This window comes from Triticum urartu, chromosome 7A (assembly GCF_056163025.1).
Source record: "Triticum urartu cultivar PI428250 chromosome 7A, HENAU_Tu73, whole genome shotgun sequence".
Classification (NCBI taxonomy): domain Eukaryota; kingdom Viridiplantae; phylum Streptophyta; class Magnoliopsida; order Poales; family Poaceae; genus Triticum; species Triticum urartu.
This window is the reverse complement of record NC_141879.1, coordinates 54919174-54990812: the sequence shown is the minus strand read 5'-3', so window position 1 is coordinate 54990812 and position 71639 is coordinate 54919174. Positions and strand designations below refer to the sequence as shown.

At 44.5% G+C, this 71639-nt stretch overlaps 2 protein-coding genes and 1 pseudogene across 7 annotated transcripts; all 3 read left to right on the top strand.

Annotated features, from left to right (window-relative positions):
• Window positions 1-27361: 27361 nt before the first annotated feature.
• On the top strand, window positions 27362-39996 carry LOC147957676 (uncharacterized). 2 transcript variants are annotated; one of them, XM_087535703.1, is made up of 11 exons: window positions 27362-27657; window positions 27779-28679; window positions 28765-28829; window positions 28929-28984; window positions 29787-29890; window positions 30098-30170; window positions 30264-30444; window positions 31205-32403; window positions 32963-33047; window positions 33184-34131; window positions 39931-39996. In XM_087535703.1, the coding sequence occupies exons 1-8, from the start codon at window positions 27432-27434 to the stop codon at window positions 31288-31290; spliced, it is 1692 nt and encodes a 563-aa protein (XP_087391829.1). In that variant the 5' UTR covers window positions 27362-27431; the 3' UTR covers window positions 31291-32403; window positions 32963-33047; window positions 33184-34131; window positions 39931-39996. The 2 variants fall into 2 exon arrangements, with proteins under 2 accessions (XP_087391829.1, XP_087391830.1); XM_087535704.1 differs by lacking the exons at window positions 32963-33047; window positions 33184-34131; window positions 39931-39996 and having other exon boundaries at window positions 27440-27657; window positions 27729-28679; window positions 31205-31552.
• On the top strand, window positions 39010-42614 carry LOC147957675 (pre-mRNA-splicing factor cwc26-like; annotated as a pseudogene). Its single transcript, XR_015609712.1, has 8 exons — window positions 39010-39098; window positions 39236-39848; window positions 39931-39995; window positions 40095-40132; window positions 40900-41003; window positions 41203-41275; window positions 41343-41523; window positions 42160-42614. The product of XR_015609712.1 is annotated as a pre-mRNA-splicing factor cwc26-like (transcript).
• Window positions 42615-45104: 2490 nt separating this feature from the next.
• Window positions 45105-66490, top strand: LOC125529268 (uncharacterized). Of its 4 annotated transcripts, none has more exons than XR_015611719.1 (18): window positions 45105-45391; window positions 45710-45775; window positions 45871-46061; window positions 46766-46870; window positions 47823-47923; window positions 48289-48367; window positions 60110-60121; window positions 60821-60886; window positions 61810-61878; window positions 61951-62007; window positions 63078-63155; window positions 63543-63640; window positions 63721-63766; window positions 64153-64280; window positions 64748-64847; window positions 65309-65418; window positions 65918-65974; window positions 66102-66208. XR_015611719.1 is itself a non-coding variant. In XM_087537028.1 (18 exons), the coding sequence occupies exons 1-18, from the start codon at window positions 45259-45261 to the stop codon at window positions 66279-66281; spliced, it is 1629 nt and encodes a 542-aa protein (XP_087393154.1). In that variant the 5' UTR covers window positions 45106-45258; the 3' UTR covers window positions 66282-66490. The 4 variants fall into 4 exon arrangements, 3 of the variants coding, with proteins under 3 accessions (XP_087393156.1, XP_087393154.1, XP_087393155.1); XM_087537028.1 differs by having other exon boundaries at window positions 45106-45391; window positions 65356-65418; window positions 66102-66490; XM_087537030.1 differs by lacking the exon at window positions 64748-64847 and having other exon boundaries at window positions 65356-65418; window positions 66102-66490.
• Window positions 66491-71639: the final 5149 nt, after the last annotated feature.

Here is a 71639-nt window from a genome sequence, read left to right as displayed (position 1 = left end):
GCTCGTTGATCAACAGATAGTCATGGTTTCCTTACTATGGACATTGGATGTCATTGATAACGAGATCACATCATTAGGAGAATGATGTGATGGACAAGACCCAATCCTAAATATAGCACAAGATCGTATAGTTCGTTTGCTAGAGTTTTTTCCAATGTCAAGTATCTTTTCCTTAGACCATGAGATTGTGTAACTCCTGGATACCGTAGGAGTGCTTTGGGTGTACCAAATGTCACAACGTAACTGGGTGACTATAAAGGTATACTACGAGTATCTCCGAAAGTGTCTGTTGGGTTGACACGGATCAAGACTGGGATTTGTCACTCCGTATAACGGAGAGGTATCTCTGGGCCCACTCGGTAATGCATCATCATAATGAGCTCAAAGTGACCAAGTGTCTGGTCATGGGATCATGCATTACGGTACGAGTAAAGTGACTTGCCGGTAACGAGATTAAACGAGGTATTGGGATACCGACGATCGAATCTCGGGCAAGTAACGTACCGATTGACAAAGGGAATTGTATACGGGGTTGCTTGAATCCTCGACATCGTGGTTCATCCGATGAGATCATCGAGGAGCATGCGGGAGCCAACATGGGTATCCAGATCCCGCTGTTGGTTATTGACCGGAGAGCCATCTCGGTCATGTCTACATGTCTCCCGAACCCGTAGGGTCTACACACTTAAGGTTCGGTGACGCTAGGGTTGTAGAGATATGAATATGCAGTAACCCGAAAGTTGTTCGGAGTCCCGGATGAGATCCCGGACGTCACGAGGAGTTCCGGAATGGTCCGGAGGTGAAGAATTATATATAGGAAGTGCAGTTTCGGCCATCGGGAGAGTTTCGGGGGTCACCGATATTGTACCGGGACCACCGGAAGGGTCCCGGGGGTCCACCGGGTGGGGCCACCCATCCCGGAGGGCCCCATGGGCTAAAGTGGGGAGGGGAACCATCCCATAGTGGGCTGGTGCGCCCCCCTTGGCCCACTCCATGCGCCTAGGGTTGGGAACCCTAGGGTGGGGGAGCGCCCCACCTGGCTTGGGGGGCACTCCACCCCTTGGCCGCCGCCCCCCCCCCTAGGAGATCCCATCTCCTAGGGCCGGCGCACCCCTAGGGGGCCTATATAAAGGGGGAGGGAGGGGCAGCCACACCCTTGACTCTTGGCGCCTCCCTCTCCCCTGTTACACCTCTCCCTCTCGTAGTAGAACGGCGAAGCCCTACTGCGGTGACTCCTGCATCCACCACCACGCCATCGTGCTGCTGGATCTTCATCAACCTCTCCTCCCCCCTTACTGGATCAAGAAGGAGGAGACGTCACGCTGACCGTACGTGTGTTGAACACGGAGGTGCCGATCGTTCGGCGCTAGGATCTCCGGTGATTTGGATCACGTCGAGTATGACTCCCTCATCCCCGTTCTTTGAATGCTTCCGCGCGTGATCTACAAAGGTATGTAGATGCAATCCAATCACTCGTTGCTAGATGAACTCATAGATGGATCTTGGTGAAACCGTAGGAATTTTTTTTTTGTTTTCTGCAACGTTCCCCAACAGTGGCATCATGAGCCAGGTCTATGCGTAGTTCTCTTTGCACGAGTAGAACAGAATTTGTTGTGGGCGTAGATGTTGTCAAATTTCTTGCCGCTACTAGTCTTATTTTGCTTCAGCACTATTGTGGGATGAAGCGTCCCGGACCAACCTTACACGTACGCTTACGTGAGACCGGTTCCACCGACTAACATGCACTAGTTGCATAAGGTGGCTGGTGGGTGTCTGTCTCTCCCACTTTAGTTGGAGCGGATTCGATGAAAAGGGTCCTTATGAAGGGTAGATAGAAGTTGACAAATCACGTTGTGGCTTTCACGTAGGTAAGAAAACGTTCTTGCTAGAACCCTATTGCAGCCACGTAAAACTTGCAGCAACAATTAGAGGACGTCTAACTTGTTTTTGCAGCAAGTGTTTTGTGATGTGATATGGCCAAAGTTGTGATGAATGATGAATGATATATATGTGATGTATGAGATGTTCATGCTATTGTAATAGGAATCACGACTTGCATGTCGATGAGTATGACAACCGGCAGGAGCCATAGGAGTTGTCTTTATTTTTTGTATGACCTGCGTGTCATTGAGAAACGCCATGTAAATTACTTTACTTTATTGCTAAACGTGTTAGCCATAGTAGTAGAAGTAATAGTTGGCGAGCAACTTCATGGAGACACGATGATGGAGATCATGGTGTCATGCCGGTGACAAGATGATCATGGAGCCCCAAGATGGAGATCAAAGGAGCTATGTGATATTGGCCATATCATGTCACTATTATTATTTGATTGCATGTGATGTTTATCATGTTTTTGCATCTTGTTTACTTAGAACGACGGTAGTAAATAAGATGATCCCTCATAATAATTTCAAGAAAGTGTTCCCCCTAACTATGCACCGTTGCGACAGTTCGTTGTTTCGAAGCACCACGTGATGATCGGGTGTGATAGATTCCAACGTTCACATACAACGGGTGTAAGACAGATTTACACATGCAAACACTTAGGTTGACTTGACGAGCCTAGCATGTACAGACATGGCCTCGGAACACAGAAGACCGAAAGGTCGAGCATGAGTCGTATAGAAGATACGATCAACATGAAGATGTTCACCGATGTTGGCTAGTCCGTCTCACGTGATGATCGGACACGGCCTAGTTAACTCGGATCATGTTATACTTAGATGACTGGAGGGATGTCTATCTGAGTGGGAGTTCATTGAATAATTTGATTTAGATGAACTTAATTATCATGAACTTAGTCTAAAATCTTTACAACATGTATTGTAGATCAAATGGCCAACGTTGTCCTCAACTTCAATGCGTTCCTAGAGAAAACCAAGCTGAAAGACGATGGCAGCAACTATACGGACTGGGTCCGGAACCTGAGGATCATCCTCATAGCTGCCAAGAAAGATTATGTCCTACAAGCACCGCTAGGTGAAGCACCTGTTCTCCCTGCAGAACAAGACGTTATGAATGCTTGGCAGACACGTACCGATGATTACTCCCTCGTTCAGTGCGGCATGCTTTACAGCTTAGAACCGGGGCTCCAAAAGCGTTTTGAGAGACACGGAGCATATGAGATGTTCGAAGAGCTGAAAATGGTTTTTCAAGCTCATGCCCGGGTCGAGAGATATGACAAGTTCTTCAGTTGTAAGATGGAGGAAAATAGTTCTGTCAGTGAGCACATACTCACTATGTCAGGGTTACATAACCGCTTGACTCAGCTGGGAGTTAATCTCCCGGATGACGCGGTCATTGACAGAATCCTTCAGTCGCTTCCACCGAGCTACAAGAGCTTTGTGATGAACTTCAATATGCAGGGGATGGAAAAGACCATTCCTGAAGTATTTGCAATGTTGAAATCAGCAGAGGTAGAAGTCAAAAAGGAACATCAAGTGTTGATGGTGAATAAAACCACTAAGTTCAAGAAAGGCAAGGGTAAGAAAAACTTCAAGAAGGACGGCAAGAGAGTTGCCGCGCCCGGCAAGCAAGCTGCCGAGAAGAAACCATAGAATGGACCCAAGCCCGAGACTGAGTGCTTTTATTGCAAGGAAAGTGGTCACTGGAAGCGGAACTGCCCCCAAATACTTAGCGGACAAGAAGGCCGGCAAAACGAAAGGTATATGTGATATACATGTAATTGATGTGTACCTTACTAGTACTCGTAGTAGCTCCTGGGTATTTGATACTGGTGCAGTTGCTCACATTTGTAACTCAAAGCAGGAGCTGCGGAATAAGCGGAGACTGGCGAAGGACGAGGTGACGATGCGCGTCGGGAATGGTTCCAAGGTCGATGTGATCGCCATCGGCACGCTACCTCTACATTTACCTATAGGATTAGTTTTGAACCTCAATAATTGTTATTTAGTGCCAAGTTTGAGCATGAACATTGTATCAGGATCTCGTTTAATACGAGATGGCTACTCATTTAAATCCGAGAATAATGGTTGTTCTATTTATATGAGAGAAATGTTTTATGGTCATGCTCCGATGGTGAATGGTTTATTCTTAATGAATCTCGAGCGTAATGCTACACATATTCATAGTGTGAGTACCAAAAGATGTAAGGTTGATAATGATAGTCCCACATACTTGTGGCACTGCCGCCTTGGTCACATAGGTGTCAAACGCATGAAGAAGCTCCATGCAGATGGACTTTTAGAGTCTCTTGATTACGAATCATTTGACACATGCGAACCATGCCTCATGGGTAAAATGACCAAGACTCCGTTCTCAGGAACAATGGAGCGAGCAACCAACTTATTGGAAATCATACATACTGATGTGTGCAGTCCAATGAATGTTGAGGCTCGCGGTGGGTATCGTTATGTTCTCACCCTCACTGATGACTTGAGTAGATATGGGTATGTCTACTTAATGAAACACAAGTCTGAGACCTTTGAAAGGTTCAAGGAATTTCAGAGTGAGGTTGAGAATCAACGTGACAGAAAAATCAAGTTCCTGCGATCAGATCGTGGAGGAGAATACTTGAGTCACGAATTTTGCACACACTTAAGAAAATGTGGAATAGTTTCACAACTCACGCCGCCTGGAACACCTCAGCATAATGGTGTGTCCGAACGTCGTAATCGCACTCTATTAGATATGGTGCGACCTATGATGTCTCTTACCGATTTACCGCTATCTTTTTGGGGCTATGCTTTAGAGACTGCCGCATTCACTTTAAATAGGGCTCCTTCAAAATCCGTTGAGACGACACCGTATGAGTTATGGTTTGGGAAGAAACCTAAGCTGTCGTTTCTAAAAGTTTGGGGATGCGATGCTTATGTCAAGAAACTTCAACCTGAAAAGCTCGAACCCAAGTCGGAAAAATGCATCTTCATAGGATACCCTAAAGAAACTATTGGGTATACCTTCTACCTCAGATCCGAAGGCAAGATCTTTGTTGCCAAGAATGGATCCTTTCTAGAGAAGGAGTTTCTCTCGAAAGAAGTAAGTGGGAGGAAAGTAGAACTTGATGAAGTATTACCTCTTGAACCAAAAAATGGCGCAACTCAAGAAAATGTTCCTGAGGTGCCTGCACCGACTAGAGAGGAAGTTAATGATGATGATCATGAAACTTCAGATCAAGTTGCTACTGAACTTCGTAGGTCCACAAGGACACGTTCCGCACCAGAGTGGTACGGCAACCCTGTCTTGGAAATCATGTTGTTAGACAACGGTGAACCTTCGAACTATGAAGAAGCGATGGCGGGCCCGGATTCCGACAAATGGCTGGAAGCCATGAAATCCGAGATAGGATCCATGTATGAAAACGAAGTATGGACTTTGACTGACTTGCCCGTTGAGCGGCGAGCCATAGAAAATAAATGGATCTTTAAGAAGAAGACAGACGCGGATGGTAATGTGACCATCTATAAAGCTCGGCTTGTCGCTAAGGGTTATCGACAAGTTCAAGGGGTTGACTACGATGAGACTTTCTCACCGGTAGCGAAGCTGAAGTCCGTCCGAATCATGTTAGCAATTGCCGCATTCTATGATTATGAGATATGGCAAATGGACGTCAAAACGGCATTCCTTAATGGTTTCCTTAAGGAAGAATTGTATATGATGCAGCCGGAAGGTTTTGTCGATCCTAAGAATGCTGACAAGGTGTGCAAGCTCCAACGCTCGATTTATGGGCTGGTGCAAGCATCTCGGAGTTGGAACATTCGCTTTGATGAGATGATCAAAGCGTTTGGGTTTATGCAGACTTATGGAGAAGCCTGTGTTTACAAGAAAGTGAGTGGGAGCTCTGTAGCATTTCTCATATTATATGTAGATGACATACTTTTGATGGGAAATGATATAGAGCTTTTGGACAACATTAAGGCCTACTTGAATAAGAGTTTTTCAATGAAGGACCTTGGAGAAGCTGCTTATATATTAGGCATCAAGATCTATAGAGATAGATCAAGACGCCTCATAGGTCTTTCAAAAAGCACATACCTTGATAAGATATTGAAGAAGTTCAATATGGATCAGTCTAAGAAGGGGTTCTTGCCTGTGTTGCAAGGTGTGAAATTGAGCTCAGCTCAATGTCCGACCACGGCAGAAGATATAGAAGAGATGAGTGTCATCCCCTATGCCTCAGCCATAGGTTCTATTATGTATGCCATGTTGTGTACCAGACCTGATGTAAACCTTGCCGTAAGTTTGGTAGGTAGGTACCAAAGTAATCCCGGCAAGGAACACTGGACAGCGGTCAAGAATATCCTGAAGTACCTGAAAAGGACTAAGGAAATGTTTCTCGTTTATGGAGGTGACGAAGAGCTCGTCGTAAACGGTTACGTCGACGCCAGCTTCGACACAGATCTGGATGACTCTAAGTCACAAACCGGATACGTGTATATTTTGAATGGTGGGGCAGTAAGCTGGTGCAGTTGCAAGCAGAGCGTCGTGGCAGGATCTACATGTGAAGCGGAGTACATGGCAGCCTCGGAGGCAGCGCATGAAGCAATTTGGGTGAAGGAGTTCATCACCGACCTAGGAGTCATACCCAATGCGTCGGGGCCGATCAAACTCTTCTGTGACAACACTGGAGCTATTGCACTTGCCAAGGAGCCCAGGTTTCACAAGAAGACAAGTCACATCAAGCGTCGCTTCAACTCCATTCGTGAAAATGTTCAAGATGGAGACATAGATATTTGTAAAGTACATACGGACCTGAATGTAGCAGATCCGTTGACTAAACCTCTCCCTAGAGCAAAACATGATCAACACCAGAATTCCATGGGTGTTCGATTCATCACAATGTAACTAGATTATTGACTCTAGTGCAAGTGGGAGACTGTTGGAAATATGCCCTAGAGGCAATAATAAAAGGATTATTATTATATTTCCTTGTTCATGATAATTGTCTTTTATTCATGCTATAATTGTGTTATCCGGAAATCGTAATACATGTGTGAATACATAGACACCAACATGTCCCTAGTAAGCCTCTAGTTGACTAGCTCGTTGATCAACAGATAGTCATGGTTTCCTGACTATGGACATTGGATGTCATTGATAACGAGATCACATCATTAGGAGAATGATGTGATGGACAAGTCCCAATCCTAAACATAGCACAAGATCGTATAGTTCCTTTGCTAGAGTTTTTTCCAATGTCAAGTATCTTTTCCTTAGACCATGAGATCGTGTAACTCTCGGATACCGTAGGAGTGCTTTGGGTGTACCAAACGTCACAACGTAACTGGGTGACTATAAAGGTATACTACGGGTATCTCCGAAAGTGTCTGTTGGGTTGACACGGATCAAGACTGGGATTTGTCACTCCATATAACGGAGAGGTATCTCTGGGCCCACTCGGTAATGCATCATCATAATGAGCTCAAAGTGACCAAGTGTCTGGTCATGGGATCATGCATTACGGTACAAGTAAAGTGACTTGCCGGTAACGAGATTAAACGAGGTATTGGGATACCGACGATCGAATCTCGGGCAAGTAACGTACCGATTGACAAAGGGAATTGTATACGGGGTTGCTTGAATCCTCGACATCGTGGTTCATCCGATGAGATCATCGAGGAGCATGCGGGAGCCAACATGGGTATCCAGATCCCGCTGTTGGTTATTGACCGGAGAGCCATCTCGGTCATGTCTACATGTCTCCCGAACCCGTAGGGTCTACACACTTAAGGTTCGGTGACGCTAGGGTTGTAGAGATATGAATATGCAGTAACCCGAAAGTTGTTCGGAGTCCCGGATGAGATCCCGGACGTCACGAGGAGTTCCGGAATGGTCCGGAGGTGAAGAATTATATATAGGAAGTGCAGTTTCGGCCATTGGGAGAGTTTCTGGGGTCACCGGTATTGTACCGGGACCACCGGAAGGGTCCCGGGGGTCCACCGTGTGGGGCCACCCATCCCGGAGGGCCCCATGGGCTAAAGTGGGGAGGGGAACCAGCCCATAGTGGGCTGGTGCACCCCCCTTGGCCCACTCCATGCGCCTAGGGTTGGGAACCCTAGGGTGGGGGGGCGCCCCACCTGGCTTGGGGGGCACTCCACCCCTTGGCCGCCCCCCTAGGAGATCCCATCTCCTAGGGCCGGCGCACCCCTATGGGACCTATATAAAGGGGGGAGGGAGGGGCAGCCGCACCCTTGACTCTTGGCGCCTCCCTCTCCCCTGCTACACCTCTCCCTCTCGTAGTAGAACGGTGAAGCCCTGCTGCGGTGACTCCTGCATCCACCACCACGCCGTCGTGCTGCTGGATCTTCATCAACCTCTCCTCCCCCCTTACTGGATCAAGAAGGAGGAGATGTCACGCTGACCGTACGTGTGTTGAACACAGAGGTGCCGTCCGTTTGGCGCTAGGATCTCCGGTGATTTGGATCACGTCGAGTACGACTCCCTCATCCCTGTTCTTTGAACGCTTCCGCGCGTGATCTACAAAGGTATGTAGATGCAATCCGATTACTCGTTGCTAGATGAACTCATAGATGGATGTTGGTGAAACCGTAGGAAATTTTTTTTGTTTTCTGCAACGTTCCCCAACACAACATGGGTATCCAGATCCCGCTGTTGGTTATTGGCCGGAGAGTTGTCTCGGTCATGTCTGCATGGTTCCCGAACCCGTAGGGTCTACACACTTAAGGTTCGGTGACGCTAGGGTTGTAGAGATATTAGTATGCGGTAACCCGAAAGTTGTTCGGAGCCCGGATGAGATCCTGAATGTCACGAGGAGTTCCGGAATGGTCCGGAGGTAAATATTTATATATATGAAGTCCAGTTTTGGCCAGCGGGAAAGTTTCGGGGGTCACCGATATTGTACCGGGACCACCGGAAGGGTCCCGGGGGTCCACCGGGTGGGGCCACCTATCCCGGAGGGCCTCATGGGCTGAAGTGGGAAGGGAACCAGCCCCTAGTGGGCTGGTGCGCCCCCCTTGGGCCTCCCTTGTGCTTAGGGTTGGAAACCCTAAGGGGGTGGGGGTGCCTCCACCTGCCTTGGGGGCCAAGCCACCCCCTAGGCCGCCGCCCCTCCCCTTAGATGGGATCTGTAGGGGCCGTCGCCCCCCCAGGCCCCCTATATATAGTGGAGGGGAGGGAGGGCAGCCACACCCAAGTCCCTGGCGCCTCCCTCCCTCCTGTGACACCTCCTCCTCCCCGCTTGCGCTTGGCGAAGCCCTGCCGGGATCCCGCTACTTCCACCACCATGCCGTCGTGCTGCTGTTTCTCCATCAACCTCTCCTTCCCTTGCTGGATCAAGAAGGAGGAGACGTCTCTCCCAACCGTACATGTGTTGAACGCGGAGGTGCCGTCCGTTCGACGCTCGATCATCGGTGATTTGGATCACGACGAGTACGACTCCATCAACCCCGTTCTCTTGAACGCTTCCGCTCGCGATCTACAAGGTTATGTAGATGCACTCCCCTCTCCCTCGTTGCTAGATGACTCCATAGATTGATCTTGGTGATGTGTAGAAAATTTTAAAATTCTGCTATGTTCCCCAACAGTGGCATCATGAGCTAGGTCTATGCGTAGTTTCTATGCACGAGTAGAACACAAGTTGTTGTGGGCGTTGATTTTGTCAATTTTCTTATCGTTACTAGTCTTATCTTGATTCGGCGGCATCGTGGGATGAAGCGGCCCGGACCGACCTTACAAGTACGCTTACGTGAGACTGGTTCCACCGACTGACATGCACTAGTTGCATAAGGTGGCTAGCGGGTGTCTGTCTCTCCCACTTTAGTCGGATCAGATTCGATGAAAAGGGTCCTTATGAAGGGTAAATATAAATTGGCATATCACGTTGTGGTTTTGGCATAGGTAAGAAACGTTCTTGCTAGAAACCTATAGCAGCCACGTAAAAACTTGCAACAACAATTAGAGGACGTCTAACTTGTTTTTGCAGCATGTGCCGTGTGATGTGATATGGCCAAAAGGATGTGATGAATGATATATGTGATGTATGAGATTGATCATGTTCTTGTAATAGGAATCATGACTTACATGTCGATGAGTATGACAACCGGCAGGAGCCATGGGAGTTGTCTTAATTTATTTATGACCTGCGTGTCAACATAAATGTCATGTAATTACTTTACTTTATCACTAACCATTAGCATATTAGTAGAAGTAATGATTGACGAGACAACTTCATGAAGACACGATGATGGAGATCATGATGATGGAGATCATGGTGTCATGCCGGTGACGACGATGATCATGGTGCCCCGAAGATGGAGATCAAAAGGAGCAAAATTATATTGGCCATATCATGTCACTATTTGATTGCATGTGATGTTTATCATGTTTTACATCTTATTTGCTTAGAACGACGGTAGGATAAATAAGATGATCCCTCGCAATAATTTCAAGAAAGTGTTCCCCCTAACTGTGCACCGTAGCTAAGGTCCGTTGTTCTGAAGCACCACGTGATGATTTGGTGTGATAGGTTCTAACGTTCGCATACAACGGGTGTAAGCCAGATTTACACACGCAATACACTTAGGTTGACTTGACGAGCCTAGCATGTACAGACATGGCCTCGGAACACGGAAGACCAAAAGTTCGAACATGAGTCGTATAGAAGATACGATCAACATGAAAATGTTCACCGATGATGACTAGTCCGTCTCACGTGATGATCAGACATGGCCTAGTTGACTCGGATCATGTATCACTTAGATGACTAGAGGGATGTCTATCTGAGTGGGAGTTCATTAATAATTTGATTAGATGAACTTAATTATCATGAACATAGTCTAAAATCTTTGCAATATGTCTTGTAGATCAAATGGCCCATGCTAATGTTGCCCTCAACTTCAACGCGTTCCTAGAGAAAACCAAGCTGAAAGACGATGGTAGCAACTACACGGACTGGGTCCGTAACCTGAGGATTATCCTCATAGCTGCCAGGAAAGCATATGTCCTTGATGCACCGCTAGGTGAAGCACCTGTTTTCCCTGCAGAACAAGACGTTATGAACGCTTGGCAGACACGTAGTGATGATTACTCCCTGGTTTAGTGCGGCATGCTTTACAGCTTAGAACCGGGGCTCCAAAAGCGTTTTGAGCAACACAGAGCATATGAGATGTTCCAAGAGCTGAAAATGGTTTTCCAAGCTCACGCCCGGGTCGAGAGATATGAAGTCTCCGACAAGTTATACAGTTGTAAGATGGAGGAGAACAGTTCTGTCAGCGAGCACATACTCAAAATGTCAGGGCTGCATAACTGCTTGTCTCAGCTGGGAGTTAATCTCCCGGATGATGCGATCGTTGACAGAATTCTTCAGTCGCTCCCACCTAGCTACAAGAGCTTTGTGATGAACTTCAATATGCAGGGGATGGAAAAGACCATTCCTGAGGTATATTCAATGCTGAAATCAGCGGAGGTGGAAACCAAAAAGGAAACGGTCACTGGAAGCGGAACTGCCCCAAGGTATATTCCCGAGGTATATTCAATATGGACCCAAGCCTGAGACTGAGTGCTTTTATTGCAAGGGAAACGGTCACTGGAAGCGGAACTGCCCCAAGTACTTAGCGGAAAAGAAGGCCGGCAATACCAAAGGTATATGTGATATACATGTTATTGATGTGTACCTTACCATCGCTCGTAGTAGCTCCTGGGTATTTGATACCGGTGCAGTTGCTCATATTTGTAACTCAAAACAGGAACTGCGGAATAAACAGAGACTGGCGAAGGACGAGGTGACGATGCGCGTCGGGAATGGTTCCAAGGTCGATGTGATCGCCATCGGCACGCTACCTCTGCATTTACCTACGGGATTAGTTTTAAACCTCAATAATTGTTATTTATTACCAACTTTGAGCATGAACATTGTATTTGGATCTCGTTTAATTCGAGATGGCTACTCATTTAAATCTGAGAATAATGGTTGTTCTATTTATATGAGAGACATGTTTTATGGTCATGCCCCGCTGGTCAATGGTTTATTCTTATTTAATCTCAAACGTGATGTTACACACATTCATAGTGTGAATGCCAAAAGATGTAAGGTTGATAATGATAGTCCCACATACTTGTGGCACTGCCGCCTTGGTCACATTGGTGTCAAACACATGAAGAAACTCCATGCAGATGGACTTTTGGAGTCACTTGATTATGAATCATTTGACACGTGCGAACCATGCCTCATGGGTAAAATGACCAAGACTCTGTTCTCCGGAACAATGGAGCGAGCAACCAACTTATTGGAAATCATACATACTGATGTGTGCGGTCCAATGAGCGTTGAGGCTCATGGTGGCTATCGTTATGTCCTCACCCTCACTGATGACTTAAGTAGATATGGGTATGTCTACTTAATGAAACACAAGTCTGAGACCTTTGAAAAGTTCAAGGAATTTCAGAGTGAGGTTGAGAATCAACGTGACAGGAAAATCAAGTTCTTACGATCAGATTGTGGGGGAGAATATTTGAGCCACGAATTTGGCACGCACTTAAGGAAATGTGGAATAGTTTCACAACTCACGCCGCCTGGAACACCATAGCATAATGGTGTGTCCGAACGTCGTAATCGCACCCTATTGGATATGGTACAATCTATGATGTCTCTTACCGATCTACCGCTATCATTTTGGGGTTATGCTATAGAGACTGCCGCATTCACTTTAAATAGGGCTCCGTCGAAATCCGTTGAGACGACACCATATGAATTGTGGTTTGGCAAGAAACCTAAGCTGTCGTTTCTGAAAGTTTGGGGATGCGATGCTTATGTCATGAAACTTCAACCTGAAAAGCTCGAACCCAAATCGGAAAAATGCGTCTTCATAGGTGTAACACCCCGGATATGATTTACCTAATATGTAATCCAACTCTTGCCATTTCCAGTGCTAAGTTATTTTATTTTCCCGGATTCGGGTTTTTGTCTCCGCGTGTTGTTGTTGTTGTCATGCATCTCATATCATGTCATCATGTGCATTGCATTTGCATACGTGTTCGTCTCATGCATCCGAGCATTTTCCCCGTTGTCCGTTTTGCATTCCGGCGCTCCGTTCTCCTCCGGTGGTCATTTCTACCTTTCTTTCTTGTGTGGGGATTAGACATTTCCGGATTGGACCAAAACTTGCCAAGCGGCCTTGGTTTACTACCGGTAGACCGCCTGTCAAGTTTCGTACCATTTGGACTTCGTTTGATGCTCCAACGGTTAACCGAGGGACCGAAAAGGCCTCGTGTTGTTGCAGCCCAACACCCATCCATTTTGGCCCAAAACCCACCAAAACCCTCTCCATAATCTAGAGCGTTCGATCACGATCGCGTGCCCGAAAACCGCACCTCATTTGGACACTCCTAGCTCCCTCTATGCCTATATATACCTCCCCCATTCGAAATCCCGGGTCATTCCACCCCTAACCCAGCTCCCCACACCTCCGCGCGGCCGGACAACGTCCGCCCGCCGCCGGACATTCCGCCGCCGCCAATCTGTCGCCGCCACGTGGCAACCGCAGCCGCCGCCGCCACTGAGGCCCGCCGAGCCCAGGGCGGGCCCTCGGAGCCCATCGCGCCCGCGCCCCGCCGCCTGGGCGCCCCGCCGCCCGCGGGATCGAGCCGGCCGCCGCCCGGATCCTCCCTCCGCTCCGCCCATCGGCGTTCGCCGTCACCGCCACCTACCCTCGCCGGCGCCGCGCGCCACCGGAGCCGCCGCGCTCGGTCGCGCCCTCCTCCGCCGCCCCGCGACTAGCTCCGGCCGGATCTGGTGAGATCCGGTCCGGGGACCACTTCTCCGGCCTCCCCCACCTCTACTCCGGCGACCACGTGCAGGAACTCCGGCGAGCTGCTTCGGGAACCATGCCGGCGATCCGATCCAGATCTGAAAACCCTAGGTTGACCCCATTTTTTCCTAAGTCTACAGTCCAAATTGCCATGGTCATCGTGCCGTAACTTTGCATCCGTAGATCCGTTTTGGGCATATAGCATATCAAAATGTTCGCGCTAGAGAGCACATCATTTCATCGCAATGCATCATTTTCATTCAAGTTCATCTTGATGCCCGAAATGCCGTTGGAAGAGTGCTATTTGAGTTAATTGTCAGATCTGCTGCACCAAGTAGCTATTTGTCATTTTTGCCATGATTAATGTGTGCATGATATGCTCATGAGCTCTACATGTGTTTTGTTATATGCTTTGTCATCTTTCCAGAGGTGCTATCCATGTATTTTTGTGATGTGTGTGGTGACTAGCACAAGCTTGCAAAGTGGTGCATTCGATAATGCTGATTTCAGGGACTTAGCAATTCCACTAAGTCCTTGATCTGTTTTTATCAATATGCCATATGTTCATGTTGTTTCCTAGTGATCCGTGCCTCTTTTGAGGATGATCAGTAAGGATGATTTGTTAACATTGTGGTGCTCTATCCATCCATATTTTTTTTGCAATTATGGAGCACCCTAGCTTGAGTCAATCGAGCTCTACTTTTGCTATTTCATGAATCCTGGAAGATTGTCTACTTGTTAGCGATTTTGCCGAGGATGTTGTAATTGATCCGTGCATGCTATGTTATTGTTCTTGCCATGTCTAGCTTGTATAATGTGTATTCTTGATGGGTGTATGCTTAGATTGTCATGCCTTGCTCTGTAGTGAGTGCATCGAGCTCGTAAACATGCCTACTTGATATCTGAAGTGCATGCTCCAGTTTTTCACCAAGTCTGTGGTCTGTTTATGTTTTTGCCATGTTCACATGCTTGCAATTGTATTTTCTAATCCCTTTCGGCTCAAAGTCACTAAGGGACTTTTGTTAAGCTCTTTGAGTAGATCCATGCCATGCTTTACTTTGCCATGCTTAGTTCCTGTAGCATCTAGTTTTCATGCTCCAAAGTGTGCTACCTGATCTGAAATTCCATACAAGTGTTAATTTCACTAAGTCTGAAACCTGTTTATCAATTGCACTTTTGCCATGCTTGTTTGAACCTGTTAATGGATGAATTGGCCGTACCTCAGTGTTCCTCTTTTGTTAAGCATCTTGAATGGATCCCTTCCATGTTTTTTGTTGCCATGTTTGGGTGCTGTAGCATGTTTGTCTTGTTGCATTTAGATGGCTACTTGCTGTATATCGCAGACCGGTGCCATATTTGTTTTGCTTGCCATTTCCAAACCGTGTCTCCGATTCCGGCGTTCTTTATATCGTTTTCAAGCGAAATCACCTCACCTTTCCAGTGGCACACTTGGATTTCCAATTTGAGGCCAGGTTCATTCATTCCTTGTCAAATCTTGCATATGCATCACATCTCGCATCCCGCATAGCATACCATGTTTGCATCATGTTGTTTGAGCTTTGCACGTGGTTGATTGTGTCCTTTTTGCTTGTTTGTCTTATTTGGGTAGATCCGGGAGACGAGTTCGCTAACAACGAGCCCGTTGGGTTTGCTTTCGAGGATCCAGTCAACTCTGACAACTTTGCAGGCAAGATGATCATACCCTCGAAATCACTTCTATCTTTGCTTTGCTAGATGCTCGCTCTTTTGCTATGCCTATGCTATGATGCCTACCACTTGCTTATCATGCCTCCCAAATTTCCATGTCAAACCTCTAACCCACCATGTCCTAGCAAACCGTTGATTGGCTATGTTACCGCTTTGCTCAGCCCCTCTTATAGCGTTGCTAGTTGCAGGGGAAGATTGGAGACCGTTCCTTGTTGAAACATTATTTTCTTGTTGGGATATCATTATATTACCTTGTTATCTTAATGCATCTATATACTTGGTAAAGGATGGAAGGCTCGGCCTTTTGCCTAGTGTTTTGTTCCACTCTTGCCGCCCTAGTTTCCGTCATATCGGTGTTATGTTCCCGGATTTTGCGTTCCTTACGCGGTTGGGTGATAATGGGAACCCCTTGATAGTTCGCCTTGAATAAAACTCTTCCAGCAATGCCCAACCTTGGTTTTACCATTTGCCCCTAGCCTCTTTTTCCCTTGGGTTTCCGGAGCCCGAGGGTCATCTTATTTAAACCCCCCCGGGCCAGTGCTCCTCTGAGTGCTGGTCCACCTCGTCAGCCGCCGGTGGCCACCAGGGGCAACTCTGGGCTGGCCTACCGGAAGTTTAGACAATCTGAGTGTGCCCTGAGAACGAGATATATGCAGCTCCTATCGGGATTTGTCGGCACATTCGGGCGGTGTTGCTGGATTTGTTTTAACTTGTCGAAGTGTCTTGTAGAACCGGGATACCGAGTCTGATCGGAATGTCTCGGGAGAAGGTATATCCTTCGTTGACCATGAGAGCTTGTCATGGGCTAAGTTGGGACTCCCCTGCAGGGATTTGAACTTTCGAAAGTCGTGCCTGCGGTTATGGGCAGATGGGAATTTGTTAATGTCCGGTTGTAGATAACTTGAACCTTAACTTAATTAAAATGAATCAACTGTGTGAGCTGTCGTGATGGTCTCTTCTCGGCGGAGTCCGGGAAGTGAACACGGTGTTGGAGTAATGTTTGCGCAGGTTGTTCTCTGGTTATCCGTCCGTGCCTCGCCTTCTCTTCTCGCTCTCTTTTGCGAATAGGTTAGCCACCATATTTGCTAGTCGCTTGCTGCAGTTCCTCATATTTTACCTTGCCTTACCTATAAGCTTAAATAGTCTTGATCGCGAGGGTGCGAGATTGCTGAGTCCCTGTGGCTCACAGATTACTTCCAAACCAGATGCAGGGCCTGATGATTTCGTTCCAGATGACGCGCTTGAGCTCAAGTGGGAGTTCGACGAGGACTCACGCCGTTACTATGTGTCCTTCCCTGATGATCAGTAGTGGTGCCCAGTTGGGGCGATCGGGACCGTGTCGCATGTTGGGTTGATCTTTTATTTTGGCACCGTAGTCGGGCCATGAGTGATTGGTTGATGTAATGCTATTTATGTACCTTGTTTGACGTGGCGAGTGTAAGCCAACTATGTACCTTCCCCTTTTATTATCTATATTACATGGGATGTTGTGAAGATTGCCTTACTTGCGACATTGCTTTCAATGCGGTTATGCCTCTAAGTCGTGCTTCAACACGTAGGAGATATAGCCGCATCGAGGGCGTTACAATAGGATACCCTAAAGAAACTATTGGGTATACCTTCTGATCCGAAGGCAAGACCTTTGTTGCCAAGAATGGATCCTTTCTAGAGAAAGAGTTTCTCTCAAAAGAAGTAAGTGGGAGGAAAGTAGAACTTGATGAAGTATTGCCTCTTGAACCGGAGAGTGGCGCGGCTCAAGAAATTGTTCCTGAGGTGTCTACACCGACTAGGGAGGAAGTTAATGATGATGATCATGAAACTTCAGATCAAGTTGTTACTGAACTTCGAAGGTCCACAAGGGCACGTTCCGCACCAGAGTGGTACGGCAACCCTGTCCTAGAAATCATGTTGTTAGACACTGGTGAACCTTCATACTATGAAGAAGCGATGGCGGGCCCAGATTCCGACAAATGGCTAGAAGCCATGAAGTCCGAGATAGGATCCATGTATGAAAACGAAGTATGGACTTTGACTGACTTGCCCGATGATCGGCGAGCCATAGAAAATAAATGGATCTTTAAGAAGAAGACAGACGCGGACGGTAATGTGACCATCTATAAGGCTCGGCTTGTCGCTAAGGGTTATTGACAAGTTCAAGGGGTTGACTACGATGAGACTTTCTCACCCGTAGCGAAGCTGAAGTCCGTCCGAATCATGTTAACAATTGTCGCATTCTATGATTATGAGATATGGCAAATGGACGTCAAAATGGCATTCCTTAATGGTTTCCTTAAGGAAGAATTGTATATGATGCAGCCGGAAGGTTTTGTCAATCCTAAGAATGCTGACAAGGTGTGCAAGCTCCAACACTCAATCTATGGGCTGGTGCAAGCATCTCGGAGTTGGAACATTCGTTTTGATGAGATGATCAAAGCGTTTGGGTTTACGCAGACTTATGGAGAAGCATGCGTTTACAAGAAAGTGAGTGGGAGCTCTGTAGCATTTCTCATATTGTATGTGGATGACATACTATTGATGGGAAATGATATAGAATTCTTGGAAAGCATAAAGGCCTACTTGAACAAGTGTTTTTCAATGAAGGACCTTGGAGAAGCTGCTTATATATTAGGCATCAAGATCTATAGAGATAGATCGAGACGCCTCATTGGTCTTTCGCAAAGTACATACCTTGACAAGATATTGAACAAGTTCAATATGGATCAGTCCAAGAAGGGGTTCCTGCCTGTATTGCAAGGTATGAGATTGAGCATGGCTCAATGCCCGACCACGGCAGAAGATAGAGAAAAGATGAGTGTCGTCCCCTATGCCTCGGCCATAGGGTCTACCATGTATGCCATGCTGTGTACCAGACCTGATGTAAACCTTGTCGTAAGTTTGGTAGGAAGGTACCAAAGTAATCCCGGCCTGGAACACTGGACAACGGTCAAGAATATCCTGAAGTACCTGAAACGGACTAAGGATATGTTTCTCGTCTATGGAGGTGACAAAGAGCTCGTCGCAAAGGGTTACGTCAATGCTAGCTTCGACACAGATCTGGATGACTCTAAGTCACAAACCGGATACGTGTATATTTTGAATGGTGGGGCAGTCAGCTGGTGCAGTTGCAAGCAAAGCGTCGTGGCGGGATCTACGTGTGAAGCGGAGTACCTGGCAGCCTCGGAGGCAGCACAAGAAGCAATCTGGGTGAAGGAGTTCATTACCGACCTAGGAGTTATTCCCAATGCGTCGGGCCCGATGACTCTCTTCTGTGATAACACTGGAGCTATTGCCCTTGCCAAGGAGCCTAGGTTTCACGGGAAGACCAGGCATATCAAGCGTCGCTTCAACTCCATTCATGAAAATGTTCAAAATGGAGACATAGATATTTGTAAAGTGCATACGGACCTGAATGTCGCAGATCCGTTGACCAAACCTCTTCCTCGAGCAAAACATGATCAACACCAGAACTCTATGGGTGTTCGATTCATCACAATGTAACTAGATTATTGACTCTAGTGCAAGTGGGAGACTGTTGGAAATATGCCCTAGAGGCAATAATAAAATGGTTATTATTATATTTCCTTTTTCATGATAATTGTCTATTGTTCATGCTATAATTGTGTTATCCGGAAATCGTAATACATGTGTGAATATATAGACCACAACATGTCCCTAGTGAGCCTCTAGTTGACTAGCTCGTTGATCAACAGATAGTCATGGTTTCCTGACTATGGACATTAGATGCCATTGATAACGGGATCACATCATTAGAAGAATGATGTGATGGACAAGACCCAATCTTAAGCATAGCACAAGATCGTGTAGTTCGTCTGCTAGAGCTTTTCTAATGTCAAGTATCTTTTCCTTAGACCATGAGATTGTGCAACTTGCGGATACTGTAGGAATACTTTGGGTGTGCCAAACATCACAACGTAACTGGGTGACTATAAAGGTGCACTACGGGTGTCTCCGAAAGTGTCTGTTGGGTTGGCACGAATCGAGACTGGGATTTGTCACTCCACATGACGGAGAGGTATCTCTGGGCCCACTCGGTAAAACATCATCGTAATGAGCTCAATGTGACTAAGGGTTGGTCACGGGATGATGTGTTACGGAACGAGTAAAGTGACTTGCCGGTAATGAGATTGAACGAGGTATTGGAATACCGACGATCGAATCTCGGGCAAGTAACGTACCGATTGACAAAGGGAATTGAATACGGGATTGATTGAATCCTCGACATCGTGGTTCATCCGATGAGATCATCGTGGAATATGTGGGAGCCAACATGGGTATCCAGATCCGCTGTTGGTTATTGGCCGGAGAGTTGTCTCGGTCATGTCTGCATGGTTCCCGAACCCGTAGGGTCTACACACTTAAGGTTCGGTGACGCTAGGGTTGTAGAGATATTAGTATGCGGTAACCTGAAAGTTGTTCGGAGTCCCGAATAAGATCCCGGACGTCACAAGGAGTTCCGGAATGGTCTGGAGGTAAAGATTTATATATAGGAAGTCCAGTTTTGGCCACCGGGAAAGTTTCGGGGGTCACCGGTATTGTACCGAGACCACCGGAAGGGTCCCGAGGGTCCACCGGGTGGGGCCACGTATCCCGGAGGGCCTCATGGGCTGAAGTGGGAAGGGAACCAGCCCCTAGTGGGCCGGTGCGCCCCCCCTTGGGCCTCCCTTGCGCCTAGGGTTGGAAACCCTAAGGGGGTGGGGGCGCCTCCACCTGCCTTGGGGGCCAAGCCACCCCTAGGCCGCCGCCCCTCCCCTTAGATGGAATCTGTAGGGGCCGTCGCCCCCCAGGCCCCCTATATATAGTGTAGGGGAGGGAGGGCAGCCGCACCCAAGTCCCTGGCGCCTCCCTCCCTCCCGTGACACCTCCTCCTCCCCGCTTGCGCTTGGTGAAGCCCTGCCAGGATCCCGCTACTTCCACCACCACGCCGTTGTGCTGCTGGATCTCCATCAACCTCTCCTTCCCTTGCTAGATCAAGAAGGAGGAGATGTCTCTCCCAACCGTACGTGTGTTGAACGCGGAGGTGCCGTCCGTTCGGCGCTCGGTCATCGGTGATTTGGATCACGACGAGTACGACTCCATCAACCCCGTTCTCTTGAACGCTTCCTCTCGCGATCTACAAGGGTATGTAGATGCACTCCCCTCTCCCTCGTTGCTAGATGACTCCATAGATTGATCTTGGTGTTGCGTAGAAAATTTTAAAATTCTGCTACGTTCCCCAACACATCCACCATCCTCCATCACCAATTTCATGATGCTCACCGCCGTGCGTGAGTAATTCCATCGTAGGCTTGCTGGACGATGATGGGTTGGATTAGATTTATCATCTAATCGAGTTAGTTTTGTTAGGGTTTGATCCCTAGTATCCACTATGTTCCGAGATTGATGTTGCTGTGACTTTGCTATGCTTAATGCTTGTCACTAGGGCCCGAGTGCCATGATTTCAGATCTGAACCTATTATGTTTTCATCAATACATGAGAGTTCTTGATCCTATCTTGCAAGTCTATAGTGACCTACTATGTGTTATGATCTGGCAACCCCGAAGTGACAATAATCGGGACCACTTCCGGTGATGATCGTAGTTTGAGGAGTTCATGTATTCACTATGTGTTAATGCTTTGGTCTGGTACTCTATTAAAAGGAGGCCTTAATATCCCTTAGTTTCTGCTAGGACCCCGCTGCCACGGGAGGGTAGGACAAAAGATGTCATGCAAGTTCTTTTCCATAAGCACGTATGACTATATTCGGAATACATGCCTACATTACATTGATGAATTGGAGCTAGTTCCGTGTCACCCTAGGTTATCACTGTTACATGATGAACCACATCCAGCATAATTCTCTATCACCGACCCATTGCCTATGAGCTTTCCATATATTGTTCTTCGCTTATTTACTTTTCCTTTGCTATTGTTACAATCACTACAAAATACTAAAAATATTACTTTTGCTATTGTTACCTTTTGCTACCATTATCACTACTATCATATTACTTTGCTACTAAATACCTTGTTGCAGATATTAAGTTTCCAGGTGTGGTTGAATTGACAACTCAGCTACTAATACTTGAGAATATTCTTTGGCTTCCCTTATGTCGAATCAATAAATTTGGGTTGAATACTCTACCCTCGAAAACTGTTGCGATCCCCTATACTTGTGGGTTATCACAAGACACGGCAATACGTTGTGCTAGGGGTGACCTGACGTAGGGATACGCGATACCGGCGAAGGGGGGAAACATCCGGGAAGTATTCCCGGTGTTTCACGTTTTCGGACAGATGAACCGGAGGGGAAAAGTTGTGTGTTCGCTATGCTAGGGATGTGTGGCGGGCGAACGGGCTGCATATCCGGATTCGTCTCGAAATTCTGAGCAACTTTCATGTACAAAGTATTTTCATCTGAATTACCGATTATTTTATATTAATTTTTAAAGTTTTAAATCATTTCTAATTTATTAATTATTAATTAAATTCGAGAATAGTATTATTGCATCAGCACTGCATGTCATTGACTGTTTAATCTAATTAGGGTTTAACTAATCTAATTACTGTGTATTTAATTAACACTAGTTAATTAGGTTAATTAAACATAATTAATTAAATTAATATATTTATTATTTTTTAAATCTTTTTTTAACGTTCTGGGGTGGGGCCCCAGTGTCATAGGCCCAGAGGGGCCATAGCGGGTCGGGTGTGTTGGTTAACGGGCGAGGGAGTGCTGGGGCAGGGCCCCGTGAGCGCTCGGGCGCTGGTGCGGTGAACCAGGGCCGCCGTGGTGGACGAGGCCGGCGAAGCCGGCGGTCACCGGTGGGAGGGCAGCGGCGGGTGCGGGCCGACGTGCAGCAACAGAGAAGCGGCGACGAGCGGGGACGGCGGCTCGCAGGTTGAACGGGAGAGGCCAGGGGGTTGCGGGTGAGCTCAGGGGATCGGTCCTTGGCCAGCAGGCGGCGGAGCCGTGCGTCGGGGTGGGCGCGGTCCCGGGTGGGCGGCAGCATGCGTCAACGGAGGCAGGGCAGAGGGGAGGGCCAAAGGCGGGCAAGGTCAGCGGCGTCCGGAAGAAACGGGCAGTGGGGCCTATGGGCACGCGCACGCGACGGCGCAGAGCAGCACAAGCGAGCGCGGGGGCAAGGGGCAGCAGCGCGGGCGCGGTGAGTGAGCAGCGAGGCGGCTGCGGTGGCGCGGTCACGGTCGCGGTGACCACGCCACTGGACGTAGACCGGGCAGCGAGAACGACGGCCTACACTGATGAAACGAGGAGAGGGAAGAGGAGGACGGACGGTGGCTCACCCCTGTTGCAGGGGAACATCGACGAGGCTAGGTGGAGCCGCGGTTGAGGAGGAGGTCAAGGACGGCGCGGGTGATGAGGACGGCGAGATGGCCTCGGTGATCCAACGACGTCGCACCGTCGGGGAGGCGGGGTCCCGATCTGGAACGAGGGGGCAAAGGAGAGGGGCGATGACGTCCGGTGAGGTCCGGCGGCGGCACGGGTTCAAGGCGTCGGGGGCGGCACTTGCCGCCAATGGGATCCGCGCGTGGGAGGGAGAGAGAGGTGGGTGAGATCGAGGGGAGTGGGGGGGGGGGGTAATGGAGACCGGGAAGGGAAGAGGGAGTGGCGAAGGGAGGAAAGTGGGGGATGTCGGTGGCTAGGGTTTCGGCACCAGGGGGTTAAGGGAGTGGGGATGGGCCGGTCTGGCATATGGCTGGGCCGAGGCCCAGTGGGGGGAGGCCTTTTCTCTTTTCTGTTTTTTTATTTAATCTTTTTCCTTTTATCTATTTTTCCTTTCTAACTTAGTTTCTATTTATTTTAGTTTTATAATATACTGAGTCGGCACCTAAATTAGTATCATTAGTACATGCCACTGCCAAACCTAGTTTGGTACCAAAACAAGTTAGTTTAATATTTTAAAATTTAAAAAGCAATTAAATTGTTATTTCAGCCATTGTTTTTATTTAGTTTAGGGCATTTAAACATTTTGAAAAAGGTTGTCTCCAACATCAAAATAAGTTAGGGATTTATTTGCCACATGATGAACATTTTAGTTTTCATGTTTGTGAAGTTTAGAATTGCACTTATTATTTGAATTTGAATTTGAACCGGATTTGGATCAACATGAGATTAGTAACAGCAATAGTGGTGATGTGGCATCATTAGCATGGGAATACTGTAGCTTAATTATCCGGGCGTCACAATTTTACCTTGGGGTACCTTGGGCATCCCCAAGCTTAGGCTCTTGTCACTCCTTATTTCAAAATCCATCAAATCTTTACCCAAAACTTAAAAACTTCACAACACAAAACTTCAACAGAAAATCTCATGAGCTCCATTAGTATAAGAAAATAAACCATCAATTTAAGGTACTGTAATGAACTTATTTTTTATTTATATTGGTGTTAAACCTACTGTATTCGAACTTCTGTATGGTTCATACGCCCCGATACTACTCATAGATTCATCAAAATAAGCAAACAACACACGAAAAATAGAATCTGTCAAAGACAGAACAGTGTAGTAATCTGGAGATTTCGAATACTTCTATAACTCCAAAAATTCTAAAAAATTAGGAAGACCAGGATAAAAAGTATATTGATCTACTACAGTTGGAATTAGTATTTTATCGCTTTCTGGTAAAAATGATAATTATTTTTGTGAGCGCATATTTTCTGTTTTTATCAGCAAGATCAAACAATAATCATCCAAGAAGACCCTAAAGGCTCTACTTGGCACAAACACTAATTAAAACATAAAAAATACAACTATAACAAAAGCTAGATGAATTATTTATTACTAAACAGGAACAAAAAGCAAAGAATAAAAATAAAAATGGGTTGCCTCCCAACAAGCGCTATCGTTTAACGCCCCTAGCTAGGCATAAAAACAAGAATAGATCTAGGTATTGCCATCTTTGGTATTGGGGAATAAAAGACAAAATTTCTTATCTATAGCATTTATCTTTCTGTTTTGTGAGAGCACATGGCCATTGATAGTGGAAGAAAGATTAAGCACATTGCGAAAATTTACATCTAAACTTGCCTTCATCTCTTTAATTATTTCGTTTTGATAGAAACTCATAATGGCGGTAGATTCAACATCCTTTTCCTTGGGGTGCCCAAATATGGTTTTCATCTTCTCATAAGAATGTTAATAGAGATATTCAAATATCAGACAGAATGAGATAAGCTTAAGCTAGCCATGAACACAAAGGTGGTTTCAAGGATACATCATTTTGTCCCACTGGATAGCGAGTCATAGCACTTCTTCGCAGAAAAAAACACACACAGTAATAGTTTGTTGTTTTGTAGAAAGAACACATAGTAATAGACAAGCAAAATCTAATTTTGCAATATGTGATTTGACTAGCTAGAAATTAATTATCTTTTTTATTACTCCATTCATTCCTAAATATAAGTCTTTTTAGAGATTTCACTATAGACTACATACGAAGCAAAATAAGTGAATCTACACTCTAAAATATGTCTATATATACCCGTATGTAGTTTGTAGTGAAATCTCTAGAAGATTTATATTTAGGAAGGGGGGTATTTCTCCACTAGGAGGAATTGAACCCCCCAAACCCTCCCTTCTATCAATTTTCCTGAGAAGTATAGCTCCCCCCTATACCCCCTACAACCCGACTGTGTAGACAGTCACCTAGTCTACTACCTGTCATACCCTGCCCTCCTATGTCCGGCATATCCTGGCCCTACCCCCCACAACCTGGCTCTACCGTTGGGCATAGCCCCTGCCCCTAACCCCCCACAGCCTGGCTCTACCGCCGGGCATACCCTACCCTTGTAGCTCCCCGCCATACCTGTGCCCCTCCAGCCCCAACCCTGTACACCCCTAATCCTAAACCCTATACTAAGAGCTCTACTCCCCTCCTACTGCTACTTGGTGACATCCCTGCTCAGGCCAGCATCTTTAATGCAGTTGAATCCACCATCCTCAAGCAGTATGGGACTAAATGAACCCCAATAGTAGTTTATTGGACCTTACCCAAGTGGCCGCCGCCTGCCGGTGCCGCCCTCGCATGTCCCTGACGTATCTCCGGCGAGGGGAGAATAGCGACGTCACCGCCCTACCGGTGGTGTGCACGTTGGTCTCCGCATTCGTTGGCCATTGTCGCTACGATGGCCAGGGTTTTGCCTGGGGTCGAGTGAATTGGTTACACGACGCCCAACGAACTATGGGCAACGCTATTTCTCGCTTATAGCGAGACCTAGCGTGCTCTCGCGTAAGGCGCCTCTATAAATGGGCCAGCCCAGGCGTGCCGGAGGTGACAACCTCGTCCTTTTATTTTTTTCCTTGTTTCTTCACTTTCGTTTATACTTCCAAATATTATTAAAAAGCACTTTCCATCAATTTTTTTGAAAAAATGTCAACCAAGCATTTGAATATTGTTAAATGTTTATAAAGAATATTTTTCTCATGTATACGAAAAATGTATAAAGTATACAATGTGTGTGAAAAAGTTTATCATGTATTTTAAAAAAATAATCAAGCATTTGAAAAAATATTGAACAAGTTTTTAAAAAATGTTAAAAAAACATTTAAATTTTCTTAAATGTGTATGTTGATCGTATATTTAAAAATATTAATCAAGCATTTGAAAAATGTTAAATATGTACAGAAAAAATGTTGACCATGTATTCAAAAAAGTTAATCTTGTGTTGTATTAAAAAATGTTAAACTTGTATTTAAAAAATATAATCAAGCATTTGATACTTTTTTCAAATGTATATGGAAAAAATGTTGACTATGTATAAAAAATAATTAATCTTGAATTTGAAAATTTTTTCATCAATCATTTGAAAAATGTTAAATGTGTGGATGAAAAAATGTTGATCATGCGGAAAAAATGCTAGTCTTGTATTTTGAAAGTATTAATCAAGCATTTGAACATGCTAAAAATATCTATATAAAAACATTGACCATGTATTAAAAAAATGTTAATATTGTATTTTAAAAATTTTATCAAGCATTTGACAAATGTTAAAAACGATGATAGAAAAAGTTGACTATACTTTCAAAAAATGTTGATCTTTTCTCTGAAAAATGTTAATAAAGCATTTGATCTTTTTAAAACATGTATATGAAAAATGTCAAGAATGTATGCAAAAACAAAGGAAAAAAAGAAAAAAAAGGGAAAACCAATTAAAATCAAGAAAGAAAGAAAATAAAAACGAAGAAGTAAAATAAAAAAAAGAAAAGCAAAAAAACCCATGAAACCCGAGAAAGAAACAAAGACGAAGAAAAAAAAGAAAAGCCAATGAAAACCGTTGAAGAAAACTGGTGAAAAAGGAAAAAACATAAAACTGAAGAAATCCGTTGAAGAAATGGAGAAAACCAGGAAAAAAATAAAATGAAACGAAAAATAAAAAGAAACAAAAAATCCCGCAAATGGAAAAAACAGACGGCAAAAGGGGCCGGTCTGAAACGGTAGCGGGTATGAAAATGCTTCAGGCGAGACCGAAAGAACACTCGGTATAAGCAAGATATAGCCAAGCACTCAAAAAATAAACAAAAATAAAGCAAGATATAGCCTTTTGCTCAAAAACTAAAATAGATATAGCCTTTGCGGCGAACTGCTAGGTTAGTCCTCAAAAAAAAGTTGCTTTACGGTAGTTATTGGGCCATCTGTTGGGTATTATTGTGACCTGAATTAAAACTGACCGCTTGGTCCTGGCCCTGGCCCAACCAAACCCTTCCCTCCTCTCTCGAGTCGCGCTGGCCGCCTCCCTGCCGCTGCCGCCGACGAAGAAACCAAGCGCTGTCCCCGCCGCCTCAGCTGCCGCCAGCCCCTGCCGCCGGTCGAGAGGCGACACAATATTGGAGGCCGCCACCCCCTCTCTTCCCCCCCCACAGCTCAGACAGTCCCGTCCGGTCCACCCTGGCCGTCCTCGCCGCAGCCGAACCCTAGCCGCACACCCCCCCCCCCCCCCCCCCCGAGCCGTGACCTTGGGGCTCGCGGCCGCCGCCACCCATGGCGACGAAGCAGCCACCGCCGTCCTCTTCCACATCGGGGGCCGCGGTGTCCATGAAGGACTACCTCAAGCGGTACCAGTCGGGCCCCGCCGCCGCCGGCGACCAGAAGAAGGCCAAGAAGAAGAAGAAGAACCCCAAGCCCTCGGCCGGAGGGGTGCTAATCGTCGACGAGGACCCCGTGTGGCAGAAGCCGGTGCAGATCCCGGAGGACGAGCCCTCGTCGGGTATGTATCTCCGCCCCCCACCCCCCTTTCCTTCGTCGTGGTTCGAGTCTGATTCGCGAGGATTTCGCCAGATTCGCGGTGAGTTTTGACTGGAATCGGGCGTGTGGTGGGTTGTCCGCAGGGGACGAGAAGCCTCAGGTGGACGAGGACATCGAGGTGAAGCGGATGCGGCGCATGGAGGCGATCCGGGCCGCCCGCCCCTACAACTCCATCGCTAACGACGGCAGCGGGTGGGTCACTCTGCCTGTTCCGGAGCCTGCGGGCAGTGGCTCGCCCCGCCGCCGCCGGAACGACACTCCGTCGCCTGAGAGGGGAGGTGGCGCCGGGAGGAAGGAGGACCTCTCTCCCCCGCGGCGAAGGCAGCGGCGTGACACGCCATCTCCTAAGCGTGGAGGTGCTGAGGGGAGTGATATTTCGCCTCCGAGGCAGAGGCAAAGGCGGCGTGACACACCCTCGCCGGATGGCAAGGGTACAGGAGAGGGAGGCGATCTGTCACCGCCACGGAAGTCCAGGCGGCAAGCCAATCCCTCTCCTCCAAGGAGGCGGGCTCGCCATGATTCCGAGGAACCCCAGGACATCTCACCACCACGGAGGCGCACGAGGCACGACTCCGAGGAGCCTCAGAACCACTCCCCCCCTCGGCGCCGGACTCGGCATGACTCGGAGGAGCCTCAGAACCACTCCCCCTCTCGGCGCCGGTCACGGTATGACTCGGAGGAGCCCGGAGACATCTCTCCGCCACGAAGACGGAAGCGCCAGGACTCTGCACAGCTGGACGACCTGTCGCTCGCAAGAAGACAAAATTTGGGACAGAGCCTGGGTGATGGGGATATTTCTCCACCAAGGAAGGGTCGGAAGTCTGCATCAGATGATTTATCTCCACCTCGTAAGGAGAGAGACACTTCTCCTCCAAGGAAGGTTAGAAAGGAAGGAGCTCCGAAAGAGACAATGAGAGCTGGGTTGATGTCAGCAGAGGAAGTTAAAGAGGACATCAGAAAGATTAAGGAGGATGAGAAGCTCAAGTGAGTGATACTTCATGTCTTGGAATACATATGCTTACTCCTTTTGCTAAGATTTGTAATATGTTGTATGGTATCTGTCTTTTAGGTTTGCAGCACAGGACCCTTCGTTCACTGGTAAAGGGGCAAAGGTAGTGTTCCGAGATAAGGAAGGTATGAACTGTGCATTATCATGTTTTGGTCATTTTGGTGGTAGTTACCTATGTAGACATTCTAGTTTCAGTGGTAACATTGCTTTGTAACGTTTCCCAGGAAAAAGGATAAATCAAGAAGACATACAGAAGGCAAAGAAAGACGAGAAGCCAAAGGTAAATATATGCTCTTGCTCTGGATTTTTTATTAGCCATCTTTGTGTTTTATCTGGACATCTGGTTAATTGACATGAAAATTCATATGTTTCTAGTAGTATAGAATATAGATTTGAGCAATTGTTTTGTGCTAATTATCTTATCCTGATATTGTGTTGTGTTCTTGTGGCAAAACTGTAGAAAATGGCAAAATGCACTATGCCACACACTTTTCTTTGCCCGCAAGCACCAACATTTGTGAACTTCTCTGAATAAATTGTTACCTTGGGATCGTTAGAATAGAGGGTGTTCAATGTGCAGGGTGCCTAGACGAACACCTCTTCTATGTGTAGAAACAAAATAGGCACTACATATAAAAGGATAACTACTGATCAGCAAACAGAAAAGCTATGAAAGCTCCCACTCAGTACTATAAAGATTATACAACATTAAAAGGAACAGAGCTTGTTAATACCAACTTTATTCACTCTCATACAAATTGTTATTTTTGCATAACCAAAATCTGGTCTCCTTTTATGTCAAGTTCCCCTGTTCCCTGTAAGTTCTCTATTCATGTTGTGAACTACTGATCCATACAAATTCAGATAAGACACATGGATATGAGGGAGATCAATTAGTTGAAACCATCTCACTTATTTGTAAGTTCATCGTAGAATGGAACAAAATGCAGCAAATGATCAAATAATCACTCATCATACCTTTTCCTCTTCCTCGCTTATCTGAAGTCATTTCAATACATGATCTCTATCTTGGGTGCCGCTGCCTATAGCTGATAAATAATAGCTGGTGTTCTTATTTGCAGGAAAAACATATAGAATGGGGTAAAGGTTTGGTGCAGAAACGAGCAGCCGAGGCTCGAGTGAAGGAGCTTGAAGATGTGAAGGATCAGCCATTTGCAAGAACAAGGTACTTTTTCTTATTGAACTTGCTTATAAAGGGGCATGATCCTTGTTGAGTTCATTTGAGAATTTGTGTAATCGACAATACAGTACCTGCTTTGAACAGTGTACTCTTTATTTTTGGTGTCTGTGTTGTCTGCTTTTTATGTCGAAATGAACATGGAGCTTTATAACTGACTTAGAAGTATTTAAAGTTGAGTTTGTTTACGTGCAGGGATGATCCTGAGCTTGACGGCATGCTCAAAAACAGACTCCGATGGGGTGATCCTATGGCTCATCTTGTCAAGGTAACTGCAGCTTTTGATTTGGAGTTGCTTAATTAAATCTGCTGATGCTATTTCTTCTGGTTAATGGTTGATATGTGTGCTAATACATTGCAGCGCAAAGATACAGATTTTCTTCTCAATGACTTGGGAGATGATGAAAAGATGAAGGAATCTGGATTTATAGTTCCTCAAAATGTACCTGCTCACAGCTGGCTGAAGCGTGGGGTAGATCCTCCTCCAAACCGTTATGGCATAAAACCAGGCCGTCATTGGGATGGAGTGGACCGCAGCAATGGTATGTGCCTTTCAAATTTATTCAGTATCCCTTTCTTTTTTTCAACTGCGTGCCTCTTGGCCATGGTAAAAGAACCAGGTTGGCTTAAATTGTAGGTATGAAAAACTAACACCTTCCTGTGTGAGCTACCTAGTATGTGTGGATGCTGGTGTTTAAATAAACTACTAGGATTGTTTGAGTTTCACTTCATACCTTTATTGTTTTGAAGATCTGTGTTTCTTTTAAGAGTGCCATCTCTTTGTTGCATTGGTGGATGATAAGGAAAAACACATCATTTAAACCTGCTCAACAACTGTATAAACTGTTAGTCGCGCTGTCATGTTTCTGATAGAGTTGTTGCAGTTGGTCCATTCATTTGTTTGCATATCATGCTTGTTGTAGCCAAGATATGTTTCTCTGCACGAATTGTTCAAAACCTGGTTATGGTTACAAAATGAGATGAGAAAAACAGTACTCCCTCTATAAACTTCAGTGATCTAAACAATCTTATATTAGTTTACAGGAGGATTACTAATATATATCGTGTCGGCAAAGAAGAGAACATGTTCACAGACATTGTCCGTTGCTCATTGTAATCCTATACTAACTTGTCTGCTACTCTATATGAATTCACACATCTTGTCTTGGGTGCATTTTAACTTATATAACTTCCCGTCCATCATCTGTTGGTTCAGATATATGTTCTGGTTCAGTTGTAATGCGCTTTTGCCGCCATGAGTGTGTGGCAGCCATCACTAAATCCATGTACATGTGTTTCCAGGATACGAGAAGGACATGTACAAGCTAAAGAATGACAAGCAGGCCACGGAGCAGGAGGCCTACCTTTGGTCCGTCGCAGATATGTGAGCGCCGCAGCTGTCCCAAGAACATGTCCGGTGGCATGCTGGCTGGATCCGTTGCTGAGGTTGCCCAATGTGCCTGAAAGGAAAGAAAGCGATGCCCTTGAACATCATTTCTTCGAACACATGATGACCGTAAATGATTTGCTCGAGTAGCCACGCAGTTTTGTTGTGTATTTGCTGGATTCTGCTACTGAATTCTCCTCGACACATTTAAACATTTTGTAACATGTGTGTTTTGGCACGGAGGAGTACCGGTGCCATCCTTCTGTTGTATATGGGATTTGGCCGAAACATAGAAACTTTTAGTGAGCAAGTCTGGATTTGCCTGGGTCAGTTTTGTGCAAATGATTGTTGCAAGCATCTGTCAGCTTAGGAGTTACACGAGTAAAGCAGAGCCCAGCCAATCAATGGTGTCAACATGGTGCAAATGATGGTTACACAGCAGCTCGCCTCGCCAGCACAATTATTCTCAGTGGAAACGAAATTATTCTGGGGTTCGTCCTCTTCATGTACCGGACCAAATCGGGGGATCTCAAGTAAAATTCGCTGCCATTCGTGAGGATCCATCATTTCTGCGTCTTCATTTAGTTCGATCCCCTTCCGGGGCCTCACACTCCTACGCCGGCCGCCGCAGCCGCGGCGGAGCTGGTCGCCGGCGGCGGCTAGGGTTACGGTCGGGGCCGAGGTTGACTGGTCGAAGAGTGCCGATACGCAGCGAATCCCTCCGTGCATCCCGGTGGCTATTGGGCCGATTGTTTGGTATTGGGCCCCCAGTTGCAGGAGTCCAAATTATAACCGACCGCCAAGCCCTAAATTTTTTTACTGTATAACCGACCGCCTGGTCCAGGCCCAGGCCCAAACCCCTCCCTCTCTCTCGAGTCGCGCTGGCCACCTCCCTGGCGCTGCCGCCGACGGAGAGACAGCAAGCGTCGCCGCCACCGCCACCGCCTGCCGCCGGTAGCGAGGCCAGAAGCGAACGGAGCATGTACACGCGGCGGAGGCTGCTGTCGCTACTGCGGCACGCTCGCCTCGCCTCGGCGGGTCATCTCGCCGCCGCGTCGTCTTCCCGGAGCTTCGACCTGCCCCGCGCGGCCGCCGGCGCGGCCTCCCACCTCAGGTGAGCGCTTCCCCGTGTCTCTACTCTCGACCCCTCACAGGATCAGCACGCCGGGTCTGGAGAGTTAAGTTTAGCAACTGTAGCGAGGTGGACCGATGGTGTCTTGGTGGGTACTTTGACGATGCGGTCTGGGTTGCATTCTGAGTGGATGTAGTGTGAAATTGCGATGATGCTGCCTTCGATTGTTTGAGCGAATGCAGTGCGACATAGGCGAGGATCATGGCGGCCTAAGAGTAGATTAGGCCATTAGGGCGATTGGTGTGGTGAGCCTTTGCTCTGCTGCCCCAGATTGGTATGCCTTCCATATCATGGGAGTTGGCCGGACTCGAACCTGCAGGAGTGCGGTACGGTAATACGACCCCCGTGCACATTGGGCATCGTCTCGGAATACGCAACACTAATGCTTGGTACATTTTGATGATAAACTGTTATAATGAATTGAGTTGAAATATTAAATCGGCGCCGCTGGTATCGTGTCTATTGCAACTAAGAGTGTTACTGCTCTTGTTTTGCTGTGGCCATCATTTTAACAATATGGATGGATGATTTTGTCTCTCAGGTTCTACTGATGGCCACTTCAGTTGTAAGGGTTCAACGTATGTATACGCAGGTTCTACTGATGGTGACTTCAGTTGGGCAAGCAGGTCTGGTCTCTGTATATGCAGACTCTGCCTTTTAATTTAATGAAATAACTATCATATGTGATACCATGACAATTCCAATTCCAGTCGTCTTACAGCTGTTGTTCTTGGGCTGAGCAGCAACTCTTTATTGGTTCAGGATGATTTGGCTACTCCAGCAGCTACAAGTGAGCAAGTTGATGCAAATGTTACTGGCCTACGTCGTATAGAAGATGGTTCGGTGATCTCAAATGAACACACGATCAAATGGCGAATGTGCAGTGATAAAAGACAGGAGTTTTTCCTGCAAGCAAATATCTCATTATCCTTGCCTTCATCTGAACCACCTTTTGGCATTATCCTTCTGAGAAAAACACTTTCTACATTATAGTTTCCTCCTCTGTTCAAACATAATTCTCTTTTTTATATGTGTTTCCCGAAAATGATGCAAAATTCAACCACCATCATGTTCATACATCATAGCCTAGAAAGAATAACTCTAGTTCTTAGTCCCCTGATGATGACCGATTTTCATGTAACCTGGTTGGTCCACACTTTTTTGTTACTTGCTGCAACTCTTACAATGGGGGGGGGGGGGGGGGGGGGTCAGCCCTTCAGTTTCCTCATTAAACGATGTGGATTTGGAAGGTTTAGCCTGTCATTGAACTATGTGCTGTTTCATGTTGATATACAGAAACTGGGTGCTAATTTGCCATGATATTTTTTATTGCTATTTTTGAAAGCTTGGGTTTAGCAACTTCTCTTATCGTAAGTACATATTCCAAGGCCTTGCTTCAGTTACGAAATCATGCAACTATTGAACGTTTCAATTAAGTATGACTGTTTGGACCAAATACCTACCCTGTGTGTTACAAGTTTTTAACATCTTAATGTTTGTTGGAGTATCACTTTATGCAAGGGAAAGGAGGCGTGTCTCTTTAGTTACTCCTACTTGATCCAAACTTTAAATTACAATTGTTGTCAGTCTATTATATCCATTTATATCCATTTTTCAGGAAAAACTAGATGAATCTGAGAAGCCCTACAGGAAGCTAAAGAAGCATTTGGACTGAGAGATCTACATGCTGCATCGGCTCTGAACAACTTGGTATGCGTTACTGTTGACTATGAACTAAAGATTGAAGTAACGTTCTATTTTCCTTTCTAATGTATGGAACTGCAGTACCCATTTAAGTCCATAAGCTAGATTATATGAGGTTTAAGATCTGTTTGGTTTCATAGCCAAACATTACCATACTTTGCCGCACTCCAAGCTAGGCAAGTTTAACCGAGTTAGGAATGGGTTCTTTTCATAGTAAGTAACATATTAGGCAGATTCCTTTGTACAACCATGGACTCAAGGTGTGGCAGATTCTCTTAGGGATGCTAAAGTGCACACAGATTCCTTTGTCGAAAAGCTGCTTCGGCCTGCCGCTCTCATCTCGTTATGCTGGTTCAGAGCGGACGTGACCGGACGGGCCGATGGGACGACTTCCTACTGCATTCAACCAGGCTGACCGCCATTCACCTACCCGACATTCGTGTTGCCGTTGCGAACGAGAAGCCAACTCGGGCAGTGCGAATTTGAGCCATCGCTACGCCAACCCTAACGCCCGCTATTTAAAGACCCCCGCCTACAACACAAACCTTACCACCTCTGAGCCTCATCGCCCTTCATTCGAGCCACTGTGCTCACCAGTGATGAACTGATGGTCATGTCATCGACATATAGAAGAAGAGTCTGATCACGAGCTGAAAGGTGGACATAAAGTGCAAGACCATGAGCACTCGCTAGAAAACCACCCACAATCACCACTAAGATGAAACGCTCAAACCAGACATGAGGGGTTTGCTTAAGGCCATAGTGAGAGTGACGAAGACGAAAGATCATGCCATCAGGACCAAAATACCCAGGTGGTGGCTACATGTAGACCTCCTCGTGCAACTCACCATTAACAAAGGCATTTTTTGACATCAAGCTACGAGACAAGCCCGTGACGAATAGAAGCCATAACGAGAAATGTGCAAATAGTGGTCATGTAGGCTACATGAGCAGATGTCTCATCGTAGTCACGACCATATTCTAGCTGAAAGCCACGAGCCACACTACGAGCTTTGTAACGCTCAAGAGAACCATTAGTCTTAACCTTGTAAACCACTTATAAGTGATGGGACGACCACAGGAAGGGAAATGAGATCCCACGTGTCTGTGCGCTCATGAGCAGTAATATCTTCTGCCATTGCATGCTGCCGTTTGGGATGAACACCACGGCCACTATAAGAAGTCGCCTTGAGAAGAATGACTCCGAATAACTACAACGGTCAATAGGCGGAAGTGGGGGAGCGCAGAAGTCATAAGTAGGTTGAGCTGGAGGCAATGTGTTGCCAACAAAAGGGGCATGGTAGTTGAGGGAGATGGTGCATCAGAAGAATCCACAACACGCAAACGACCAATGTGGTAAAGAGGAAGAGGGGAATCACTGGAGAAGCCTCAGGTAACGAGCGAGGTCAGGTAGCCTTAGGTAACGGATGAGGTGCAGAGCCGTAGGTGATGATGGCATGGGGTCTACAACAGTTGTACGGGAAGACACAGTGGATGCGTGGATGAGGACAATACATGAGTGATATGTGTATCAGGAAAAGTGAGGAAAGAAATATCCTCAATGGGTTAGGCAGGAGGAGAGGATGGACGTGGATAGAAAGGACGAGAATCATCAAAAGTCAGACCCTGAGAAATGTGCATCCAACAACCGACATGATCCTAACACCGATAACCCTTATCCTCATCATCGTAGCCTAAGATGACACATTCAATAGACTGAGCAGTCTGTTTGGTGTGTTCACGTGGGGCAAGAAGAACATAGCAAACACAATCGAACAAACGAAGCGTCGAGTAGTCACGAGAATGACCAAAAAGACGTTCGATGGGAATGTCACCTTGTGGAGCAGAGGAATGCTGAATGTTGGTGAGATTGGTGGAAGTAGAAACAACCTCAACCCATAAGGAAGGCGGAGGAGAGGTGATGATCATCAATGCACGAGCCGCCTCAAGAAACTGGCGCTGCTTGCGCTCATCGGCACCATTTTGAGCATGAGCACCATGACAAGAGAATTGAGCAAGTGTGCCCCGCTCAACAAGAATCCATGCAACAAATGAGAGATGTACTCATGGGTAGAATCTCGAGAAGCTATCTTGTTTTGGCGCCAATTAAGATACGATTGGCCATGTTATAGAACAATGTGGGGATGGGGTTCGTGATCCAAAGAAGTTTCGGTTTGGCAGTTTTATGACGGTTCCAACCTAGATGTGGTTCTAGCCTAGAAATGAGTTCATTGCTCAACCTCGTGGTAGCACCACCTGTGAAAGAGGTGGCTGGGCTAGTAGGGCCAAGGTGGTTGTGGAGGGAAATTTGGGGATGACCCAACCGAATGTATAAGGAGAAAGATGATTTTGACCCTTCGAATGGAAATACGGGTAGATGCAATGTTAATCCAAACAATGTTAATTAAGGGGATTCTGGTACGAATCCACCTTGCAAGAGGTTATTGATTGTAGGCAACCCCACGCCGGTCAAGGACCCTCCCTAGGTGCTAAAGGGAAAGGAAGTGACATGTCCTATAGAGTACCATTAGGGCAAAACTAGGATGAGCAAGTCAGCTCAGGGTTCCTCTTCGCAAGTTCAAGTGAAGAAAAGGCAGAGGATAGGGGGTGTGTGCCGCTTATGCTAGCGTTTTCATCGCTTCCCCATACCTCTCGTGCACTCTTCGTTCCTCGTCGATTTGGCTTGGCATCCTTACACTGTTTGCGGGTTCTGTGCCATGCACTTGATGCTGCATTCCATGTTCCCTTGTTGGGCTTCCCTCGCCTTGGCGACTGGTAGCGTCGTGCTCTTGGGCGCTCTGCGTCCTTCCGTAAGACGGAGACGGTGCCGACTGCCTATGCTCCTGCTCCGCCGGTGGTGGTGCTGAGCTTGCGGCTATGGTGGCAACCTGCATGGGAGCATGGGATGTAGGAACAAGGCAGCACAGCAACTCGTAGCCATGCAAAGGATGCCCAGCCGGACTGGCAGGCAGTGGAGAGTACACATGAGGTGTAGGGGAAGGGGTGAAAACGTTGCCGGGAGTAGACCACCGCAGCCTTTGGACTCGGAGCCGACCGGTGTGGGGAAGGGATGAAGAGGGCACTTGGAGGAGAAAGGCATCATCCACCACCCTGTGCATGCGCGTCAGCCGTGGCGGCGAGCGGTTGTGGGTAGATACGATGTCTACACATGGATTTGCTACACGGGATGGCATGACATGGCCGTTATGGAGTATGGTGCCACAAATATTGTGTCGTGTGGGTGTGTTTGGTTGTCGTTCAGCAGGGCACTCTGCTATGTGTGCTACCACGTAGTCTAAGCTCCCTTGTGTGGCTTAGTGATGGGGAAAGGCCTGCACTTACTATGGTTGGCGCCGATGATGATGGCGACCTCGCATGTTGTTTCCTTCCTGAAGGCCTCATCGTGGTGCTATGTCCCTCTTCGTTGTGATTATCGGATTGACAGGGTTGCTTTGTCGTCAGGCTCGGTGGATGTCGCAGCGGCAGCTTCAGATGGTGGTTGTACGTCGAGGCAGCGACTTCGGATGGCGATGCAACAATAGTTTATGGGTAGGTTCATGGATCTACATTGCATGGGTGGTGTCCTGATGCTATGTGGAAGCGGAAGACATAAGTAGGTTGAGCTTAAGGGGGTGCATTGCCAACAAAAGGAGGCATGGTCGTTGAGGGTGATGGTGTATCAAAAGAATCCGTAACACGCGGACGACTGCACTGCCAACAGAAGGAGACATGGTCGTTGAGGGTAATGGTGTATCAGAAGAATCCACAACACGCGGACAACTAATGTGGTAAAGAAGAGGACGGGGGGAATCATCGGAGAAGCCTTAGGGGACGAGCAAGGTGAGGTAGCATTAGGTGACGAACGAGGTGGGGAAGCCGCAAGTGACGATGGCATGGGGTCTACAACAGTGGTACGGGAAGACACGGTGGGATGCGTTGATGAGGACAAAGTAGTGGGGAAGCCGCAAGTGCCGGTGGCATGGGGTCTACAATAGTAGTACGGGAAGACACAATGGGATGCGTTGACGAGGACAATACATGAGTCATAGGTATATCGGGTGAAGTGGGGAAAAATATCCTTAATGGGCAAGGCTGAAGGAGAGGATGGATGTGGATATAAAGGACAAGACTCATCAAAAGTCACACCCCGAGAATCATCGGAGAAGCCTTAGGGGACGAGTGAGGTGAGGTAGCCTTAGGTGATGAACGAGGTGGGGAAGCTGGAAGTGACGATGGCATGGGGTCTACAATAGTGGTACGGGAAGGCACTATGGGATGCGTTGACGAGGACAATAGATGAGTGGTGGGGAAGCCGCAAGTGCCGGTGGCATGGGGTCTATAATAATAGTACGGGAAGACACAATGGGATGCGTTGACGAGGACAATACATAAGTCATAGGTGTATTAGGAGAAGTGGGGAAAGATATATCCTCAATGGGCAAGGCCGAAGGAGAGGTTGTATGTGCATTGAAAGGACAAGACTGCAAAGATAATATAGTAACGATGACTCTTTTCGAGGCAAAGGGAGCAGGGCCGCAAACATCAGAGTGAGCAATATCGAAAGGACGCCGCAACATAGTCTCTTTGTGAGGATAAGGTAACTATATTTACCAAGCCGACAAACCTGACAGTCTAAAGGCACACCGCCAAAGACATATCCAAGAAGACCACGTTGAACTAAGGATGAGAGACGAGACACACAAGTGACCAAGACGATGATGCCACAAAGAGCTGGTAGTTGAGGTAACGGAGGTGAAGGGAAGTTGAAGCCAGTCAAGCTCCAGGAGGCCCTAGGAGTCACAACGTCGAGGGCGAGCACCAATGTGACGATCCTAATCAGAACAAGAGTCAAAGTCAAGAATGAGCTATGGTAAGTCAAGGAACATGACAAGACAAAGTTCCAAGAGTGCCTTCATTATCGACTGGGAGGGAAGCACCATCAGAAGTAAGAACATGAACAGGAGAATCCACAGGTTTGAATGTACGACAAACTAGAAGAATCATGAGTCATATGAAAAGACGGTCAAGTACCACAGATCCATGGAAATGTACCTCAAAACCTGCAAACTGTCGATGGAGAACCAAAACAAACATCTAGCAGACATTAAAGTCTTGTAATCTTTAGCATAGTCAGGGGCTCAAATGTAGAGGTCAATAAAGAAGCACCGGGTGATGAGGAACTAGAAGTAGTAACTAGGTGGCAAAGGCGATGTGGCACGCCATCACCCTGAGGGGGGAGGGGGGTACATGAGAGGGAGCCGATCTATCACCACCACGTAAGTCTAGGCGGCAAGACGAGCCCTCTCCTCCAAGGAGACAAGCTCGCCATTATTCCGAGGAACCCTAGGACATCTTGCCACCACAGAGGCGCACGAGGCATGACTTAGAGGAGCCTCAGAACGGCTCTCCCCCTCGGCACCGGACACGACATGACTCGGAGGAGCCCGAGGACATCTCTCCACCACGAAGACGGAAGTACCAGGACTCGGCACAACTGGACGACCTGTCTCTCACAGGAAGACAAAATTTGGGACAGAGCCCGGGGGATAGGGATATTTCTCAACCATGGGTCGAAGTTTGTGCTAGATGATTATCTCCACCTCGTAAGGAGAGAGACACTTCTCTAAGGAAGGGGCTCTGAAAGAGACAAGGAGAGCTGGGTTGATGTCAACAGAGGAAGTTAAAGAGGACATCAGAAAGATTAAGGAGGATGAGAAGCTCAAGTGAGTGATACTTCATGTCTTCGTATACATATGCTTACTCCTGCTGAGATTTGTGATATGCCGTACGATGTTTGTCTTTTAGGTTTGCAGCACAGGACCCTTCGTTCACAGGTAAAGGGGCAAAGGCAGTGTTCCGAGACAAGGAAGGTATGCACTATGCATTATCATGTTTTGGTTATTTTGGTGGCAGTTACCTATGTAGACATTCTAGTTTCTGCGGTAATATTGCATTTTGATGTTTCCCAGGAAAAAGGATAAATCAAGAAGACATACAGAAGCCAAAGGTAAATATATGCTCTTCCTCTGGATTTTTTATTAGTCATCTTTGTGTTTTATCTGGTAATTATACTTTGCCACATGAAAATTCATGTGTTTCCAGTAGTACAGAATATAGATTTGAGGAATTGTTTTGTGCTAATTATCTTATCCTGATACTGTGTTGTGTTCTTGTGGCAAAAATGCAGAAAATGCACTATGCCACACACTTCTCTTTGCCTGCAAGCACCAACATTTCTTAACTTATTTGAATAAAATGTTACCTTGGGACCGTCAGAATAAAGGGTGTGCAATGTGCAGAGTGCCTAGAAGAATAGGCACTACATATAAAAGGATAATGACTAATCAGGAAACAGAAAACTATGAAAGCTCCGACTCAGTACTGTAAAGATTACAACATTAAAGGCACAGAGCTTGTTAATGCCAACTTTGTTCACTCTCATACAAGCTGTTACTGTTGCACAAACCAAAATCTGGTTTCCTTTTGTGCCAAGTTCCCCTGTTCCCTGTACCATGTAAGCACTCTATTCATGCTATGAGATACAAATTCAGATAAGACACTTGCTGGATATGAGGGAATCAGATTAGTTGAAATCATCTCACTTATTAGTGAGTTCATCGTAGTATGGAATGAAATGCAGCAAATGATCGAATAATCACTTGTCATACCTTTTCCTCTTCCTCAGTTGTGTGGAGTCATTTCAATACAGGATCTCTATCTTGGACGTTGTTGCCTATAGCTAATAAGTAATAACTGGTGTTCTTCTGTTGGCAGCAAAAACATATAGAATGGGGTAAAGGATTGATGCAGAAACGAGCAGCTGAGGCTCGAGTGAAGGAGCTTGAAGATGAGAAGAAGAAGCCATTTGCGAGAACAAGGTACTATTTCTTATTAAACTTGCACAGAAAGGGGCATGATCCTTGTTGACTTAGTTTGAGAATTTGTGCAACCGATAATAGGCACCTGCTTTGAACAATGTAATCCTTATTGTTGGTGTTGTCTGCCTTTTGTTGTCAAAATGAACATGGAGTTTTGTAACTAAAAAATATATTTAAAGTTGAGTTTGTTTACGTGTAGGGATGATCCTGAGCTTGACAGCATGCTGAAGAACAGACTCTGATGGGGTGATCCTATGGCTCATCTTGTGAAGGTAACTGCAGTTTTTTTTATTTGGAGTTGCTTAATTCTTCTGGTTAATGGGTGATAATGCATTGCAGCGCAAAGATACGGACTTCCTTCTCAATGACTTGGGAGATGATGAAAAGATGAAGGAATCTGGCTATATAGTTCCTCAAAATGTACCTCCTCACAGCTGGCTGAAACGTGGGGTAGATCCTCCTCCAAACCGTTATGGTATAAAACCTGGCCTTCATTGGGATGGGGTGGACCGCAGCAATGGTATGTGCCTTTCAAATTCATTCAGTTTCCTTTTCTTTCTGTTCTTCAACTGCATGCCTCTGGGCTCTTGGCCATGGCGAAAGAACTAGGTTGGCTTACATTAAAATTGAACACCTTCCTGTGTGAGGTACCATATGTGTGGAGGCTGGTGCATTTGAATGAACCACTAGGATTGTTTGACTCTTGTTTTGAAGATTTTTGTTTTTCTTTTAAGAGCGCCATCTTTTTGTTGCATTGGTGGATGGAAGGAAAAAAACGCAGCATTTTAACCTGCTTAACAACAAAAAAATGTAAGTCATGCTGTCATGTTTCTGATACAGTTGCAGTTGGTCCATTCATTTGGTTGCATATCGTGTTTGTCGATATGTTTCTCTGCATGAATTGTTCAATACCTGTTTATGGTTACAAAAGGAAATGAGAAAAACTGGCTAAGAAGACAACATGTCCGTAGACTTTCTATTGCTCATTGTAATCCTATACTAACTTGTCTGTACTCGATATGAATTCACACAACCTGTAGAACTTTCTGCCCATCATTAGTTGGCTCAGGTTTGTGTTGTGGTTCAGTCGTAATGCCCTTTGCCGCGATGGATCTGGCAGGCATCAATCACTAAATCCAATTCCATGTGTTTCCAGGATATGAGGACATGTACAAGCTAAAGAACGATAAACAGGCCACGGAGCAAGAGGCATATCTTTGATCCGCTGCAGATATGTGAGCACCGCCGCTGTTCCAAGAACATGTGTGCCTGATTTGATACATTATTACACGTCTGGATCAGTTGTTGAAGCTGTGCGATGTGCCCCAAAGGAAGCTGATCCTTGTGAATGTTTCTTGTTCAAATCTATATAATGACCAGGAATGATTTGCTCGAGTAGCCCCGTTGCTCACTTTGGAGGCCAGTTTTGTTGTGTATTTGTTGGATTCTGCCACCCGTTCTCCTTTTGTAACATGTATGTAGGTGGATATATGTGTTGAAAGATTTTGGTTTGGCATAGAAGAGTTTTAGTGCAATCCTTCTGCTGTATATGGGATTTTGGCTAAAAACATAGTACTCCACCTCTGATCCATATTAATTGTTGCTGATTTAGTACAACTTTTTGTCACAAAATTTTCATTTCTTATAATTTTTGGTGAGCAAGTCTGGACCGGAATCTGGAACCACCTTGAGAGAGGGGATTGGCCTCGGTCTGTTTTGTGGAAGTGATTGTTGTAACTTCTTGATGCACAACCAAACGCCAACACCTGAATTCTCAACTGAAATGAAGTAAATTCTTGATGCACAGCCGCATCAGCTTCCATCGAGCTCAAATTTTGTTTCAGGCTGATTGAGTGCAGAGCTATATGCATGCCCTGGAGGCATAGAAGAACCTGTAACACCGAAGAGATACAGATTGGAATCAATATGAGCTGCATAATTATGCGGAGTTGAGGTGGTTCGTACTTGAAAAGTGGTTATGTGCTTTGCTAACTATACTACGCCAGGAAAAGGCAAAGTCAAGAAGTCTGGTTTTCTTAAAGATTCAGCTGACTTTAATACTCAAAGTAGATTAGTTTTGAAGACATTAGCTGCCAAGTAACAGTGTAACACACTAAGTGAACAATTTCAAGTTGGGGTTAGTGCTAAGATCTTAAAGCACCAAACTATACCAGCGGATTATAGGACCTCGTCCTCAATTTATGAAAGACCCGTGTCAAACTGTCAATATGCAGACAACACGATACACAAGTGGGTTAGCAACACCAATTCAGATGTAATAAAATGTAACACTAACAGTTAATAGAAAGTGGAAATCAACACAGAACTTCAATAGATGAATGTACCACCGATATGGTTTGACATATCGGAGTGATTATTTTCTCCGGGTACGAGGTGGAAGCATCATTTGGTTCGGCTTTAGATGAATCAAGAATCCTATCTAGTTCCTTTGCCATCCGAAATATGCCAGAATGATCAGTAAGCTACATTGTACGAAGAATGTTAATATAGATATTTGAATACCAGACAAAATGAGACAAGCTTAAGCTAGCCATGAACACAAAGGTGGTTTCAAGGATACACCATTTTGTTCCACTGGGTAGCGAATCATAGCACTTCTCCGCAGAACAAACACACGCTTGCTTTGCAGTTTTGCTTTTTTTGTAGGTGCTCACATAGTCGAAAGAACACATAGTAATAGACAAGCAAAACCTAATTTTGTAATCTGTGATTTGACTAACTAGAAATTAATTATCTTTTTTAATAGGCGCGCAGGAGGTCACAACCTCATCTCTTTTTTTCATGTGTTTCGTTTTCGTTTTTTTCTTTTTTTTCTTCACTTTCGTTTATACTTCCAAATATTATAAATAAATATATTAAAAGATAATTTCCATATTATTTTTTTGAAAAAATGTCAACAAAACATTTGGAAATTGTTAAATTTGTATACAAATTCTCTTTCTCATGTGTAAAAAAATGTATACACAAAGCATACAATGTGTGTGAAAAAGTTGATCATGTATTTTAAAAATATTAATCAAGCATTTGAAAAATGTTGATAAAGCATTTAAATTTTCTTAAATGTGTATGTTGATCGTATATTCAAAAATGTTAATCAAGCATTTGAAAAAAATGTTAAATGTGTATAGAAAAAAGTTGACCATTATTAAAAAATAATTAATCTTGCATTTGAGTTTTTTCATCAATCATTTGAAAAATGTTAAATGTGTATAGGAAAAAATGTTGACATGCATTAAAAAATGTTAATATTGTATTTTGGAAAATATTAATCAAGCATTTATAAATGCTAAAAATGTCTAAAATAATGTTTACCATGTATTCAAAATATGTTAATCTTTTATTTGAAAATTTAAATTAAGCATTTGACAAATGTTAAAGACGTCTATAGAAAAAATTGACTATACTTTTAGAAAATTTTAATCTTGTCTTTGAAAAATGTTAAGAAAGCATTTGATTTTTTTTAAACGTGCATATAAAAAATGTTGACCATGTTTTAAAAACCGATAAAGAAATAGAAAAAAACTGATTAAAATAAGGAAAGAAAGAAAAAAAATGAAGATGTAAAATCGAAAAAGAAAGAAAAGCAAAAAAAACCCATGGAAACCAAGAAAGATATAAAGACGAAGAAAAAAAAGAAAAGCCAATGAAAACCATGAAAGAAACACAGGAAATTAGTGAAAACCAAAAAAATAATAAAACTGAAGAAAACCATTGAAGAAGTAGAGAAAAATAAAATAAAATAAAACAAAAATTAAAAATGACAAAAAATCCAGAAGAAACCCCCACGAGCGATCTTTTTTTTTTGATCAGAAACAGCAAACGCAAAAAAAAACAGACGGAAAAGGAGCCGGTCTGAAACTGTAGCGGGTATGAAAATGCTTCAGGCGAGACCGAAAGAGCACTAGGTATAAGGAAGATATGATTCTAAAAAAAGGTATAAGCAAGATATAGCCTTTGCGGCGAACTATTGGATTTAGTTGTTTCACGGTAATTACTCAAAAGAAAAAAAGTTGCTTCACGGTAGTTATTGGGCCGTCCGTTGGATGTTATTGGGACCCAAATTAAAACTGACCGCCTGGTCCTTGTCCCTGGCCCAACCAAACCCTTCCCTCCTCTCTCGTCGCGCTGGCCGCCTCCCTGCCGCTGCCGCCGACGAAGAAAGCAAGCGCCGTCCCCGCCGCCTCCGCTGCCGCCAGTCCCTGCCGCCGGTCGAGAGGCGACGAAATATCGGAGCATGTATTCGCGGCGGAGGCTTCTCTCGCTCCTGCGGCACGCTCGCGACGCCCCGGCGGGTCGTCTCGCCGCCGCGCCGTCTTGGAGGAGCTTCAGCCTGCCCCGCGCGGCCGCCGGCGCGGCCTCCACGTCAGGTGAGCGCTTATCCGTGCCTCTACTCTCTACCCCTCGCAGGATCTCCACGCCGGGTCTTCAGTTTGGCGGCGGAATAGCTGTAGCGAGGCGGACTGGTAGTGTCTTAGATCGTGAGATTGCGATGATGCTGCCTCCGATTGCTTGGGCGGATGTACTGAGAGATACGCGAGGGTCGTGAGGGCCTAAGACTAGATTAGTGATCTGATTTTAATCTGTCCCGCGGGTATTGTTCCTACTGCAGTAAGGGTGGTATTTCTCATGTTTGCCATCATAACCATTTTAACAAGATGAGTGAAATTAATGATTTTCTCTCACAGGTTCTAGTGATGGTCACTTCAGTTGTAAGGGTTCAACATATGCTGCCATACTGATTGGGCAAGCAGGTCTGCTCTCTGCATATGCAGCCTCCTCCATTTGATTTAATCAAATAAATATCATATTTGATACCATGGCAATCCTAATTCCAGTCTTGTTACAGCTGTTGTTCTTGGCCTGAGCAGCAACTCTGTATTGGCTCAGGATGATTTGGTTGCTCCAGCAGCTACAAGTGAGCAAGCTGATGTAAATGTTACTGGCCTGCGTCGCATTGAAGATGGTTCAGTGATCTCAAATGAACACACGATCAAATGGAGAATGTGCACTGATAAAGCACGAGAGTTTTTCATGGAAGTAAGGTTCTCATTATCCTTACCTTCATCTGAACCACCTTTTGGCATTATCCTTCTGAGAAAAATAATCTTAGTACTACATTATAGTTTCCTCCTCTGTTCAAACATAATTCTCTTTATTATATGTGTTTCCCGAAAATGATGCGAAATTTAACCACAATCATGTTGATACATCATAGCCTAGAAAGAAAAACTCCAGTGCTTACTCCCCTGATGCTGACCGATTTTCATATAACCTGTTTGGTCCACACTTTTTGGTCACTTGCTGCAACTCTTACTATGGGGATAACTCTTCAGTTTCCTCATTAAACCATGTGGATTTGGAAGGTTTAGCCTGTAATTAAAGTATTAAACTATGTGCTGTTTCATGTTGATATACGGGAACTGGGTGGTAATTTGCCATGATATTTTTTATTGGTATTTCTTGAAAGCTTGGGTTTAGCAACTTCTCGTATTGGAAGTACATATTCCAAGACCTTGCTTCAGTTACAAAATCATGCAACTATTGAACATTTAAATTAAGTATGACTGTTTGGACCATATACCCTGTGCATTACAAATTTTTTACATCATAATGTTTGGTTGGAGTATAACTGTATGAGAGGAGGAAAGGAGGCGTGTCTCTTTAGTTACTCCTACTCTTCATTCGACCGTTAAATTACAGTTGTTGTTAGTCTATCATATCCATTTATATTAATTTTCCAGGGAAAACTAGATGAAGCAGAGAAGTTATTCAAGGCAGCCTTACAAGAAGCTAAAGAAGGATTTGGACTCAGAGATCCACATGCTGCATCAGCTCTGAACAACTTGGTATGTGTTACTGTTGATTATGAACTGAAGATTGAAGTAACATTCTATTTGCCTTTCTAATGTATGGAACTGCAGTACCCATATAAGTCCATAAGCTAGATTATGAGGTTTAAGATCTGTTTGGGTTCATAGTCAAACATTACCACACTTTGCTGTAAGCTAGGAAAGTTTAACCGAGTTAGGAATAGGTTCTGTTCGTAGTAAGTAGTAACATATTTGTCCAGATTCCTCTTTTTTTGACAGTGGGACATACAACCATAGACTCAAAAGGTGTGCCAGATTCTCTTAGGGATGCTAAAGTGCACACAGATTTTGTTGTCCTAACCTATGCAAGTTCAGCAAGAAATATGTGGAAAAGTTTGAACAGGTTAGACATTGAACTAAACTGGTAAACTCAGCTGCATTTAATACCATACCATTATATGCTTAATTATGTCTATTTTGTAATATTTAAACCGCGTGGGGGGACTGACAATGTAAGGCTACCAATTAAATCAAAGTGTCTGATAAGTCACCTAGAGAACTCTTGTTTGCTAGTTTTTATGCTTCATAGAATTTAAAATACTTGTGTGTATCAGGATTCAGTAATAGATTCCGCGCATTGTATTTTAGATTCCATACGTTTATGAATCTGCATGTGAAGTCCAATCTTTATCATGTGATTCCATTAAACCCGTAACCATTTAAGCTCTCTCAACCAAACAACTTCAAAAGACCGGAATTGTTGGTTTCTTGTACAAATACCACTGTATTATCCCCCCTAGTTTAAGTTGTACGGGTTGCATTTGACACACTGGCACTCAAATAGTTTTTGTCTACAAATTTGAATAGGCAGGCCATGCTCTCTTTTGTGGTAGGCTTTCGTAAACCTACCTTAAAAGTTAATACAAGTCTTGCATGAAGCAGCATTCCTTTTTGTTCCCCTATTTAACTATTATCCTAAGTTTTGCAGGCAGAGTTTTATAGGCTAAGGAAAGAGTATGAGAAAGCTGAGCCGTTATATCTGGAAGCGATTGAAATCTTGGAGCAATCATTTGGACCTGATGATATACGGTACTTTGATTTTTAGATTATAATGTGTTCTATATCATTGTTCAGTGACTTTGATTCGGCTCATTTTGTAAAAGAAAGTTCTAGTCAGGAGCAAAATACCACTCTTTTGGGATAAATACGAGTATATATGACAGATATTTTTGTTCATTACATTCTAGTATGTGTTACACATTCCTGCCTGCTCATTGTATACCATTGTTGGTGAGTGGAAGGATGGTATGCACTTCCGTCTGTGTGTGTTGCCTGTGTGTGTTGCGTGGTTGACTGCACTTGTCAATGCATATAGTGTTTCATCTAAATTCTGTGTGTTGGAGAACTACCTTAATTTTGGAATTGTATAAAAATACTTTACATGCCTCTTGTAGGGTTGGAGCAGCTTTCCGTAATCTTGGGCAATACTATTATATCCAACGCAGGTTTGATCAAGCTCAGACATGTTTTGAGGTACCTGTTTTTACCTCATGATTTTTTTCGAGTTAATGTCTTATGTTTTTTGTAATTGTATTATCTTGTAATGTTTGACAAGCTTTTAATTGAAATGTCATCTAGGCAATAATTCTAAGGAATGAATATACATTTTCTGTTGCTACCTTAACATGTACTCCCTCCGTTCCTAAATATAAATCTTTTTAGACATTTCAAATGGAATACAACATACAGATGTATGTAGACATATTTTAAAGTGTAGATTCACTCATTTTGCTCCGTATGTAGTCACTTGTTGGAATTTCTAGAAAGACTTATATTTAGGAACGGAGGAAGTAGTTCTTTAATCTTGCTGGACACAATGATGGCCATATTTCAATAATCTTTGGAAACCTCAATAGTGCGCAACATCACATTGGAATAGCCAGGAAAATCAAATATAGTGTTGTATGTGTGGCCCATCACTTTTGGCCCATGACCTAGACAATGAGAGGCTCAAAGTTGTCTGCCTCTCTTCGGTCTACATGGTATCAGAGGCTAGGGCCCTGGAGATGGCAGCGTCGTCAGCGAGGCTCATCTTTCTCCCTCTCGCGGCAGAGCAACGTGGTGGCCTGGAGCTGTGCGGCGGCTGCAGCAAAGGGCAGCGCGCTGGCGTGTCATGGGATGGCGCGGATCGACTGGTGGTTGGGCGGCGCACAGGTGGTGGAGTGTTAGCGGGAGGCACTGCCGGAGTTGTTGCTGTTGTTGAGGTTGGTGTTGTTGGAACTGATGGCTTAACTTGGCGCTGACGCACGTAGAAGAGGTTCTCATAGCTAAAGTGAGTGATCCTGGTGGTGGTGTGGCTGCTGATTGCAGAGGAAGGAGGCAACACTGGAGGTGGTACAACTAGGAGAAGAAGAGATGGAGGCTGTCATGGGGTCTGAACTGGCCACTGCTCTTGAGAAACTGACGTAGCTCATGACTGCGAAAATTGTTGAGGGGTCATCTCCAACACCGATGCAGAAGGTGGTGCACTTGTCGTGTTCCAAGCAGATCGGGTTTTGAAGCTTGAGCTCATGCCAAATGACGTGAATTTGAATGGCAGGAGCAGCTGCCTAAGCTGGTCGAGGTGGGCCCTGTTGATATTGAAGCCAAAGGATCTGATGGGATATGTTCTTCGGACGGTTGAAGAACATGCTAACAAGGAAAGCTCGGGATGGAAGAAGTGGAGTGATATTGACTACCTGATACTAGCATGGATGTTGAACTCCTTGATTGTAATGCTCCCAAGGCGGAGGTAGGTGTTGGTAGTAGCAATGGAGGTGGTCGGAATGGGAGATGTTGTCAGAATCAGGGTGGTGGTTCTTCAAATGCTCCTCATTGGAATGCTCCCAAGGTGAGGCATAGGGGATTGCGTTACATGGACCACAACAGGACGGAGCAGGAGGGAATGCACATGCTAGCTGCAGTCGTTGAGGATATGGAGATTACAGCCCTAATCCAGGATGGGACATGCTCCCAAGGCGAGGCGTAGGGGGCTGTGGTACATGGACCGCAACAGGACAGACCATGAGGGAATGCACATGCTAGCTGCAGTTGTCGAGGATAAGGAAGTTAGAGCCCTAATCTAGGATGGGACATGTGTCTTTTGACAAAATGTATCAAATATTTCCTGATGTATTGAATGGTGTGGACAAGAGCAAGTTGAACCGTGGCTCAGGCATTGATGTTCACCATTATGTGCCCAAGTTTCTGTGTAGTGAAGCTGTCATGATGGCCACCTTCTTGATCATCGCACGCCATCCCGGTTGAAAGGTATGAAATTGTTGTGAGTTAAGTTTCACAGAAAATAAATTTCTAATTCCTCCCAAGGTGTTTGGTTGCACTTGTTTTGTTCGTGATCATAGGCCATCAACAAATTGGATCCTCAGGAGTCAAGTGTATCTTTATTGGGTATTCTTCAGGACAAAGGGGGTACAAATGCTAGAATCTATATGAGAGGATGACATTTGTGAGCATTGATGTTACATTCCGTGTGTCAAAACCTTCTTATGGTGAGAAAAATGATCTAAGCATCATGTCCGAAGGCCATGACCAATCTCGGGTTGGTGAAATTGGTCAAGTGGGGGATAGTAGTGGCACATTAACTCATGTGGCTCCTGTGACACAAGCATCGACCTACACTAGTGATGCGCAGGTTGGTGCATCGGCTCAAGTTGGTAGCGTGCCTGGCAGTGTGCTGAGGTGGACAGCAGAGCAAGCGAAGCAGCTCAAGGTATATTCATGGAAGAGTGGTAATGTGTTGCACATTAGGGGGAGCAACTAGATCAGCCACTGATGGAACAATAGGGTAGTACTAATGTGATTTCCATCTCCTCTGATGGGGACCAGGCTGAAGGGTCAGTGGCTACCGAAGGGTCAATTGATGGGCCGATTTCTTTGGGGAGAAGTACTCGAGCAAGAACAAGGGTACCAGATAATCGGTATGGGTTCGATGCCAATGATATTGGAAATTAAGTTCTGTATGAGGCATTATCTCCAACCTACAAAGCATTTGTTGCTTCTCTTTAGTCTAAACTATAGAGCATTTGTTGCTTTTCTTCAGTTTGTGTCAATTCCGACTTATATGAAGGCAAACGGGTGACTTAAAATGACATATGGCCTTGGTGGAGGAGCTGGAGGCTCGAGGCTCTGTGTAAGAGCAAGACATGGGCAGTAACACCTCCAAACAGGAAAGAATGCAATCAACTGCAAGTGGGTATACACCTGTGAAGCAGAATGTAGAAGGAAAGATTGGAAGGTACAAAGCAAGGCTTGTGGCGAGTATAACCAGGCCAATGACGGTAAATTGGTGGACTAAACCAAAGAAAGACCGTCTCTTTGATGGCGTGGTCATTGGGATACAATACAACAACAAAGATGATGAAGAATATGACCTACTCAAGGGGTCAAGTACTCGATCGTAACTAAATCATCTTGATGCACTCGTAGCATGAGCACATAGGGCAAGATGAAAAGAAGGATAAACAAACGAGATCGTCAACTTTAGCATGGCATGCTTCCATCAGTGCTTCAAAACATTTGCTATTCTTATCTCTAGAAGGGTGCTTCTACTTTTGTAGTGTTTCTAGCAAAAGAGGACAAAACTCTACCTTGAAAATGTATAACTCCGGTATCGCGTTGCGGGTGAAAAGGGCCTGAATATTTCCTAGCAGCCAACACCCCACTAACTCACACGTCATTCTTGCATCTCACGGCCCGAGAAACGGCAAAAAGCAAAAGGTGTGGACATTGTATTTTTTTTCCATACAGAGAAACTGACCGTCTTTGAAGGTGAACATTGTGGGGCACTACTGTCAGCAGAACATTTCCTAGTGTGCAAGTGAATTTGAAGGTGGTAAAAAGGCAGCAAAGTGTTCCAGCAGCTAGCCATGATGCTTGCCCCATCGCCGATGCAGAGAAACCTCTCAGCAAGCACTGGAGCTCACCATTTCCACCACATCAACGCCTCTGATCTCCCCTGTGGTTCCCTTTCCCGAGAAGCAACTTATCTTGGTTGTTGGATCGACGTACATATAGCCATGGGCACGCAAGGCCGAACATCTATTTCTTCACCTGCCTTTCCTCCCACCTGGGCATGACGACCTTCTCCATGTAGGTGTTCGACGATGAGGTTGCCCCGTCCACGCTCAGCAGCATCGCACCTATCTTGCGCGTAACCACTGAATCGAGCCCGAATGCCCCCAAAGTCTCTTAACTCTGTACGTGCATTCGTTTTCGCAGGCATACATATGGTGCATTTTGCATGTTGTTTTGATGCGTTTGGGTTTGGATTTTGTGCTAGATCGAGTGCTCCCGGTGAATTTTTTTGGTGTCGGATCAATGCCGCGTAGGCTGTGGAATTTTTTTGTCTTCACACATTTAAAATTATTTGTTCTGAGATTTGGGGGGGGGGGCATGCATGCCTCGATTCGTGTTCTTCTAGGATGTTTTTTGCTTTTGATTCACAATCATATGGGTCTATGAGAAAAATAGTTTGTGTGATTTCCTGGAGGAAGTTTCTGGGTTGTCTTATTTTTTTTTTTTGCTTTGAAGAGCTAATTTTAGAGTATGTTCGTAGTTTACACATTAGATTTTGCTTCGCGATTAGCCATACATATTACTTGTTCATTTCAGTTGTGTTTAACACTTGAAGGAGCAGTTAGATGTACTAGATAGTGGTATTTCCGATACTTTGCTTGTTTTGTTGAAATCATATTGCAATCATATAGTTATGGCCAATTGGTTTCGCTAGAGTAGTTTTAGATATCTCAAATGGGGACTCAAATAATTGGTTTCTAGTTTCTACTAGACCCTACAAAGTAAATGGAAGTTTTTGCGTTTTGCTCGTTTTATTTTTAGATTACTTTTTTGCTATGAACATAGGTAGGTATGACGCATTGAAGAAGGCACACCGGCTGGATCACAATTCTGTTGGTCACGGAGTCAGCAGTTTAAGATTGCTTTGCTCCAATGACTTGAGAAGGCGAGATGCAATCTCCATGGCTCTATGTATTTTGCATACTCTAGCGTATGTGGTGTTTCCTTCATTTCGGTTCGTTTCCTGAATAAAAGGATATGTGGTGGATTTCTCTCAATCAATAAGCAACTAGAACTTAGCACATGTACATATAAAATAAAAAGGAGCAAAGGATGCATCATATCATCTGGAGTAACATAATTGTGGCATTACACTACTTCTGGAGTAACATAATTAATAAATTCAGCTTGCATACTTGCTTCATGACATCTCCTAACAAATACCAATTGAATCACCTAGGGCATCGGCTAATTATCTATCATCTTATCACACAATTACAATTTTATTGAATTGAAATCAAATGAATTGAGGAGTCATAAAACATCATCCAAGCTCCAAATACAAGCTACAAGTAGGCAAACACCATCCAATTCAACCGCATTTTTTATGAGCATTTTAATCACTCATACATTGAGATATCAATCAAGCTACTAGTTCTCTTGTATTGGCTTGTTTTCCATCAGTGTAAATTGAATTCTGAGACCTATAGCCAATCAAAGCGATACACTTATCCACTTAGCAATTTGTTAAAGCTTTATCAAGCAAGTAATGAAGCTACTAGCTACATACATTGGTTTTACAACAAGGTGAAAATTGCAAGCCATGCAAGGTAAATAAAGGCACAAGCAAGCCAAAAACAGCAAGCAACTAGAAATGAACTAAAATGAATGAAACTAATGAAGGAAACACCATATACGCAAGAGCATGCAAAATACATGGAGCCATAGAGATTTTGTCTCACCATATCAAGTCATTGGAGCAGAGCCGTCTTGAACCGCTTGACTCTGCGACCGATAGAATTCTAATCCAGCCGGTGTGCCTTCTTGAATGCGTAAAACCAACATATGTTCGCTGCAAAAAAAATTAAAAATAAAGTGAATAAAACGCTAGAAACTTTAATTCCTTTGCAGGATGCAGTAAAAACTAGAAACCAATTATCCGAGTCCCCATTTAAGATACGTGAAATTATTCAAGCCAATTCATTGACCATAACTATTCGATTGCAGCATAATTTCAACAAAACGAGGAAAGTATCGGAAATACCACTATTTAGTACACCTATTCTGCCCCCTCAAATGTTAAACGCAAAGGTGCTCTGAAATGAACAAGTAATACGTGTGGATGATCGCCAAATGTAAAATCTAATGCGAACGCTTACGAACGTAGGAGGAAGCTAGCCGAGCCTAGGAGGATTCGCTTAGGTAGCTGGAACGTAGGTCTTTGACAGGGAAGCTTCGGGAGCTAGTTGATGCAACGGTGAGGAGGTTGATATCCTTTGCGTCCAAGAAACCAAATGGACGGGTCAAAAGGCGAAGGAGGCGGAGGATATAGGCTTCAAGCTGTGGTACACGGGGACGGCTGCAAATAGAAATGGCGTAGGCATCTTGATCAACAAGAGCCTCAATGATGGAGTGGTAGACGTCAGGAGACGTGGCGACCGGATTATCCTGGTCAAGCTGGATGATGAGGTCACAAGGGATATACAAGGAGATAACCCATTGTGTATGCTCTTTGCGGATGATGTGGTGCTAGTTGAGATAGTCGGACGGGGTAAATAGGAAGTTAGAGTTATGGAGACAAACCTTGGAATCGAAAGGGTTTAGGCTTAGTAGAACTAAAACCGAGTACATGATGTGCGGACAAACCTTGGAATCGAAAGGGTTTAGGCTTAGTAGAACTAAAACCGAGTACATGATGTGCGGTTAGTACTACTAGGCGCGAGGAGGAGGTTAGCCTTGATGGGCATGTGGTGCCTCAGAAGGACACCTTTCGATATTTGGCGTCAATGCTGCAGAAGGATGGGGGTATTGATGAAGATGTGAACCATCGAATCAAAGCTGGATGGATGAAGTGGCGCGAAGCTTCTGGCATTCTCTATGACGAGAGTGCCACAAAAGCTAAAAGGCAAGTTCTACAGGACGACGGTTCGACCCGTAATGTTGTATGGCGCTGAGTGTTGGCCGACTAAAAGGCGACATGTTCAACAGTTATGTGTGGCGGAGATGCGTATGTTGAGATGGACGTGTGGCTACACGAGGAAGGATCGAGTCCGGAATGATGATATACGAGATCGAGTTGGGGTAGCACCAGTTGAAGAGAAGCTTGTTCAACATTGTCTGAGATGGTTTGGGCATATTCAGTGCCGGCCTCCAGAAGCTCCAGTGCATAGTGGACGGCTAAAGCGTGCGGAGAATGTCAAGAAAGGTCGGGGTAGACCGAATTTGACATGGGAGGAATCCGTAAAGAGAGATATGAAGGATTGGAGTATCACCAAAAAAACTAGCTATGGACAGGGTGCGTGGAAGCTTGCTAGCCATGTGCCCGAACCGTGAGTTGATCGCGAGATCTTATGGGTTTCACCTCTAGCCTACCCCAGCTTGTTTGGGACTAAGGCCCTGTTTGTTTGGGCTTTTGCTTCTGCTTTTGCAGCTTTTCCATTTTGGCCGAAAAGCCATAAAAGCTCCTAAATAGGTGCTTTTGGGCTTTTATGGCTTTTGATGAACCAATATAACAATATTTAGCTCCAAAAGCCATAAAAGATCCAAAAGCATCTATTTAGGAGCTTTTGTGGCTTTTTGACCAAAGTGGAAAAGCTGCAAAAGCAGAAGCAAAAGCCCAAACAAACAGGGCCTGAAGGCTTTGTTGTTGCTGTTGGATGCTTACGAACATACTCCAAAATGAGCTCTTCAAAACAAGTAAAGATGGCAAGCCGAAAAAGTTCTAGAAGAGATAGCATTAATTGTTTTTCTGCATAGACTCTTATGATTATGAATCAAAAGGAGAACATCATAGAAAACCGTGAAGCGAGGCGCGCATGCGCCACACAACAATTCACAGCACAAACATTTCTCTACGTGGGAACACCAAACTTTTCCAAGTACACACAGCCTATGCGACATTGATCCGGCGCCAAAAAAGGTTCACCATGGGCGCTATCTCTGCCACAAAAACCAAACCAAACGCATCAAAACACCATGTGAAGTGCATCATATGTATCCCCACGAAAATGAATGCAGATAAGCATATCGGGGTGCTATGCTGCTGAGCATGGGCGGGGAGACCTTGCTGCCGAAAACCATGGAGAAGATCGCATGCCTATGTGGGAGGGGAGGAAGGTGAAGAAATAGGGGTCTTGCCTTGCATGCCCGTGGGTATTTATACGCGGTCCAATGGCCAAGATAAGTTGCTTCTCGGGAAAGGGAACTGTGGGGGAGATCGGAGGCATCGGTGTGGTGGAAATGCTGAGCTCCGCTGCTTGGTGAAGGGTTTCTCTGCCATGGGGCGAGTGTCGTGGCGGACTGTTGGAATACTTCACTGCCTTTTATCACCTTCAAATTCTCTTACACACTAGGGAATGTTCTGCTGACAGCAGTACTCCACAATGTATAGCTTTGAAGAGGGTTTGTTTTCCTGTATAGAAAAGATTACAAGGTTCACATCTTTTGCTTTCTGCCATTTCTCAGGCATAGTGGCAGTGAGATGCAAGAATGACGTGTGAGTTAGTGGGGTGCTTACTGGTAGGAAATATTTTTGTTAGTGTTGATTATCCTTCTCTTCATCTTTCCTATGTGCTCATGTCGTGGGATGATTTAGTTTTGATCAAGTGCTTGACTCCTTGAGTAGGGCATATTCTTCAACATCTCTTTTGTTGGATCATATCCGCATGACCACGTCATTAAAGAGACGGCCTTTCTTTGGTTTGGCCCACTGATGTACCGTCGTTGGTGCATTGCATTGACTATGATGAGACCTTTGCTCCAATAGCGAAGATGAATGCTATGAGGATTCTGATCTCCTGTGCACCAAATTTTGGGTGGTCTTGCATGGGGACTTGTAGAAGGAGGTTTACATGGAGATCCCACCTGGGTTCTTGACTTCTAAGACTGCTTGCAAGGCATGTAGGCTCAAGAAAGCCCTTTACGGGCTGAAGTAATCTCCAAGAGCTTTGTTTGACAAGTATAGACAGGCAGTGTGTCACATGGGGTATGGACAATGCAATGGTGATCATACATTGTTTAATAGACACTCTAAAGGGAAAATAATCATTCGTGTAGTTTATGTAGATATCATTATCACCGGAGAAGGATGACGTACAGATAGCAAGATTAAAGAAGTGTCTGAGTAAAGGCCTTTGAAGTTAAAGATCTTGGTCGACTCAAGTACTTGGTATACAAATGGCCATGTCTGGAAAAGGAATAGCTCTTTCTCAAAGAAAGTATGCCTTGGACCTTCTATGTGATGTTGGCATGTTGGGCTTTCGAGCAGCTTCATCCGCAATTGATCAAAACTACAAAGTGACTGCAGCCCAATTTGGTGATCTTGTGGCTAAACAAAAATATTAGCTATTGGTGGGAAGATTTGTTGTACTTGTGTCATACACGACCACACATTGCATTTGCAGTAAGTGTTGCGACTAGTTACATCCATGAGCCTAGAAGTGAACATCTTGTGGCAGTACATAGAATCTCGAGATACTTGAAAGGTACTCATGGGGAAGGGTTGTTGTTCAAGAGTTATGGACACCTTGTTGTAGATGGTTATTATGATGTTGATTGGGCTAGCTGCTTGATGACAACAGATCAACTTTAGGCCATTGTGGTTTCGCTGGAGGAAATCTAGTGTCTTGGAGAAGCAAGAAACAACCCGCTGTTTCGAAATCAACTGCAGAGGCTAAATACAGAGATATGTCTTAGGGACTGAGTGAGTTGCTATAGACAAGGAATCTATTAGAATGTACGGTGTGACAACAAGTCGGCAATTAATATAGCAAACAACCTAGTTCTGTTGAAGTGTATATGTGGATTGCCTAGCCCTTTCCATCAGTTCGGATTTTTGGTTGCGTTGCCTAGTGCATGAAGCTGAACATGGTATCAGAGCCTAAGGTCTTAAGTTCAAGTCTTGGCTTCCGTAGTTTATCGAAAAAATGTTCTTCTCCCCTTTGTGTCCATGTATAGGCCTCTTGAGCCATACGTGAGTCTATCCATGTGTTGACTTCCCGCATCACACGTGAGAGGGGGTGTTGAAGTGTATATGTGGATTGCCTAGCCCTTTCATCAGTTCAGACTTTTGGTTGCGTTGGCTAGTGCATGAAGCTTAACAAGTTCAACATGATAGAACAAACATGTGGAGATAGACAGATTCTTTATCAAAGAAAAGTTGGATTTGGGATTATCAAGATAGAGCATGTGGTTCAAATTGCAGATTGTTTGACTGAAAGACTTGGAACCAGAGAATGCAGCTTAGCGTGTGACAAGATGGGAATGATAGATATCTATGACTCGTGAGGGGGAGTGTTGTATGTACGGCCCATCACTGATGACCCATGTGGCCCATGCCCGTACCAATCAAGTGGCTCACTGACCTAGACAAGGAGAGGCTTGAAGTTGTCTGCTTCTGAGCGCCGCCACAACACAGGAACACATCGCGGGTATGCCGCTCCTCGGTCTAGGAATCAAAGGATTTCTCAGAGAAACATACCAGTTTATACATCATAGAATTTCTTAAAAAACATAGCATCCACAACACTGCAAAAGTTATCATCTGGATACTCATTTTCGGTTGCACATGGTGCCCATTTTTTTTTTTGAGAAAACACAAAAGAGTTGCGTTTCATTTCATTGAACAGAAAGATAACACGGGTACAACCTCCACAAAGGAGGGATACACACACACACGCACACACACGACCGTCCTCACCAAGCTGCTACAATTAGGTGAGGAGGTGCCCTCAACTACAGACCACAACGACATCAGGTCTCTCCAGCCTTGCCTCCAGCCAAGAATGGCGAGGTGTCGAGGCTCGGAGCAATAGGGCAGCAACACCGCCGTTGCCAGACGCCTCCAGGGATGATTTCAGCTCCAGAACTGCTCAGCCCAACATACCTCGTGCCCTTGTGTGCCTAGAGAGAGTCGGCGGGGTGAAAGGCAGGGACCGGCTGGGACTAGTGTAGAACTCGTCGGAGAAGTGTCGGCACTGGCATACGTTGCGCCCCGGGCGTCCACCTCCTATGTAGCATTCACCGCCAGAGCGCCACATCACCAACCTCTCGCCGCCGCATCAGGTACTCCATGTGCAGCCATGGCAGCGCCTTCAAGAAGGGAACAGCGCGTCGCCATTGACAGCGCAAGTCGACACTGCACGGGGTTTTCGCCCCGACCCGTGAGCAGGGACTTCCGAAGGCCATCGACGTCGAGGCAGATCGGAGGTGGCGAAGTCGTCACTGGGGGAGTCTATCACAATGAGGGAGACTTGGAACGTTGTCGTCTCGGTAGGAAGCACCGGCCAGCGCAGGGCCTGCAGGCCGGCCACCGCTAGGAGCGCGTCCAGCAGACAACACGGGGTCACCTGCACCGCGCCGCCACGCCAGCCCGCAGCTTCCGCCGCCGGGATCCGCCGGGGCATAGCAGAGCAGCCGCTGCTCGCATGCCAGCATCCTCTCCAACAGCAGCGGACGGGAGGGGTGGGGGGAGGGAGAGAGGTTGGTTGGGGTGGACGGGGTGCCGCAGGCCCGTGTAGGCGACGTCGCCGTCGCTAGCCAGACGCGCCACGGCCGCGGCCCGCCCGGCCTAGGTCGGGCCCAGATCAGAGCAGAGCGCCGCCGCAAGCTAGCGCGCCGCACCACCGCACAACCTCCTAGCCTTGGCACCGCGTCGCTGCCACCAGTCCGCCGCCCAACCGCCCCGACTCGCCTCCGCCCCGCCGCCTCGCCGGACACCCGCGCAACCCACGCGGCGTCGCTGCTCCGCGTGAAGAAGCTCCGCCAGGGTGCGCACACACACGCCAACACCGCCTTTGGCGGCCGGGCACCGGTGGCGGCGGCGGCCAGGGAGGCAGGGGATCGGTGGCTTTTTGCTAGGGTTTGGAGTCGCCTCCGGAGTCGCCCGCGCGAGCGACCCTGGAGGTATGCGGGGGGTGCGTTTGAAGACCCACATGGTGCCCATTTTCTGTCTTGCTGTTACAGTTCACTAATTTAAGCTTCTCTACTTATTTGAGTTGTGCTTGTTCTAACCATGTGCAACATAAAAAATTAAGGAACTGCTTGTGGAACAATATTACAATACAATCTTGAAAAGGAAAACATGTTTAGCCATTTTAATTTTCAATATAGTTATTGCATCATTTTGTATTATTTGATGCATGTTTTCTTCAGTTTAAACTTGCTTCTTATATTATTTTCTGTTTCTGTTGTTTCTTTTTGCAGCGTGCTTTGAAGGTACTGAACATTAGTTATCTACCCTCCCTTTCCTTTGCATGTTTCACATTCGTTATTTTAATATCATGTGTGTCTATGCCAGTAAGATTATTAATATTACAACATTTGGGTAAGGCAGTACACTACTTCAATATTGTCTATTGTTTGACACATGGCACACAAGCAGACAATGATAAACTGTGATAGAAATATATCCGGCATTGTGTCATGGCACACTCGGCAAAGCACTAGAAAATATGTGCATGTAAATCGATGATATGTACATGAAAAGCTCTTCCAATTTACCTATGAAGGCCAGTAGGACCAAGCATCAGTTGGTCTTTTGTATGAATACAAACTTTAGCTATTCTTCCATGTGAATACTCTGTTAATGTTTCATCCAAGAAGAGCTACTGTATTGTCCTTTTCCCTCTTGTGTAGTATGTATTCTGCTGACTTTTATCTTTATTTGTTTTCTCTGAATAATCAAATACTCCCTCCGTCCCATAATATAAGATCGTTTTACAAGCTAAAACAGCTTGCAAAACGATCTTATATTATGGGACGGAGGGAGTATTTGTTAGTGGTACATACCAGTTACTGATGAGTAAAAATTGTATGTGCTATCCTTTGTTCAGAAATAATATATCTGGATAAATTTTTCATGGTAAGGTAATTTATGTTTTGTAGCTCTGGCTCATAATTTTGAACTTTTTGTAGATAGAAGGACGTGTTATGGGGCTTGGTAACCCAGACTATGCAAATACAATGTACCTTCTTGCCAAGGTACAACTGCTCTGTTACTGTATAAGTTAGTGTTCTATATTCTCTTATTCTTTCCAGAGACATCTTTCTGGAAGGGCAGGAGCTCTGTATTTCATTTGAGTTAATTAATGGAAACCAGATACAGCAGGCATACACCTAAGCTAAACTAGCTCCTGAGCCCCACAGGCCACACTCCAAAGCTATGGCACTGTTTGGTGGAAACTATGTATTTTCTTTCCTAGCCCCTTAGCCAGATATGACACACACTCACCTAGCTAAACATAACCAAGCATATCTGACATGGTGACACTGTTTTTTGGAAGCGGAAACTATGTAAACTACATGGATATTAATTAGGCCCCATTTTGTTTCAATGAATTTCAAAGAAAACTCTGAAGGAACTGATTCCTATGGAAAAACTCATTTCAAGTTGCTTTTTGGAATGGAGAAAAGATGAACAGTGAACCATACCCTATTGCCATCAATTTCACAGGAAATAAAACATGTGAACTCTTTTTTTTCGCGGACGAACGGGGCAGCTAGGCGAGAGTATAACAGTTTTGATGCGAGAGAGTCACGTAGTTTTAAAATTTTCCTTTTTGCGAGCTTTGTTAATCATGACCGAGGACACAAGTGATGGGTGAATAAATGGATGAGGGTGGTTTGGACGATATTACTGATATGCGGGTGCCTTATTCTAATGATCCCACATGTCATCGAGTAAATATTAAATGTTCTATCTTCAAGGCTCACTTCACCCTTATTGAAGCGCTTATGCCCTTTTTGAGCTCACTCTAAACTGTGTTTTCTTGAGCATTTCCCTAATTTTTACAGTCTCCTAAATAGATGGAACCATTTGCAACTATTTACCAGAGAAATGCATTTTCAAGCTTTCTAACTGTGTTGTGCCAGAAAAGGCTAAACATATCTTTTCCTGTTTGTAGGTTTTAAGTCAACAAGGAAAAGGAAAAGATGCAGAAGCTCTTATTCGAGAGTCTATTAGGATACTTGAGGTATGTTTATCATTTAGGAGTAGATCTTAATCTCTTTTTTGTGCATGAAAGGGTTTAACGAAGGCTAATTAGGAAGCTGGACTTGGCGAATCACCTGCGTGCATACAAAGAATGAAGTTTCTCTCTTTGGTAAGCACCTTTATCAAGTATGTTATAGCTCTCAATAAACAACTATGCTTTCCAAACTTATGCATAGGGGTTTCTACTATGTTGATGTTTATAAAAGAAATGCTGTAGCCATGCTCTTTGATGTTTCTTTTCTCTCGAGAAAACGCAGAAGCTTTGTGTTCTGTTGTATTGAGAAGGCAGGAACAGAGTTACACACCCATGCGGACAGTCAGTTGGAAGAACATGAGGCTCTGATTATTGTGGCTTCCTTTCAAAAGTTGCATATTTAAAATATAAATACAATGCGACACCGATATTTGATGGTGAGCAAAACAACACTTTCAGGCACACCTTGATCTTCACCTGGGGAGAGAGGGAGAGGGTTTTTTTCGAGAAAACGCAGAAGATTTGCGTTTCATTGCATTGAAAAGGAAGGGGTTTCAGTTACATCCTCCTAGGAGGCAATTATACAGAGTGAGGGTGGTGCAATTAATGTACATCCCAGGTCTGGGGAATGAGGGCACGCAGGCCCAACGCGCCGGCTCTGGCCCAAAGGGTCGCCTCCTCCTGTTCTTTTATCGTGGGTGTGTAACTCAGTTGGCCCAATGAGGCTAGCGTCCAATTTAGAGGTCTCTTTTATTGTGGCTTCCTTTCAAGGTTCAAGGATCCTTTAGTAAAATATTTAGCGTGATTATGTACAGTCAGTTGGAAGAACATTTTAGAGGTGGGCAGAGAGTGGAAATTTTAGATGACACCTAAAGTGTTCCCAATTGATATGCTAAATTATTCTTCAGATCCCTAATTCTTAGTTTCTGCAGTATTCAATAAAAAACAACGGCCTCTGATGTACTTTCTCTTATTTAAATCTGCCTTGCTGAAAGCATTTCTTCTATCTAAATGCAGATATTGACATACTAAACTTAAAAAATGTGTTTGCTGATCACTCTTCTTAAGTTCTCTGCAATGAGCACATACTCTTCTTAAGTTCTCTTATGGCATGCTCTGACCAGTTCTGCTCTGTGATTCTTGTTTGTGATTTTACTTCATCCTTGAGCGCATTTTTTGCTCTTGTTTAATATACTGTTTTTTAGGAGTTGGTGAAGTCAAAGCAACTGGCTGAAGCTGAAAATTTGCAACGGAAGATATTACATAATCTGGAGCTTTCGAAGGTATGCTTATATAGCTTTAAACATATACTTTCTTCAGTGGTCTGCCATGTGAAGTTGATATGAGCCTTAAATCATAGGCTTGTGCATCCAGTTAGTTTAGTTCGGTAAATACGGTATGAAACCGAAATACTGTTTGGTTTTAGTAAATACCAAACTGACTGAAGTTGACATGAATCCAAAAAATGAGGGGACACTATTTTACTTTCATTTCTATATCCGAACATCTCAAAGTTGTCATGTGGAATGCTGCCTCAGTACTCAGTACGATCTGCGTGTATACATGATTAAGTGGCCCAGTGTAGAGCATGAAACCATATTGCCATAGACATCAGTGATCAGTCCATGACATGTAAACTACTGAAATATATCTGTGGAACTGTTTGGTAGGGATGGAATTCGTTGGATACTACAGCCGCAGCCGAAACCTTAAGTGTTACTCTTCAAAACATAGGGAATTTGAAGGAATCAGAAGAACTATTGGAAAGGTAAAAAGGTTGTTTGTTAAGCTCCTTGGCTATTTTTAAAGTTTTCTTACTTACAGGTTTCAATTATTTATGATATTCAGATGCCTCACTGTCAGAAGGAAGATTCTCTCTGAAGATCATTTTGAGGTTTGCCATTGCCTTGTATTTGGCTTTTGAGCCGATTCTCGAGTATAACAGAATGTCATCGTGTTACCAAATGAAAGCATCGTGGCCAGTTTATCTTAATGGTCACACTTGGTAGTATATATCACAAGCTTTGTTACACGGAAACTCTTGAAGTTGCATGCATCTTAAGATTTCGTTGTTAAGTCTGATATATGTAGATGGGATTGACCCATATGGCCTGCCTAGGATGGCTTGGCTCACGTGGCCTATAACCCTGGAGCCTGATACCCACCACATAGCTGCAGCCAATCTGAACTGGCTTTTGAAATCTAAAGATATATTTATGTTGAACAATTGCATTCTATCAGTGATTGATTACCTATTGTATGCTGGTCTCATTGTTATAGGTAGCAGGTATATTGGTACACTTGGCAAGGCTAACATTGCTTAAAATTACTAGTGATATCAAGGTAAACAATGATCTGTCTACGCCTCACCTTGTCAAGGCAAAACAACTTGTCAATGATTCAATAAGGTATTGCCATTTAGCTCCATTTTTTTGTATGTTCCGAGTTTCTATCTCCATAAACCCATGAAGCACATCAAAAGGTGGTTTTGTTTTCATATGTCATAGATTACTGTAGTGAAATCTCGAGGATTTTCTCAAATTTGAGGATTAATCCCTTTGAAAGGTATTCTTCTTATTGGCCTCTATGATTTCACAATTAAACTTGCTGGTGGAATATTTTATGTTACCCATAAAGATTAGCTGAACCGTTTCATTGGTGAAATTTCAACTCAAAATTTCAAATAAAAAAATGGTGGTATCTAATTCACAGGTCTGTTTGACTGAAGCCTGCCTTCATTGCTATTCTATACTTTAGTTATCCCTTCTATGGTGTTGCATTGTACATGTTTATTACATTTATTGCCTAGAATACTGGTAAGTAGCCCAATGAATTGCTTAATGTTACTGAAGTCTTCAATATTTCATCATGGTAGGATAACGGAAGGAATATTGAATCCTTCAAGGGAGAATCGGAAAAAATTAAATAGCACATTTGCCATGGAAAGAGAGAAGATTGGGGCAATAGTTGTACTTGTATGTTTCTACTTCCTACTCACCCTGAGGGGTTTATCATGCTACCCTGTTCATGATGCTCAACCCCTTCTACTGCCATTTTTACAATTTTCACCCGCTTTCATGTTTATTTATTTTTCTTTCCATCAGTTAAGAATTAATTCTGTTGGTAACTCTCAGGATTGCATTTTTAAGACATTGGTGCTTTAAATTTTCAAGCTGATCAAAGTTACCATAAAGCTCCCATGTAACATCAGGTTGCCTTTACCTTTGTTGTGGGATTTTGTACGATAAGAATGTTATGTCAACCCCATGTTCCATGAAGAGATAACTAGCATCGTATCTGAAATTTTCTGCATAAGAATGATCTCCCACCATACTTGAATTTAGTTGTAACCTGATGTCGCAGTGCTGTACCTAGGATTGTGGAACATTGGAAATTGATTTATTAACACTATTATTATTGTTATCTTCTTGACTAGGTAGATGCATGAATCCCAGTTTTCTTATTGATACTTTGCTGTTATAGTTGCAAGCACTTGAAGTTGTTGGACTTCTTGAAGCTGCAAGAAAGAGAATACAGGCACCAGCGGTATTTTTCCAATACTTCATTTATTAATATGGCAATGACCTAATTATATGTTGTACTGTATTTGTTTGCCTGTAATATAACAATGCCTGCTCTAGATATTCATATGGCCAGATAAACCTCTCATAGATGCTCGATATACTAAATTGTGCATCCATTTTAAAAATAATTTTGAAAAGGTCCTATACAACACTGATGCTTTTTTTCAATATGGAAATGGTACCGAGACTTAATAAATTGATCGATTTTCCCTTTGAAATTCAGCCACTAATCACAGTGGTCTTGGTGGTTAATTTTTCTATTTTATATTATTGGGAAACATTTGATTCATAGTTGGAAGTTACAAATTCCAGGCTTTAATTTGTGTTAAATAGACATAGTTTTATTTTTTCTGTACTTGATCAACTTTCCTCTGCATTGTGTTAATTCATGCTTAATTTACCTATAGTATCACTTAATTTTATCAGTTTTATTTTTGCTGACTTGGATTGCTGCATTTCAGTTTGATTATCAACACGTTGAACAAGCTCTGCGCAGGTGTATTTCACTTTACAACGAGGTTTGTGTCAGACCCTTCTCCACATTTGTCAAAAATCATGCAACGAAGCATCAGCCTTTCTGTTCAGTTGGATCTGTAGTGCATAAGAACTAAACAGCCATTGTGACACGATATCTAATTGTTGCAGCCTCATACAAGAAACGTGGTGTCGAAAGCCCTCAGGCAGCACTACCTGAAATGCTTGCACAGCCTCACGCTTATTGTTCAGCACGATCCAGACATCTCGAATGCACCGCAGATGCAGGGTCTGCTAGGTGAATCACAGCGAATAGTGAAGGAATTGGGCGGGGAGAACAATATTAAGTAGTCCACTTTTTATGGGTGATATGAGTTGGTGACTCGGAGGAATAAAACATGCCATACAAAGTTTTGTATTTACAGGTTATGAGAGAAACCAAAGGTGAAGATTTTGCCCAGGTGGGCAAAATGTTAAAATACATTATTGATTTCTTGGTTTTGTTGGTAGCTCTTGCCAGTTTCCACTTGGCATTTATAAATTTTTCAATCAAGGCCTTATCTCCTCCCACCACTTTTAGACGAATTCTTTTCCCATATCTATTTTTATACAAGTGTCTCCTTCGCGATGATTAAGGTGATCATGCCATATCTTGAATTTCTCAAGTTTTGAACTTTTTTTATCTTGTACACAACATAAAGTATGGGTTTTGATTTATGGACTGCACAATCCAGATGGTACGGGTCTGATTCTTGCTAAGTTGGGAGTAGGATAGTTCCCGGTAGAATGGTTATTACATCCACGTCGCCCACAAGCTTGACAGAATTCTTGAAATTGCCTTTGTCCTTGTGTTGAGCCGTAAGATTTCAATTCTTCTCGTGTTTCCATTTCCTGCCGGATTGTTTTTGGTGCTTCTTCTGATCAGCCAATGTTGCTTGTGTTTTGAATGCTTGAACGAGCTTCAAGCAGCGGTGTTGTACCCGATGGCATGCAAGATGATTCTTCTTGGAAGCTCATAATGCTTTTTAGCCGAGTGCAGTGCATACATCAACTCATACAACTTGGTGTCCTTTTGGAAGCTCATAATGCTTTTTAGCCAAGTGCAGTGCTCATATACACGCGTATACACTCACCTCTATGAATGTACATGCGCATATTCTATTCTTATGAGCACCTCCGAAAGACTGAGCCGGTATGTCATTTTGAAATTTATGAAGTCACAGTAGGCACCTCGTCATCGTTAGAAATCCTGAAATAAATTTAGAAATTAATGTGAGCACCAGAACTTGAACCCTGGTGGGCTGAGGCCTGGGGATGCCACAGCCCCTCTAACCATCTAACTATAGGTTGGTTTGAATGCGCGTCGTAGTTGAGGCTATTACAAATCGGCTTTCTTTGATTTTTTTTTCTTCTTTTTTTTTCGTTTTGTTTTCTTTTTTCTTCTCCATTTTTTCGTTCTTTTTCATTCTTTTTTTTACTTTGTTTCTTTGTTTTTTATTTATTGTTTCTTTTGTTTATTTTCGTTGTTCTTTTTATTATTCTATATTTTTTGTATACGTCAACAATATTTTTCTAATACACATCTAACATTTTACCAATACTTTTTCGCCATTTTCAAATACATGATCAACATTTTTTCAAATACTTGTTCAACATTTTTATATACATGTTCAACATTTTTTCAAATACTTGTTTAACATTTTTCAAATACTTGTTCAACATTTTTATATACATTATCAACATTTTTTTCAAATGCTTGTTCAACTTTTTTTTGAATACTTGTTCAACATTTTTTCAAATGTTTTTTGAAGAGTTCTTTTTGTAGTATATATATTTATAATATTTTAAAGTACAAAAAGTAAAAAAGTAAAAAACAAAAAACTATGAAAAAACAAAACAGAAAATAGGCCGTGTTTCCCGCGCGCGTGGGCCGGCCCAACTAGCGTTCCCTTCAGCAAGGGGTCGCTCCTCTCTCGCTTAATGCGAGAAATAGAGGTGCCTGCTTTAATTCCCTCCTCCATCCCCTATTCCCTGCCTCGTTGCCACCGCGGAGCAGCTGCCTCATTTTCTGCCCGCGAACGGAGAGAAGGATATAAAATGATATAAAATAATTATGTACTTTGTCTCAAAAAAAATTATGTACTTAAAGAGATTAAAATAAAATAAAATAATTGAAATCACAGCTAAAAATGCCTCCCCATATTCATCACTTTTTTGGAATATCTGTCACTCTTCTTGTTTGCCTATTGGGTAGTGGAATCAACAATTTATGTCGTAGTCAAAACATTTGGACATGGATTTGTAACTGAATGTTTGACTAGCATTAGGTACGTCAATTAGCTCACCCGCAAAAAAAATAAATAAGTCAATTATTTGACTACTTCGGGGGATCAATTATCATGCATATTTATTACTCCCTCAGTTTCTTTTTAGTCTGCATATAAAATTTGGTGAAAGTTAAACTTTGTCAACTTTGACTAAGTTTATAGAAAAATAATATTAAGATTCACAATATGAAATCAATACTATTAGATACATCATGGAATTAATTTTCATACCATATAACTTTAATAATGTAGATGTTGGTATTTTTTCCTATGAAGTTGGTCAAACTTTACAAAGTTTGACTTTGACCAAATATTATATGCAGGCTAAAAGGAAATAGAGGGAGTATAAGCTTCGGTGAATGTGTGACAGATATCATTAGTATGATCCAAATCTAAATAGATTGTTGTCTTTGTCTAGCTTCTTTCACTAGTGCAGAACCGGGCAATAGCACCGGTTCGTAAGGCCCTTTAGTGCCGGTTTGGTAACCGGCGCTAAAATATAGGCACTAAAGGCCCCCCCTCCTCCTTTAGTACCGGTTCAGCACGAACCGGTGCTAAAGGGCAACCACGTGGCACGAGCCAGCTTCGGGGGCAGGGAGCCCTTTAGTACCGGTTGGTGTCACCAACCGGTATTAAAATGTTGGGGGGGTGGGTGGGTTGGGTTTATGATTTCTTTTTCATTTAATTTTGTGTTTTCCATTTAATTCTTTTTCGTTTGCTGGTATTTTACGATACTACATATTATACACGTTATGCATATATATAAATAAAATTTCTAATAGAACTGATCATAATATATATATATATATATCATCGAATGTCTCATACAACCACCATTAATTGGTATTAGCCTAGCTAATTGGTGCCTTCGGAGCACGATAACAATTGGAAGTGGTTCATGGGGGCGGTAGCGGGTAATAGTATTCTCCTTTGGGATCTATGACCTGGTCAAGCAAAAATCCCGCTATTTCCTCTTGAATTGCTTCTATGCGGTCCTGTGGTAGGAGCTTGTCCCGCACCTCTCTAAACTGTTAAGAAGGAGATAATATGCATGTGTATTAGTTGTGTGACTAGATATCGACAATGGTGTAAAAATTGTGAATAGTGTTCTGACAATCGATATCGTACCCACTCCTGTCTTTGAGATTTGCTCCTTTCGGACACCATCATGCGAATGTTCTCGCAAACGTAGTATGCACATAGATCATTCCCCGGCGCCTGCTTCAGGGCCTTTACGAGAATGGAATTTGATCAGATAATAATTAATCAAGCATGATAATTAAAGAGATGGCAGCTAGCTAGTACTACTTAATTACTTACCTTGGGTCGATACCATTTCAGCTTTTGTTTTCATGCGCCTGGAGCTGGAGTGGCCCTGTGAACTTTGCCCAAGCCCTGCCCCGCCGACAAAGAAAATGAATAAATGGGTTATTAAATAGTTGTTATCAGGAAATGATGAACTAATTAAATAGGCCGAGATATAGTTAATAATGATTGAAATTACCTGTTGACTATCCCCTTCACGATGGTGTAGTCACTTGCTTTCTTAAGTAGCGAGTCTAGTACTTCAACTGTTCCTTCATCAACTTTAATGATTAATAAGATCCAGTGAAATCTGCATGCACACACGTTTGCATGTCTTAATTAAGCGGGCATATGTAAGCAAAAACATGTAGCTAGCTAGTAGGGAAAAACAGAATTTGTAGTACAAGACAGTGTGACTCACTGGAAGTTGTAAGGAAGTAGTATATCTTCATTGTATTTGAGTTCCTTGAAGAACTGTAGCATGCTGTCCTCTATACTTTTCTGTGATATGGATCTATTTTCCACGTGTATTCATTAATGGTATTTGGGTCAACGAACCCAATGCCATAGCGTCCACCTTTTTTTATTTTATAAATCTTCATCCTGCATAATACCACAGAAAAGAATATAGTGAGGATAATTACAGGTAACGATTGATCAAAATGATCACTACAGCTAGCTTGAGACTTAAATTACAGAAAGAAATCACTTACAGACAATAGCAACTGACGATAGATTTGTCGAGTGCGTCTTGATTGTATAGCTGAAATAGTTCTGAATACTCAACGGTCACAGCTTTCTCATGGTAGTAATGATCCTTCTTGACATTCACCATGAGGGACTCTCGATTGGAAATCTTGCTAATGTCCATGTACCATTGATGCAATTCATACATTCTCGTTGGGAGCTTATTGACCTCCTCTGGCTCGACCAAAGGTTGGCCCCGGGCATATTTCCGTTTTATTTCCTCCTCTCTAGTCGAAGACATGGGCTCGATATCGAGGAGTTGTCCAACAGTGATCCCAATCGATTCAGCCCGCGCAATATGCTCCTCGGTTATTACCACATCGCCCACCCCGGGAACGTTAACGGTTTGCGCACAATAATATTGGGCGCGCCTACTCTCATGTGTTGTTGGCACAACAAGCGGGGGGATTGATTGCGCCGCCTGTTCTCCCAGCTGGGGAACGGTTTTACCGCTTCTTTTGCCAGCTGATTTGTTCGAGCTCGAGCTTGCCTCTTTCTGTAGACGTGCTTGATTTAACTTCCTGAGGTGGCGCCTATAGTCTGTGTCAACAGGCTTGGGAGCTGGTGGTCTAGCCATACGAATGAAGTGGTCAATCTTTTCCACAGGCACTTTCTCCCTTGGCGGCGGTGGCGGTTTCGGTGCAAAATGGGCTTCCACCTCGGCCTTCGATATGGCTACGTTTTCCTCCTCGAACTTGTGGTAAGGCCTCTGTAGAAGAGGCGCGAGGCTTGGACCATATTGAAATCGCTTGCCTCCGCCTGTACCTGCAGTACTACCTCGACTTGTACTGCTACACACCATAGCTGAGGCGGCTCTCTTCCATGATTGCTGAGGCGGCTCTCTTCCGTGATTGCTGAGGCGGCGAAGACGGCTGACGTGGTTGAGTTGGAGGAGGAGGAGTGGCCTGAAGCTGTGCCGGACTTGGAGGAGGAGTGGCCTGAAGCTGTGCCGGACTTGGAGGAGGAGTGGCCTGACGCTTTGCCGGACTTGGAGGAGGAGTGGACTGACGCTTTGCCGGACTTGGAGGAGGAGTGGCCTGAAGCTGTGCCGGACTTGGAGGAGGAGTGGCCTGACGCGTTGGTGGACTTGGAGGAGCGGGAGTCTGCTGACTCGGTGGCAGACTATGACAAGGAGTCAGATGACGCGATGTCGGTGGCCTTCGAAAGATGATGCAATCCTTTCTCCATAGGATGATACGATGGTTGGCCTCTCCTAGTGTGTGTGCTCATCGTCACCTCCAGGAATGTCAAGCTCTAGCCCCGAATATTGGTCCACCACCTCATCAACCAAGACACGAGCATAGCCCGCTGGAATCGGGTTGCAATGGAA

Bases quoted from the DNA above. Each gene is read 5' to 3' on its own strand.
- LOC147957676 (XM_087535703.1), top strand. From the start codon at position 27,432: ATGGCGACGAAGCAGCCACCGCCGTCCTCTTCCACATCGGGGGCCGCG. The intron at 28,680-28,764 runs GTGAGTGATACT...TCTGTCTTTTAG, and splicing joins AAGGAGGATGAGAAGCTCAA to GTTTGCAGCACAGGACCCTT. The intron at 30,445-31,204 runs GTATGTGCCTTT...ATGTGTTTCCAG, and splicing joins TGGAGTGGACCGCAGCAATG to GATACGAGAAGGACATGTAC.
- LOC125529268 (XM_087537028.1), top strand. From the start codon at position 45,259: ATGTATTCGCGGCGGAGGCTTCTCTCGCTCCTGCGGCACGCTCGCGAC. The intron at 46,062-46,765 runs GTAAGGTTCTCA...TTAATTTTCCAG, and splicing joins CACGAGAGTTTTTCATGGAA to GGAAAACTAGATGAAGCAGA. The intron at 65,975-66,101 runs GTTTGTGTCAGA...TAATTGTTGCAG, and splicing joins GTATTTCACTTTACAACGAG to CCTCATACAAGAAACGTGGT.